General features: G+C 52.2%; 1 protein-coding gene across 1 annotated transcript; it reads left to right on the top strand.

The window, feature by feature from the left end:
* The first annotated feature begins 48,799 nt into the window (after positions 1–48,799).
* LOC138102660 (uncharacterized) lies at positions 48,800–57,989 on the top strand. Its single transcript, XM_069000380.1, has 11 exons — positions 48,800–49,008; positions 50,605–50,649; positions 50,752–51,102; positions 53,010–53,054; positions 53,926–54,219; positions 54,594–54,632; positions 54,812–54,919; positions 55,448–55,472; positions 55,741–55,796; positions 56,355–56,386; positions 56,792–57,989. The coding sequence occupies exons 1-11, from the start codon at positions 48,915–48,917 to the stop codon at positions 56,861–56,863; spliced, it is 1,161 nt and encodes a 386-aa protein (XP_068856481.1). The 5' UTR covers positions 48,800–48,914; the 3' UTR covers positions 56,864–57,989.
* Positions 57,990–70,278: the final 12,289 nt, after the last annotated feature.

Here is a 70,278-nt window from a genome sequence, read left to right as displayed (position 1 = left end):
TGGTGCCAGCACGCAGAGGCTTCGCTTGTGCGCTGTTGGCTCTGGCGGCCCACACCACTGACCCTGACCTGGAGAATCCAAAGCCGTGCCCCATTCCTATCACCTTGCTTCCCACGGAAGGGAACTGCCTCTTGGCAAGAACTGATGGGAGGAAACAGAGTACAGTGGGGAGATGGAAAATCGTAGGAGTTTTATTTCTGCAAAGGGATTTCAGTAGAAGTGAGAAGGCAGAAAGCCGGCTGGGCTGAGCAGGGCTCTCGTGTCGGAGATGAGGCAGAACAGGAAGGTGCGTGCCCAAGGGCAGCGAGGCCGGGGGATGCGGGAGGGACACGGAGACGCCGCTGGAGTTGCCAGTGTGGCTGTGGCGTGGCGTGGCTGCAGCGGGGGTGCTCCGTGAGGGAGCGCGGCCGGGCAGGCGGTGTCGCCTGGCAAGGCAGCGGGACGCGGGTCCTCCCCCCCGGTAGGCGGCGCTAGGCAGCGGAAGAGGCGCGGTCAGCTGGCGGCAGGGCCCGGGCAGGGTCGGGGGGGATCGGGGTGGTTGTGGGGCAGCCTGGGGGGGTTGGAGGGGTGGGGAGGGGATGTGAGGGGGAGGTCGGGTTAGGGGAGAAGGGAGAAGGGGGGGTGCGGGGTGCTTTGGGGGGGGAAGAGCAGGATTTGGGAGAATTCGGTGGACGGGAGGGGCCGGGGCGAGGGAGGGGCGGGGCATTGAGGGGATTTGGGGGTTTTGGGAGGAATTTGGGGGTTTTGGGAGGAATTTGTGGTGTGAATGGGAGATTTCTGTTGTGAGAAGGGGAAATTTGGGGTGCAAAGAATGTGTGGGCTTGGGAGCAGGATTAGAGGTGCAAAAGGGGCTCCTTGAGGCCAAAAAGTGGGAGAAAGGAGCAAATATGGATTGGGGGGAAAAGGGGGACTGGGGGTGTCTTGGGGTGACGTTATGATGTGTATCCCATATCGCTGTCTATGCCCAGAAATTAATTTTTTGTGCCTTTCTATGCCTCTAAACTGAGCCTGAGAGAGGGAAGAAGAAAAAACTGAGCAAAACTTTCTCAAAGCAGTTTGCAGCTTGTTCAAGGTCACATAAAGACAGGAGGTTTTTATTTTTTCCCCAGCCGCGGCAGGGGAGCGAGGAAGCACCCGGCTTGCTGTGTTCCAGTCAGCTTTTGGCCAGTTGTTTCAGTTTCTTGTTCTCCGGAGAGAGACTGAGAGTTGGACTTTGCTTTTCCTTCTCTGGAATTCCGGATTTTCTCCCTTTGCTACTGGCCTGCTTTCAACCTCAGAGCACATCGGGAGGACTTTCCACCGGGCACAGAGGGCCTGGCCCTGGGCCAAGCCCCAGCTCCGAGGAGACCAAAGGGGGGACTCTAACGCTTTCCCAGGTTTTTCCTCCACAGTGAGAGATTTTACCATTTAACCTCATTTTCCTTTCCCATGTGTTCGTTAAATAAATAGTTTTATCTTCTGCACTTTCCTTCGAGGAAAATTTATTTTTTTTCCTGAACCTGGTGGGGGAGGGGTGGTTGTGCCTTCTCTCAGAGGATATATTTCTAAATTTGGCCAAACCAGTACAGGGGGGAGATAGGGGACTATGTGGGGTTTTGGGGGAGGCTTGGGTTTTGGGCAGAGCCCAGTCCCCACTGTGTCCCTCCCACACCCATGAAGGAGGAGGGGGAGGAATAGAAGAAGACCCCCTGGGTGTGGCAGAAATGGGGGTGATTTGAGGTGAAAAGGGGGTTTTTTGAGGTGGTTTTATGGTTCGGGGTTCCCCAGCATTGCCCTGTGCTCCCCTCAGACCAGCGCTGTCCCCTTGAGGAAGAGGAGAAGCCCCTCCCAAGCGGGGCCTGGGGGGGACATTGGAGGGGTCAGGGACCCCCTCTGAGATGGGGAGGTTGTGGGGAGACTGGGAGTCCCCGGGGGAAATTGGTGTTGGAATTGGGGAGCTCACCGAGGGGGTTTTTGAGTGAGGATTGGGGGATCCCCCCCTTTTCTATGGTGAATTGTGATGTGTTGTGTGTGGGGAGGGAAAACAAAGAAAAGTTGTAATAAGAGAACAAAGAGGTTTCGTTAGAAAGAAAGGACTGTTCAGTCAAGGCAGGAGAGATGTAAAATGGAACAAGTAGCAGAAGCACAGTAGTTTTGCAGAAGGAATTGTTCTACAAGCACTTGTCTATTATTTGAACAGAAAATTGTTCCTCAGCCCATTGTGCTGAGGACCTCTATTGAAATGCTAGATGATTTGCAAAAATTATTAGGAGCTGTTCTTTGGCTCAGACCTACCCTTGGTATCTGCACTGGGGAATTGTCACCCTTATTTAATTTACTTAAGGGAGACTCAGGTTTAACATGTCCTCACAAACTCAATCCAGAAGCCCGTGAAGCATTGCAACTTGTGACAGATAAAATTCAGACATCCTTTGTATCCAGACGACAAGCAGAGTTACCACTGAGGCTTTTCCTTATCCTGGCTGAATTCCAACCATATGCACTAACAGCACAGCGGTGTGTTGATAAACAACGACTGTGGGTGCTAGAGTGGGTATTTTTACCTCACACATTTTCAAAACCAGTGAGCACTTGACTTGACATGATTGTTAGACTTGTTTCCACAGGACGAAAACGATGCCAGAGCCTAAGTGGGGAAGATCCTTCTCACATCCACGTTCCTTTGCCTGCAGACGCTTTTCAGGATCTGTTCTGGGAATCATTGTCTTGAGAGACTGCCCTGAGAGACTTTTTGGGAAACATTGTTAATTCTTTGCTGAAAAGTAAACTTTTGCAATCTTTCAAAGATCTTTCTTTGCAGCCGCGTTTTCTAACATGGTCACAACCCCTGCCTGGAGCAAAGAGAGTCTTCATCGATGGCTCTGGGAAAACTGAGAAAGCACTTGTTGCCTGGAAAAATTCCACAGGGGATTGGGAAAATTGTGTGATTTTTCAGCCAGGGTCAACACAGCTGGTAGAATTAGCAGCCGCCGTAGAGGCTTTGCGATTGTTTCAAATGAACCTTTCAACCTAAGATCAGGTTCCTTATAGGTAGTTGGCATTCTAAGCCATATTGAAGATTCCTTTTTAAAGCAAGTGCACAACAAGAATTTGTAGATTCTGTTGTCTACTCAGTAAGATGAGTTTCGATGCCGATCGTGTTGTTTTTCTGTGTCTGGTTTGAAAGACAGGTGTCTGCTAAGGAAGGCAGGAGCCTCCCTGGGAATGGAAAATGTAAGCCCCTTTGCTCTGAATTATTATAATTTGGAAATGAAGGGGCTTTCAGGCTATTCTATGAGAAATGGGAACAAGAGTTCTTTAGTAGTATACATCACAAGGCAATAACAGAGTCAGGATCCGACCTGACACCCTGCCGGGCAGGGTGGTGGTAGCAGTCCGATGAAGCCGTGGCTGCAGTCCTCCTGAAGTGGTTCTGTTGAAGTGGTGATCCTGTAGAAAGGTCTGGTCCTCCTCTGAAGGTCCAGTGGTGGTTATGCAGCTCTTGTCCTCTGGGAATGCAGTAGGGAAGGGCTGCTTGTGCTGTTCCAAAGCCCAGATTATATGCAGGTGGGAATGCTTGGTTGCTCCCCCTGGGCAGAGCATCTCCCAGTGGGCTGATGTAATTCTATGAGTCATGTGGTGGGTGCTTGACATGCCATTAAACAGAGACAGACCCCGGAGAGAGTTATCAGGGATGAGTCATGGTAGGAGACAAAAAGCACTGCCTGACCTGCTTTAAGAGCTTGTGAAGATGATAATGGAATACATACTTTTGGTTCCATCTTACACTGTAGCCGAGGACATTATGTTCTGCATCTTAGGTCTCCCTCATCTTTGCCTGGGCCTCTGGTGGAAGGCAGTGCAGTCGCAGACACTCTAACGATGATGGAAACAATTCCAAATCAAATTGCCCAGACAAAGGTGTCACACGAATTCTATCATCAGAATGCAAAAGCTTTGAGTAAACAATTTGATCTTACATTTCTCAAGGCAGACAAATTGTTCATTCTTGCCCTGGTTGTGCACACTTAACACCTTTACTTACCACGGTAGGTACAAATCCCGAGAGGGTTAGGTGTCAATGAAGTCTGGCAGATGGATGTTACACACATTTCTTCTTTTGTCACCTTAAAATATGTGCATGCCTCAGCTGACACTTATTCCAAATCTTTTGTTTCCTGTGCTCATAAAGGGGAAAAGGCAAGAGATGTCATTAAGCACATGCTGCGAGCTATTGCCACCTTAGGAGTCCTGAAGGTAGCAAAAACTGATAATGGTGCAGCACATGTCTCCCAATCAGTGAAAACCTTTTTTCACTCTTGGGGTATACGTCACGTATCTGGCACACCTCATTCCTTGACAGGTCAAGCTGTTGTGGAACGCACACATGCCTTTTGAACGAAAATGCTTCTTAAACAAAAAAGGGGGGATCCCCTTGGTGTAAGACCTCCAGAACAATTGGGACAAAGCAACATTTGTTTTAAATATTTGAAATATTTCCAGCAAGTGAAAGAAGGTGTTCCCATGATAGCTTAAGAGATTCTCAACCGCCTGTCTATTATAAAGGTCTGCAGAGCGGACAATGGTTAGGCCCCGTGCCTTTGCTAACGTGGGGACGTGGTTATGGCTGTGTTTCTCTATCCACAGCACCCTATTGGTTACCTGGGAAGAACATCAAACCTGCTGCAGCAGGAATGAAGACTTGAAGGCATCTCAATTTTAGTTTGCTGATCAGTTACAATGGGTTCTGGCACAACATGTGAAGCCTTTTTTGCCATCCTCAGCGGATTCTCGAGGATTGTGAATGAAGCACAGGTCCCACAACCCAAGAGCAATGTTTGGCTGCCATTAGCCAAAGCAATTTAGCAATCTACCCTTTGTATTTCCATGACCAGTGCTAGTGATCCATTTCAGACATGTCTGGTTGGCATTCCTTTGTCAAAGGATGAATGGAACAAGTTATACAATCAGACAGTGAGACGTGATTGTACAACTCCAGGTTAGCATAGGTCGTCGTGGGCGTGTTTGGGATCCCGGCAGTCTGATGCTGGCCCGTCTGTGGGATGGCATTTGGGCAATGCTAATGGAGGCGTGAGAAAAATAAGTAACTTCCCTGCTCTCTCACTGCGGCCGCAAGAGCTGGATGTACTAGGCTCTATAAAAGCTCCTGTGTGTTTTTACGCTAATGACGCTAACGATCCACACACAGACAACACAGGAGTTGATAGAAGCGGCACTGGCATTTACCGTGATGCCTCTGCCTGGTGCAATCTCACTACTCCCTCCCAGGTCGCAACAGGGACCAATGCAATAAGCCTGCCCGATAACATATTTTTGATATGTGGCAAGAGAGCATGGGAAGGCATTCCAGGAAAAGCAGTGTGAGGTCCATTACTTTTGGTCGTTTAACCATGTTTCATCCCAATCTTGAAGCACTAACTAATTGGACACTGCGACATAGGCAAAATAAGCGTGATGTTAAATCCCTCAGCCCTGATTGTAACTCTGAGGTTAAATTCTGGAATCCTACCAAAAGAAGTTTGAGTTCCTTAGTTGCCTCTGTTGGTCTGGCACAGGCCTTGATCCCAATTGATAAACTGGGCTGTTGGCTTGCGAGGGAAAGTAACGCTACCAGTAATGCTTTAACAGGATTGTTAACAGATGTCGACTCTGTACGTCACGCAACATTGCAAAGTAGAGCAGCACTAGAGTTTTTGTTGCTAGCCCAAGGACACAGGTGTGAAGCCTTTGTTGGAATGTGCTGTATGAACCTGAGTGACCATTCTGAATCCATTCCCAAAAGCATGCAGGAATTGAAGGAGCTGTCTGGAGAACAGCAGCCAAAGCAGGGATGGGATCCTTTTGGCCTGTTCTCCTGGCTGGGCAGATTCCGTTTTGGACCTTGGGTTAAACATGCCGTTGGTTTCGCTATAATGGGGCTTAGAGCGCTTCTGATGATTCTATGATGTTTGGCACGTATATTTTCTTGTATTGATGCCTGAAACCTAGGCAAGAAAACAGTGCTCCATAGTATAAGGCCTAGAGAGCAGGTATTTGTTTCTTCGACGCCGGGAGTGAGGGGGATAGCTCCACCACAAACTCACTGGTCCATTCTTCACACAGTTCTAGCTTTTACACTTTTTTACTTAATGCCCACATTATACTTTCCTTGCCTTCATAGTGCAACATATTTTCTAATGACGTGATGATGATGTCAGGCCTTGTAGCACATGGGCGGTTTCTGCACGAGGTGGTCGTCAGCCTCCTGGTGGTCGTTTTGGACGAAGGCTCATAAGCCTTCCTTGGGCTTGAGCTTTTCAGCCCTGCTTTCTGTGCATGCTCTATAAGATTGTGTTCTCAAGTAGTGAAAATATAATAAAAGCTATGTGGACTTTTAATAAATGTTTCCAGTTATACCACGACTGGGGACCGTGCATCATTCCTACGTTGCAGTCGTGGGTGTTGGCGAGAGCTTTTTATCATTTCTGAAGCTCTGCGTGTGTTTTTTAAGCAAGGAGGGGGTTGTGAGGGCTCAAGGGGGGGTTGGGGATATTTTGGAGGTGGTGGGGGCAGGACCCTGGGGGAATTGAGGCAGGGGATTTTGAGGGGGTGGGAGTGTGAGGGAGTTGCACGATTTGAGGGGGTTCAGATTTTGGGTATAGGTGGGAATGGGAGGGGTCAGGTTTGAGGGGGCCACAGGGCTTGGGGGGTGCTCAGAATGGGGGATGATGCAATTTGGAGGGTGATGGGAATGGGGGTGAGATGTTGGGGAGTTGGGTGAGCTCAGAGTGGGGGACTCAGACTGGCGGGGGCTCAGACTGGGGGGGTGCCATGACTTGGGGGTGTCGTAGGAGTGGGGGAGTCACACAGCCCTGGGGGAGCAGATTAGACACTCACATGATGGGTCTCTCATTTTGTGTGGAATGACATGACTTGGGGGGTCAGATTTTGGGGGTCACAATTTGTAGGGGCTCAGATTTCAGGGTCACAACTTGGGGGGATCATGGGAATGGGGTTCAGATTTTGGGGAGTTCCATGAGTTTTTGGTTTCTGTCTTGGGGTCAAATTCCTTGAGGGTCACACGACTGGGGGCTTACAATTTGAGGGAGATGATAATTGTGAGTTCTCAGACTGGGGAGTCACATAACTTGGGAGGCTCTGAAACTCCCAAAACCCCCCTGGCACCCACCAAACTCCTCTCTGGGATCCCCCAAGCCCTCCTCTGGGACCCCTGTAGCCTTCGCTGGTAGCCCTAAACCCACCCCAGACCCCCAAACTCCCACCACCCTCCCTTTCTGAACCCTGCCTGAACTTCCCCCCCTGGAGCCACCCCCCCAAGTCCACCCAGACTGGGTGGTTCCCTGGGATCCCCAATCCCCCTCCAGTGTCCCCCAAACACCTTCTTGAACCCCCAATTCTCCCCCTCCTCAGGCCCCCAGATGCCCTTGGGGCCACTAAACCACCTTCTGGAACACCTCAAAAAGCCCCTGGGACCCCCAAATCCAATGGGGATCCTCAACCTCCCTCCAGGATCCCCAGAGCCCCTCACCTTGAACCACTGCAGACCCTCTCACTTGAGACCCCCAAACCTCCCCCGGGACCCCCAATCCCAAGCTCATTCATGATGGAGCTTCATGGCGTGGGGCCCTTGTCCCAGGGACCTGAGCCCACCTGTCCCTGTGTGCTGAGACCACCCGAGAACTGTGTGAGGAGAGCAGCTCGGGTTCCGAGCACACACAATTGTGTGATTGGAGATTTCCAACGGAGTGGGAAAGGCAGCACAGGAGCTGATAACTGGGACAGGGACAAACTCTGAGGGGAGTGGGCAAAGAGGGAAGCACCCAAAGCAATGGTGCAAGGACTTGCTGTGGCCATGGCAGTGTTAAGGAACTGATCCAGTGTGACCTTGTTGAGTCTCTCTGGGAGAACCTCCAAGGCCACAGATTGGAACTGCTGGGACTGGAGCCCCTTCACAGCGGCGGCAGCTCCAGTGACCCAACGCGTCCCTGCTCACACAGTCCCACCAGGTTTCCTCACTGCTTCAGCCCCAGGTTTGCTATGGCAGAGTCTCAGATGTCTTGTTCCACAAAGCCATTTATTCACGGTGCAGTAACACAGTGCAAGCTCGAGCTGCTGAATCCAAGCAGGACCCCAAACAAAGCACCCCTGGGCTCAGGTCATTTGTCCCTCCATTTTCCCGTTTTTATTCACATTTCCCACCCTTTTCCCCTCAAGTTCCCCACCTCTTTTTCTCTCATGCTCCCTGCTTTTCCATCCCCTCACATTTCCCATCATTTTTGGCCTCATGTTTCCGGCCTTTTTTGCCCTTATGTTTCACAGCCATGATTCCTCCCATTTCCCATCTTTTTCTCCTCGCGTTTCCCATCTCTTCCCTCTCACATTTCCTGCTCTTTTCTCTCCTGTCATTTTCCACATTTTTTCCCTCCCTCACATTTCCTACCATTTTTTCCCTTCACACTTCCTGCCCTTTTGTCCCCTCACATTTGCCATCATGCTTTCCCTCATGTTTCTCACCTTTTCTCCCTATGTTTCGCACTCTTTCTTCCTCTCATTTCCCATCCTTTTTGCTCAAGAGTCCTGTGCCTTTTTGCATTGCATTTCCGGTCCTTTTCTCCTCTAACGTTTCCCGCCCTTTTCTCCCCTCACGTTTCCCGCCCTTTTCTCCCCTCACGTTTCCCTCCCTTTTCTCCCCTCATGTTTCCCCACCATTTTGTCCCCTCATATTTCCCACCATTTTGTGCCCGCACATTTCCCACCCTTTCCTCCTCACATTTCCCACCCACAATTCTCACTTTTCCTCCCAAGTCTGCTAGCTTTAACATAATTGCTTCCATATTGCTTCAAAAATGGTGCACTATACTCATAGATAGAGCTGTGTGCTGCAGTCACTATCATTCCTGTAATCGATTTCAAGTCATTGTTTATTTTATTTGAAAAGCTAATCTCTATATATAGCGAATATATATAATATATATTCATAATATATGTACATTATATACATGACATAATAGATATAATTTATATATTTTATTTACTCAAAATTTTCATATCTTATATCTATTTATAAAATATATAATTTATAGATATGGTTTACTTATAAAAATTATATATAGAAGGTAATTAACTTTCTAGAACTATATACAGAGTTTGGACAGGTCAGTGGCTGGGCTTGGATCCAGCCACACCGACTCCTCTCCCAGGATTTTAGGCAGGCAGGTCTGAGCGCCCAGGATCCTTCTCTCTGGCCCGCAGTATTTCAAGTTCTGGGACAGAAGCAGAGCCCACATGAGCCCCGTGTCTGCACAGAAGGGGCCATCACAAGGCCGGGAAGACGAGCAGATGCATCGGGGGGATGCGGCCGTGTGCAGGGATGCAGCCCACCACAGCTTCTCTTACCTTTCTGCTGACAGATGAACTTGAAGTGGGCGCAGAGAGCATCCAGAGCCATAAAGTGGTCTCTTCTCTCTTGAGCAACTTGAATGGATGTGCCAGCAGCTTCCCCAGGCCTGGGATCTGCATCTCTCCACAGGCAGCACCTCTGTCCTCATTTTGACCAGCCTGGGGGAGGCAGGCAGAAGAGCAGAAGGGCTGAGGGCCGGCAGCTGAGCCATTTGACAGGAGCCAGGAGGGGACTGGCCATGACCCTGGGCTTATTCTAGACCACCTCACGCCATGCTCAGGGGCTGGGGGGAATGGGTCCCTACTGGTCACGGCAATGGCAGAGTCAGAAGTCATGGAAACGCCGGCTTGCGCTTTGAGAAGGACCTTAGAAAGCCAGGGCATCCTTTCCACACCTGATCATTCAGCAGGTGTTTGAGTGTGTGTCCCTGCCAAGCCTTACATCAAGGTCCCCCTCTGCTCAGCGGCACCAGCAGCACAGCGCGCGCAGGGAGAATCCTGATCTTCGCTGCTTCCTTGGAGACTTCAGGACCAAGCTGGTCTGAGCTGCCAGGGAACAGATGGCGGGATCCTTGTCTCCTGCTTGCAGTCTGTCAAGTTCTACGACAGAAGGAGAGCCCAGATGAGCCCCCGTGTGTGCAGAGACGCCTCAACTCCCCTGAGCCCTGGCTCCCCACTCACCCCAGAGAACCTCAGCCACGGTGTCCTCACTCTGCTCTGTCAGGTGCCGCGCAGCCAGCCCTGGGCACAGAGCTCCGTCAGCCCCTGCTCCCCAGTGTGCTCCCAGCAGCGTGGCCCCTGGCCCTGCCTGACCCCCTCAGCAGCCCGAGGGTGGCACTGGCAAGGTGGCCACCAAAGCCACCTGTGTTGGCAGGGGGGCACAGGGAGGCCGAGGCCCTGCCCGTGGCAGCCCCAGGGCTGGGGGATGGGGCCAGGCTGCCCAAAGAGGGACCTGGGGACTGGGACTCACCAATGAACCTGAGGGCCGCCTCTCGCATGGGGGCCTGAGGGCTCTCCAGGTAGGGCTGGCTGTCCCACACAAACTGTTCGGCCCTGCTGCTGTCCTTGGCCAACTGCAGGGAGCACAAGGGTGTGGGCAATACTCAGAGGGCCCCAGCTGGCCAGATCAGCCCCTCCTGGCAGCACCTCCGTGGCTCAGAGCCCTCCCTCATGCTGGGGGCATTGAGGGCACATGGGCCTGGAGGAGGCTCCAATTCTCAAGACAGGAGCAAGGGTGCAGCTCCAGGCTGGGTGCTCTGGGCAACAACAGCCCAGGGGAGGCCCAGCTGCAGGGCTCACAGCCCCGGCACGGTGTTGTGGGCAGCCCTCGCCCAGCCTGGGTCTCGTCCTCACCAAGCACTCGCCCATCCTCCACGTCTGCTCCGTCTGCGCCAGCTGCTTGAGCTCTTTCCACTTGAGGAGCTCTGCTATGGCCAGGACGGCTTCTGCCGACGCCTGTGGGACAGAAGCTGGGAGGTGGCACCAGGGCCTGCCTGTGGAAGGAGTCCTGGGCTTTGTTCCTGGGGTGACCGTGCCCTTAGGAAGCTGGGACATGCCCTCGCAAAGCATCCAGGGGTCTCTTGGGGACAGGCCTGGGCAGCAGGGATTGAGGTGCAAAGCCCTGCAGGGACACCTGTGGGGACAGCTGAGAAGCCTTTGGGGACACACGTGTCCAGGCCTCGGTGGTGCGGGGCTGCTGCCGAGCCCTGCTGGAGCAGGCAGGGCAGAGGTTGGAAATGGCCGTGCCAGCTTGTCTGGCCCTGCTGGCGCTGGTTCCCAGGGGCTGTGCTGGGGGAACGCTGCCGGCTGCCAGCAGCCCTTGTCCTGATGCTCGGGACCCCCCAGGGGGTGTCAGCCACCCCTCTCTTGGTCAGTGCTCAGCCTGGACATGGGTACCTTGGCCACGCTGCGGGCCTGGTCACTCATGTGAAGGAGGAGCTGGACCAGGGCCTTCCAGGCATATTTCTTCATGACCGCCTGGTTCTTCCAGTCCGTTTTGCCCAGCAGGTCTCTGAAGAGGCAGATGGAGTGCTCCCGCACACAGTCTTCCTTCTGGTAGGAAGGAGGAAAGGTGAGCTTTGCACACAGCGGCTCCCTGCCCGCGGCCAGGAGGGGCTGAGCTGAGGTGCCTGAGGTGAGGGGCGATGCTCCGGGGTCACAGCCCAGAGTGGGTAGAAGCTGTGCTGGGCTGCAAGGCCCAGAATCCATCCATGGATGGAGCCATGGGGAGCGTTCCCACATCAGCCTTACCGCGTCAAAGAGGCACCAGAGCCTCGGCACCACCATCACAGCCATGGTGCTGGCCTCTCTCTTTTTCAGGTGCCCCAGCACATTTCGGACGATGTCCACGGCCATCAGTGAAACGTCCCCCGACCGATGCCACAGGAATTTCAGCAACTCAGACAGGAGGCCCTTCATTTTTCTTGCCTGTATGAAAGACAGTTTCCATTCCATGAGAACTTCTGGGCCTGGTCAGCTCCCCAGGCAGCCTCCAGGCCATCCCATGGCAGGCAGGGCGTTTGGAGCAGTCACCCCAGCACCTGACTCGCAGACCAGGCCAAGCCACCACCTTCCCCGAGGCCTCAGAGTCCAGGTGCCACATGTCTGCCCCTGAGAGCAGCCTGCTCACCGTCTCGGCTCTCTCCGACAGCGTCACAAGGGCCCTGAGCACCAGCGAGACCATTTCTATTCTTGGACACCTCAGAAGATCCAGGTCATTGTACAGTGGACCCATTTCCTCTTCTTGTACATCATCAGAGGCCAGCATCTGGAAGAAAGCAGAAGAGAGCCCGGGCAGAGCTGGCAGGGCTGTCCTGGCTCAGCTCCCGCTTCCCACCAGCAGCTGAGAGCAAGGCCATGTGGGCTTTTCCTGATGACTCACAGCCAAGAACGTGAGGCAGGACTTCTCCTGCTGTGTGAAGATGTCCTTCTGCCGGCCCTGCAGTTTGATGTGCAGCTCCTTCAAAACCTGCTCCAGAGTCTGGCGCACGGAGAACATTGCCTTCCACAGACAGACTTTGTCGCTGCAAGGCAGAGCGCTGTCAGCAGGGCTGCCTCGGCCACTGCAGCGTGGCCTGGGCCAGCCCTGCAGGACTTGGGGTGCGCAGGGGCCCAGCCTGGGCAGGTGGACATGGCTGACGGGGTGTTCCCGGTGGGACTGGGAGCAGCGTGCTGGTTCTGGGCTGGCCCAGCCGGCTTTGGCTGCTGTGGGCCTGGGCTGGGAAGCATGGTGGGATGGAGGGCCCCGCTTGCTTTGGGGGTGCTGCAGTGTTCTTGTGTCTGGCAGCCAGAGAGTCTCGGGGTCCCTCTCCCCACAGGGAACAAGCCCTCTGGGCGGTCAGGGCCAGTACCTGAATATTGGTGCGACCTTCAGAGCTGTTGTGACGACTCGCCGAGGCCACTTACTGGCCATCAGGACAAACATTATGGGAAAGCTGTGAGCAGTTGCTGCATTTGTTTCATCATAGTATGCAAAGATGTGTCTCACAATTTTTGGCACCTGGAGGGAACACAGGTGAAGGTGGTGCTGCCGTGTCCTGGGATGCCGCAGGGACCCATGTGCGGGTGACGATCTTTCTACGTAATGTGTGTGTGTGTGTGTGTGTGTGTGTCTTTCTCATTCCCCCTCTCTCTCGATCTCCCATTTACTCTTAAATGAAATCCGTACTGTTGACCTTGGCATATGGTCTTGATTGCACCTTAATTTTGGCCGAGGCATCTTTTGATGACCAGATCCTACCGTTCTTTGGGTGTCAGAAGCGGGATCCTTACACCCTCTCTGCTGCCTCAAGGTGGTTTTGGGCATCCCCCAATCCAGGCTTTGGGAGGGAGGCAGGAACCTGACAGGGCTCAAGGGCAGGCCAATCCAGCCACAGGCCACTTACATCCATCAGCCACAGCTCAGGGAATTCCATGGCCACCTCCAGAAACTCCTTGGGTGCCTTCTTGTCCAGGAGGCTGGAGTGTCCCAGGATCTCGATGGCCGCAAGGACGATGCCCGTCCTCTCAGCTGGCCTGAGGTATCTCCCAAAGGCCTGTGGCAGGAAGGAAGGGAGTGGAGGCCAGTGCCAGCCAGTGCCCAAAGGCTTCTGCTCGGCTGGGCAGTGTGAGCAGCCCTGGCCAGAGGTGCCGGGCAGTGCTGGCGGCAGTGGCCGCAGGAAAGCTGGCAGCAGTGCCCACAGTTCCTATGCAGGGGAGGATGAGGAGGGCCCCGGGGCAGGGAGGAGGGCTGGGCTCTCAGGCATGGGGCACGGGCCCTACGGAGACCAGGGGCTCGCTGGTGGCCAGCAGGGCTGGAGCTGCGGCTTCTGCTGCTGCTGGGACACCGCAGTGTTCCCTGCTCGGGGACAGCGGGAAGCCTCTCACCAGGGACAGCCCCGCTGATTCTGCGCCCCTTTGCGCACACCAATTCCCTGCTGATGCCACAGATGGGAGGCCCAGCCAAGGGGAGGGCTGGTTACCTGAACTCTCCAGGTGCTGGGCGTATCCAGCAGGGAGGTGATCTCAGATTCCCAGTATGCTGGGAGCTGGGCACAAACTGCTGCCGGTGTGGCACCTAAAGAGAGGAAAGACACGAATGTGTGGCTGAGACACAGCCGCTGTGCCAGCAGCCGACCCAACCCTGACAAGCGTTCGGATGCAGGAATGGCTGGGGAGCAGTCGGTCACGGGAGGAGGTGGTGGGCACTGGTGGAAAGGGGGAGCTGCCTCCAGTGTCCGTACCCAGGGAAGCTGGCCTGGGAAGCTCCGAGCCCCTGGAGCTCAGCATGCAGCTCCCCGTTACACCGTGGCTGCAATACTGCTCAGGGGGAAGGGCTTGCGGGGCTGGAGTGTGGCAGGGCAGGACACGAGCTCTCCAGGGGACATGGGGAAGGGGTGGAGTGTGGCTGAGTCCTGCTGGGAGGAGCAGCTCGGCTACACAGGAGCATCATGAGGCTGGCAGAGAGTGTGGGGCAGGAGCGGAGGTGACAGCAGTGCTGGGGACATGGTGCCACCTGCACCAAGCACAACAAGGGGCCTTCGCAAAGCTCAGGAAGACAAGCAGCTGTATGTGGGCATGTGGTGGTGCACGGGGGATGCCGCCCACCACAGCTTCTCTTACATTTCTGCTCAGAGAGGAATGTGAAGAGGAAGCAGAGAATATCCAGTGCCATCCAGCTGGTTTCTTCTTTCCTGAATAACTTGAAAAACAGATGGCCCAGCAGCTTCCCGAGGACTGGGATCTGGACCTGGCTGCTGGCAGCACCGCCGTCCTCAGTTTGGCAAGCCTGGGGGAGGCAGGCAGAAGAGCAGAAGGTCTGAGGGTGGGCAGCTGAGGCCTTGCAGGCACCTTGCAGTTGTGGCTGTGCCAGGGCACAGGGATGGGGAGATGGCCTGGCTGGAGGGTGGCCGGTCCTTACCTGCACAGTGGAAGAGTCGGCCAGCAAATGGCTCAGCAGCCTGACCCTGCCCATGACCCTCTCCTGCACAGCCACTGTGTCATAAAGGCAGTAGTCCAGCAGAACCTGGGAAGAGAGAAGCTGCAGGTGAGCCCCGTGAGCAGACGCCCACTCCAGCAGCAGCAGTGGCAGGGCCGTGCCCATGAGAGACACTTGCGCCGTCCCTCCAGACTTCCTGTGCCCTCAGGCAAAGCCTGCAGGGGGGATCCTGTCCCTGGGGGCCCTGGCAGGCCTGGCACAAAGGCCCCAGGCAAAGCTGGTGGGCAGCAAGGAAGGCAGGGGCTGCCCTCTGCTCCTTGTGCTCCAGCAGCGCCTGGGGCCAGCCTCTGCTTCCCCAGGCCAGCTGGGCACCCTCCCCGCAGCGCGCTCTTGCCTGCACGGCACTGGGGGAATGTCCTGGTTCTGGCTGGGACAGGGTTCATTTGGCAGGAGCCAGGACAAGACTGGACACAAGCCCGGGCTCCTTCCCCTCCTGAGGGAGGAACATTCTTTTCACCCCCCACTCTGTGCACAGGCCAGACCTCCAAGATGTCCTGAAGCATCTTGCTGGTTTTGGAGGCAGGAGAGCTGAACACCATCACCTCCAGCATGGTGTCCATGGCATGCAGGGTCTGCAAGGATGACAGAGAGCAGTGGCCGTGATTCTGCTGCTCCCTCAGGAGCTCTGAGACTGATCTGAAGTGCCAGTGTGAGGGGAGGGACACAGGAGCAGGCCGTGTGCTGGGGGCAGAGCAGCCGGCATTGCAGGATGTGGCTGGAGCCTGGCAAGGCATGAAGGGATGTGTGGATCCAAAACTGCTGCGAGCAAGGATTTTGTTGCTAGTTTCTAAGTCCGTGAGAGACTTTTCTCTCTCACAGAAGAGGTAGCAGAGCTATGTAAACAACCAAACTGCTGCAGCCTTGAAAAGTCTTGTTTATAGTATAGTAGGAAAATATTTTGACAATGGAGGTTTTAGGATTTTAGCCAATCACCCCCAAGGGGTGGCTGATCCTTGTCCAATTAGACTATGAAGAAAAAAGTCTATAAAAGAGCTTTAAAATAATTAAATCAATCAATCTTGCTGCACAATTCCTGTCTGCCAGATCTTCTCTCCTCCTCCTCCCTGTGCCTGTGCGACACGGAGATATACCCTAGGGCTTAGGCCGGCGGTAATAGGGATGAGGGGAGGAAAGCGAAGCTGAGACCGTGGCCTGCCTTGGATCTTTGGTCCTTAGGCAGCACGGGGTGGTCGGGAGCAGCCTGGACAGACTGGAGGTTCTGCCAGTTCACTCAGCACTTACCTGAGCATAGAGAGACGCTTCCCGGCTGCGCATTTTCCCGCTTGGAGGAAGGAAAAAGATGCTGTTGAAGCAGAGTCTTAAGAGTTTTCTTCTGCTCTCCAGCACCGTCCCCAGCGTGCTGCAAAGAGAGAGGGGCCCAGCTGGACACTGGTGCTGGGAGCAGCGCCTCAAGGTCTCCTGCAGCACTGGGGCTGGGCTTGCAGGAGGGATGAGCAGGTGGGCACGGAGTGCTGGGCAGGGCTCTGCAGGTGTGATGGGCCGGTACCTCAGTCCAGCAATAGCGAGCATGGCCAGCCGCCGCACCTCCGTGCAAATCTCGTTCTTGGGCTCCAATTGCAGCAGCACCTGCAGAGCACAGCTGGGCTGCAACCTGGCAGCTGCCAGCACCCAGAGCCACCAGAGCCTTGCCCTGCCCAAGCACTGCCCTCACAGGCTGCTGGGGCTCCTTGCTCCCTTCCCCAGAGCGCCGGGAACCCCCTCACCTCGATCTTCTCTCCCAGCTTGTATTTGTGGAAGAATTCATCCCGGTCCTTGGAGAAGCCAGAATCCTTGGCAGCTCTGCAGAATGTGCAGATGCTGTCAAGGAACTTGAGCTTCAGATCCTTGTCTTGGAGCTGGGGACCAGAGACAACGGGGCAGCGTGAAGTGAGAACACCCAGCCAGCGGGACCAGAGCCCTTGCGGTGCAGTGCCCTGTGGGAGCAGCTGCTCTGCAGAGCCAGCAGCCCTGTGCAGGCACAGCTGCCATTCAGCAGGCTGTGGGTACCTGTTTGGGGCTGAGGACGAAGGCCTGGATGAAGTCCATGGCTTTCTGTGCGGATAAGGCCTCTAACGGAGGGGGAGAGAAAGGAAACTGCAGAGGGTGCATCAATAGCAGAGAGCAGAGGAAGGAGATCTGCCCTCTGCCCATGCTGTGCCCGCTCCCTTGGCACTGCCTTCCCGGGCAGCTCCCGACTAGAGGATGCCCAGCAGAGGAGCTGCCCTGCTGGAGCACGGCGGGGCAAAGCCCAGTGCCCCGGGCTGAGGAGCGCTCTGGCAGAGGGGCAGGACACGTCCAGCATCCCACAGCACCACTGCCTCTTGCCAGCCACTGACCCTCGCTGCCCACGCCCCAGAGCAGCAGCTGGGGTCCCTCTGCTCTCCCCCTCCTCGGCACAGGCTGTGCCGGGGCTGGTGTCCTGCCCCGAGCAGCCCCAGCACTCCGGCATCACTCCCACCCCTGTGATCCCCGCTGCCCCTGGGCCGGGGAAACCTGATCCCAGCCCTGCCCAGTCCCACAGAGCCCCTCACTCACTGGGCCGCAATGGCTGCACCTTGGTCACCTCGGCGGGCTCCGCTGCAGAGCTGCTCTCCTGAGGAGCCCCGTTCTCCCCCCAGGCCACCCTGGGCCGTCTTGGGGGTCTCTTCTCCATTCTACTGAATAGAGAAATGAGATGATCACAGGAAAGGGGGAAGGTTTGGTTTAATATCTTACTCCCTGCTGCAGGGCAAGACGTGAGCAAAAACCAGCGGGCTTCTCGCCAGCTGCGTGCTCCCGTCCTGTCCCGTCGCTGTCCTGCCGGACACTGCAGGCTGGGAGCTGGTTCCACGTCAACAAACCCTGGGAGCCGTTGCTAGGGGCAGGTGGCGGGTCACAGGGGGCCCTTTGTGACACCCCAGTTCCCCCACTATGGTGCTCCCACTGAAACACTCCAAATCACGTGCTGCTCCCTTCTCGCACTCCCCCTCCCCTTTCCCCTGCAGCGGGATGGAGAGGAGAACTGCAGGCAAAAAAGTGAAAAGCCACAGGTTGAATTAAGAAAAATTGACTAAAACCAGCAATGTAAGAAAGCAAGAGCCCTGAGCTGCCAAAGCTTATTGGCAACAAAGGAGAGCAAGGCCTGTGATGACAGTGAGGGGGATGGGCCCAGAGACACCCAGCATCAGTGGATGCATCAAGAGGAAAAGCGAGACTTGTGTGCGGTAAATATGATGGGAGAAGAGGGCTGGATCAGGAGGGGAGAAAATAGTGGAAAATGGGAGAGGAAAAGGGCATGAAACCTGAGGGGAAAAAGGTCTGGAAATGTGAGGTAAAAAATGGCAAACATGAGGGGACAAAAGGGTGGGAAATGGGAGAGGAAAAAATGGTGGGAAACGTGAGGGGAGGAAAGAGCAAGAAAAATGTGGGGACATAATGGTAGGAAAGGTAGGGGAAAAAAAGGTCGGGAAAATTGAGGGGAAAAGAGATAATGGCAGGACAAATGACATGAGCCCAGCTGTCCTATGTTCGGGGTCCTGCTCAGATGCAGCAGCTCGCACTGTGTTACTGCACCATGAATAAATGGCTTTGTGGAACAAGACATCTGAGACTCTGCCATGGCAAACCTGGGGTTGATGCAGTGAGGAAACCTGGTGGGACTGTGTGAATGGGGGCTGTGGGGACTCAAGTTGGGATGCGTGGAGTCACTGGAGCCGCTGCTGTGAATTTGCTCCAGTCCCAGCAGTTCAAATCTGTGGCCTTGGGATTTCTCCCAGAGGGACTCTGCAATGTCACACTGGATTTTTCCTTCACACTGCCATGGCCACAGCAAGTCCTTGCACCATTGCTTTGGGTGGTTCCTTGTGTTTGCCCACTCCCCTCAGAGTTTGTTCCTGCCCCAGTTATCAGCTCCTGTGCTGCCTTTCCCACCCCGCTGGAAATCTCCGTGTCCAATCGTGTGCTCCTGGAAGTCCAGCTGCTCTCCCCATGCAGTTCTCGGCTGGTGCCAGCACGCAGAGGCTTCGCTTGTGCGCTGTTGGCTCTGGCGGCCCACACCACTGACCCTGACCTGGAGAATCCAAAGCCGTGCCCCATTCCTATCACCTTGCTTCCCACGGAAGGGAACTGCCTCTTGGCAAGAACTGATGGGAGGAAACAGAGTACAGTGGGGAGATGGAAAATCGTAGGAGTTTTATTTCTGCAAAGGGATTTCAGTAGAAGTGAGAAGGCAGAAAGCCGGCTGGGCTGAGCAGGGCTCTCGTGTCGGAGATGAGGCAGAAGAGGAAGGTGCGTGCCCAAGGGCAGCGAGGCCGGGGGATGCGGGAGGGACACGGAGACGCCGCTGGAGTTGCCAGTGTGGCTGTGGCGTGGCGTGGCTGCAGCGGGGGTGCTCCGTGAGGGAGCGCGGCCGGGCAGGCGGTGTCGCCTGGCAAGGCAGCGGGACGCGGGTCCTCCCCCCCGGTAGGCGGCGCTAGGCAGCGGAAGAGGCGCGGTCAGCTGGCGGCAGGGCCCGGGCAGGGTCGGGGGGGATCGGGGTGGTTGTGGGGCAGCCTGGGGGGGTTGGAGGGGTGGGGAGGGGATGTGAGGGGGAGGTCGGGTTAGGGGAGAAGGGAGAAGGGGGGGTGCGGGGTGCTTTGGGGGGGGAAGAGCAGGATTTGGGAGAATTCGGTGGACGGGAGGGGCCGGGGCGAGGGAGGGGCGGGGCATTGAGGGGATTTGGGGGTTTTGGGAGGAATTTGGGGTGTGAATGGGAGATTTCTGTTGTGAGAAGGGGAAATTTGGGGTGCAAAGAATGTGTGGGCTTGGGAGCAGGATTAGAGGTGCAAAAGGGGCTCCTTGAGGCCAAAAAGTGGGAGAAAGGAGCAAATATGGATTGGGGGGAAAAGGGGGACTGGGGGTGTCTTGGGGTGACGTTATGATGTGTATCCCATATCGCTGTCTATGCCCAGAAATTAATTTTTTGTGCCTTTCTATGCCTCTAAACTGAGCCTGAGAGAGGGAAGAAGAAAAAACTGAGCAAAACTTTCTCAAAGCAGTTTGCAGCTTGTTCAAGGTCACATAAAGACAGGAGGTTTTTATTTTTTCCCCAGCCGCGGCAGGGGAGCGAGGAAGCACCCGGCTTGCTGTGTTCCAGTCAGCTTTTGGCCAGTTGTTTCAGTTTCTGGTTCTCCAGAGAGAGACTGAGAGTTGGACTTTGCTTTTCCTTCTCTGGAATTCCGGATTTTCTCCCTTTGCTACTGGCCTGCTTTCAACCTCAGAGCACATCGGGAGGACTTTCCACCGGGCACAGAGGGCCTGGCCCTGGGCCAAGCCCCAGCTCCGAGGAGACCAAAGGGGGGACTCTAACGCTTTCCCAGGTTTTTCCTCCACAGTGAGAGATTTTACCATTTAACCTCATTTTCCTTTCCCATGTGTTCGTTAAATAAATAGTTTTATCTTCTGCACTTTCCTTCGAGGAAAATTTATTTTTTTTCCTGAACCTGGTGGGGGAGGGGTGGTTGTGCCTTCTCTCAGAGGATATATTTCTAAATTTGGCCAAACCAGTACAGGGGGGAGATAGGGGAGTATGTGGGGTTTTGGGGGAGGCTTGGGTTTTGGGCAGAGCCCAGTCCCCACTGTGTCCCTCCCACACCCATGAAGGAGGAGGGGGAGGAATAGAAGAAGACCCCCTGGGTGTGGCAGAAATGGGGGTGATTTGAGGTGAAAAGGGGGTTTTTTGAGGTGGTTTTATGGTTCGGAGTTCCCCAGCATTGCCCTGTGCTCCCCTCAGACCAGCGCTGTCCCCTTGAGGAAGAGGAGAAGCCCCTCCCAAGCGGGGCCTGGGGGGGGACATTGGAGGGGTCAGGGACCCCCTCTGAGATGGGGAGGTTGTGGGGAGATTGGGAGTCCCCGGGGGAAATTGGTGTTGGAATTGGGGGGCTCACCGAGGGGGTTTTTGAGTGAGGATTGGGGGATCCCCCCCTTTTCTATGGTGAATTGTGATGTGTTGTGTGTGGGGAAGGAAAACAAAGAAAAGTTGTAATAAGAGAACAAAGAGGTTTCGTTAGAAAGAAAGGACTGTTCAGTCAAGGCAGGAGAGATGTAAAATGGAACAAGTAGCAGAAGCACAGTAGTTTTGCAGAAGGAATTGTTCTACAAGCACTTGTCTATTATTTGAACAGAAAATTGTTCCTCAGCCCATTGTGCTGAGGACCTCTATTGAAATGCTAGATGATTTGCAAAAATTATTAGGAGCTGTTCTTTGGCTCAGACCTACCCTTGGTATCTGCACTGAGGAATTGTCACCCTTATTTAATTTACTTAAAGGAGACTCAGGTTTAACATGTCCTCACAAACTCAATCCAGAAGCCCGTGAAGCATTGCAACTTGTGACAGATAAAATTCAGACATCCTTTGTATCCAGACGACAAGCAGAGTTACCACTGAGGCTTTTCCTTATCCTGGCTGAATTCCAACCATATGCACTAACAGCACAGCGGTGTGTTGATAAACAACGACTGTGGGTGCTAGAGTGGGTATTTTTACCTCACACATTTTCAAAACCAGTGAGCACTTGACTTGACATGATTGTTAGACTTGTTTCCACAGGACGAAAACGATGCCAGAGCCTAAGTGGGGAAGATCCTTCTCACATCCACGTTCCTTTGCCTGCAGACGCTTTTCAGGATCTGTTCTGGGAATCATTGTCTTGAGAGACTGCCCTGAGAGACTTTTTGGGAAACATTGTTAATTCTTTGCTGAAAAGTAAACTTTTGCAATCTTTCAAAGATCTTTCTTTGCAGCCGCGTTTTCTAACATGGTCACAACCCCTGCCTGGAGCAAAGAGAGTCTTCATCGATGGCTCTGGGAAAACTGAGAAAGCAGTGGTTGCCTGGAAAAATTCCACAGGGGATTGGGAAAATTGTGTGATTTTTCAGCCAGGGTCAACACAGCTGGTAGAATTAGCAGCCGCCGTAGAGGCTTTGCGATTGTTTCAAATGAACCTTTCAACCTAAGATCAAGTTCCTTATAGGTAGTTGGCATTCTAAGCCATATTGAAGATTCCTTTTTAAAGCAAGTGCACAACAAGAATTTGTAGATTCTGTTGTCTACGCAGTAAGATGAGTTTCGATGCCGATCGTGTTGTTTTTCTGTGTCTGGTTTGAAAGACAGGTGTCTGCTAAGGAAGGCAGGAGCCTCCCTGGGAATGGAAAATGTAAGCCCCTTTGCTCTGAATTATTATAATTTGGAAATGAAGGGGCTTTCAGGCTATTCTATGAGAAATGGGAACAAGAGTTCTTTAGTAGTATACATCACAAGGCAATAACAGAGTCAGGATCCGACCTGACACCCTGCCGGGCAGGGTGGTGGTAGCAGTCCGATGAAGCCGTGGCTGCAGTCCTCCTGAAGTGGTTCTGTTGAAGTGGTGATCCTGTCGAAAGGTCTGGTCCTCCTCTGAAGGTCCAGTGGTGGTTATGCAGCTCTTGTCCTCTGGGAATGCAGTAGGGAAGGGCTGCTTGTGCTGTTCCAAAGCCCAGATTATATGCAGGTGGGAATGCTTGGTTGCTCCCCCTGGGCAGAGCATCTCCCAATGGGCTGATGTAATTCTATGAGTCATGTGGTGGGTGCTTGACATGCCATTAAACAGAGACAGACCCCGGAGAGAGTTATCAGGGATGAGTCATGGTAGGAGACAAAAAGCACTGCCTGACCTGCTTTAAGAGCTTGTGAAGATGATAATGGAATACATACTTTTGGTTCCATCTTACACTGTAGCCGAGGACATTATGTTCTGCATCTTAGGTCTCCCTCATCTTTGCCTGGGCCTCTGGTGGAAGGCAGTGCAGTCGCAGACACTCTAACGATGATGGAAACAATTCCAAATCAAATTGCCCAGACAACGGTGTCACACGAATTCTATCATCAGAATGCAAAAGCTTTGAGTAAACAATTTGATCTTACATTTCTCAAGGCAGACAAATTGTTCATTCTTGCCCTGGTTGTGCACACTTAACACCTTTACTTACCACGGTAGGTACAAATCCCGAGAGGGTTAGGTGTCAATGAAGTCTGGCAGATGGATGTTACACACATTTCTTCTTTTGTCACCTTAAAATATGTGCATGCCTCAGCTGACACTTACTCCAAATCTTTTGTTTCCTGTGCTCATAAAGGGGAAAAGGCAAGAGATGTCATTAAGCACATGTTGCGAGCTATTGCCACCTTAGGAGTCCTGAAGGTAGCAAAAACTGATAATGGTGCAGCACATGTCTCCCAATCAGTGAAAACCTTTTTTCATTCTTGGGGTATACGTCACGTATCGGGCACACCTCATTCCTCGACAGGTCAAGCTGTTGTGGAACGCACACATGCCCTTTGAACGAAAATGCTTCTTAAACAAAAAAGGGGGGATCCCCTTGGTGTAAGAGCTCCAGAACAACTGGGGCAAAGCAACATTTGTTTTAAATATTTGAAATATTTCCAGCAAGTGAAAGAAGGTGTTCCCATGATAGCTTAAGAGATTCTCAACCGCCTGTCTATTATAAAGGTCTGCAGAGCGGACAATGGTTAGGCCCCGTGCCTTTGCTAACGTGGGGACGTGGTTATGGCTGTGTTTCTCTATCCACAGCACCCTATTGGTTACCTGGGAAGAACATCAAACCCGCTGCAGCAGGAATGAAGACTTGAAGGCATCTCAATTTTAGTTTGCTGATCAGTTACAATGGGTTCTGGCACAACATGTGAAGCCTTTTTTGCCATCCTCAGCGGATTCTCGAGGATTGTGAATGAAGCACGGGTCCCACAACCCAAGAGCAATGTTTGGCTGCCATTAGCCAAAGCAATTTAGCAATAATCTACCCTTTGTATTTCAATGACCAGTGCTAGTGATCCATTTCAGACATGTCTGGTTGGCATTCCTTTGTCAAAGGATGAATGGAACAAGTTATACAATCAGACAGTGAGACGTGATTGTACAACTCCAGGTTAGCATAGGTCGTCGTGGGCGTGTTTGGGATCCCGGCAGTCTGATGCTGGCCAGTCTGTGGGATGGCATTTGGGCAATGCTAATGGAGGCGTGAGAAAAATAAGTAACTTCCCTGCTCTCTCACTGCGGCCGCAAGAGCTGGATGTACTAGGCTCTATAAAAGCTCCTGTGTGTTTTTACGCTAATGACGCTAACGATCCACACACAGACAACACAGGAGTTGATAGAAGCGGCACTGGCATTTACCGTGATGCCTCTGCCTGGTGCAATCTCACTACTCCCTCCCAGGTCGCAACAGGGACCAATGCAATAAGCCTGCCCGATAACATATTTTTGATATGTGGCAAGAGAGCATGGGAAGGCATTCCAGGAAAAGCAGTGTGAGGTCCATTACTTTTGGTCGTTTAACCATGTTTCATCCCAATCTTGAAGCACTAACTAATTGGACACTGCGACATAGGCAAAATAAGCGTGATGTTAAATCCCTCAGCCCTGATTGTAACTCTGAGGTTAAATTCTGGAATCCTGCCAAAAGAAGTTTGAGTTCCTTAGTTGCCTCTGTTGGTCTGGCACAGGCCTTGATCCCAATTGATAAACTGGGCTGTTGGCTTGCGAGGGAAAGTAACGCTACCAGTAATGCTTTAACAGGATTGTTAACAGATGTCGACTCTGTACGTCACGCAACATTGCAAAGTAGAGCAGCACTAGAGTTTTTGTTGCTAGCCCAAGGACACAGGTGTGAAGCCTTTGTTGGAATGTGCTGTATGAACCTGAGTGACCATTCTGAATCCATTCCCAAAAGCATGCAGGAATTGAAGGAGCTGTCTGGAGAACAGCAGCCAAAGCAGGGATGGGATCCTTTTGGCCTGTTCTCCTGGCTGGGCAGATTCCGTTTTGGACCTTGGGTTAAACATGCCGTTGGTTTCGCTATAGTGGGGCTTAGAGCGCTTCTGATGATTCTATGATGTTTGGCACGTATATTTTCTTGTATTGATGCCTGAAACCTAGGCAAGAAAACAGTGCTCCATAGTATAAGGCCTAGAGAGCAGGTATTTGTTTCTTCGACGCCGGGAGTGAGGGGGATAGCTCCACCACAAACTCACTGGTCCATTCTTCACACAGTTCTAGCTTTTACACTTTTTTACTTAATGCCCACATTATACTTTCCTTGCCTTCATAGTGCAACATATTTTCTAATGACGTGATGATGATGTCAGGCCTTGTAGCACATGGGCGGTTTCTGCACGAGGTGGTCGTCAGCCTCCTGGTGGTCGTTTTGGACGAAGGCTCATAAGCCTTCCTTGGGCTTGAGCTTTTCAGCCCTGCTTTCTGTGCATGCTCTATAAGATTGTGTTCTCAAGTAGTGAAAATATAATAAAAGCTATGTGGACTTTTAATAAATGTTTCCAGTTATACCACGACTGGGGACCGTGCATCATTCCTACGTTGCAGTCGTGGGTGTTGGCGAGAGCTTTTTATCATTTCTGAAGCTCTGCGTGTGTTTTTTAAGCAAGGAGGGGGTTGTGAGGGCTCAAGGGGGGGTTGGGGATATTTTGGAGGTGGTGGGGGCAGGACCCTGGGGGAATTGAGGCAGGGGATTTTGAGGGGGTGGGAGTGTGAGGGAGTTGCACGATTTGAGGGGGTTCAGATTTTGGGTATAGGTGGGAATGGGAGGGGTCAGGTTTGAGGGGGCCACAGGGCTTGGGGGGTGCTCAGAATGGGGGATGATGCAATTTGGAGGGTGATGGGAATGGGGGTGAGATGTTGGGGAGTTGGGTGAGCTCAGAGTGGGGGACTCAGACTGGCGGGGGCTCAGACTGGGGGGGTGCCATGACTTGGGGGTGTCGTAGGAGTGGGGGAGTCACACAGCCCTGGGGGAGCAGATTAGACACTCACATGATGGGTCTCTCATTTTGTGTGGAATGACATGACTTGGGGGGTCAGATTTTGGGGGTCACAATTTGTAGGGGCTCAGATTTCAGGGTCACAACTTGGGGGGATCATGGGAATGGGGTTCAGATTTTGGGGAGTTCCATGAGTTTTTGGTTTCTGTCTTGGGGTCAAATTCCTTGAGGGTCACACGACTGGGGGCTTACAATTTGAGGGAGATGATAATTGTGAGTTCTCAGACTCGGGAGTCACATAACTTGGGAGGCTCTGAAACTCCCAAAACCCCCCTGGCACCCACCAAACTCCTCTCTGGGATCCCCCAAGCCCTCCTCGGGGACCCCTGTAGCCTTCGCTGGTAGCCCTAAACCCACCCCAGACCCCCAAACTCCCACCACCCTCCCTTTCCGAACCCTGCCTGAACTTCCCCCCCTGGAGCCACCCCCCCAAGTCCACCCAGACTGGGTGGTTCCCTGGGATCCCCAATCCCCCTCCAGTGTCCCCCAAACACCTTCTTGAACCCCCAATTCTCCCCCTCCTCAGCCCCCCAGATGCCCTTGGGGCCACTCAACCACCTTCTGGAACACCTCAAAAAGCCCCTGGGACCCCCAAATCCAATGGGGATCCTCAACCTCCCTCCAGGATCCCCAGAGCCCCTCACCTTGAACCACTGCAGACCCTCTCACTTGAGACCCCCAAACCTCCCCCGGGACCCCCAATCCCAAGCTCATTCATGATTGGAGCTTCATGGCGTGGGGCCCTTGTCCCAGGGACCTGAGCCCACCTGTCCCTGAGTGCTGAGACCACCCGAGAACTGTGTGAGGAGAGCAGCTCGGGTTCCGAGCACACACAGTTGTGTGATTGGAGATTTCCAATGGAGTGGGAAAGGCAGCACAGGAGCTGATAACTGGGACAGGAACAAACTCTGAGGGGAGTGCGCAAAGAGGGAAGCACCCAAAGCAATGGTGCAAGGACTTGCTGTGGCCATGGCAGTGTTAAGGAACTGATCCAGTGTGACCTTGTTGAGTCTCTCTGGGAGAACCTCCAAGGCCACAGATTTGAACTGCTGGGACTGGAGCCCCTTCACAGCGGCGGCAGCTCCAGTGACCCAACGCGTCCCTGCTCACACAGTCCCACCAGGTTTCCTCACTGCTTCAGCCCCAGGTTTGCCATGGCAGAGTCTCAGATGTCTTGTTCCACAAAGCCATTTATTCACGGTGCAGTAACACAGTGCAAGCTCGAGCTGCTGAATCCAAGCAGGACCCCAAACAAAGCACCTCTGGGCTCAGGTCATTTGTCCCTCCATTTTCCCGTTTTTATTCACATTTCCCACCCTTTTCCCCTCAAGTTCCCCACCTCTTTTTCTCTCATGCTCCCTGCTTTTCCATCCCCTCACATTTCCCATCATTTTTGGCCTCATGTTTCTGGCCTTTTTTGCCCTTATGTTTCACAGCCATGATTCCTCCCATTTCCCATCTTTTTCTCCTCGCGTTTCCCATCTCTTCCCTCTCACATTTCTTGCTCTTTTCTCTTCTGACATTTTCCACATTTTTTCCCTCCCTCACATTTCCTACCATTTTTTTCCCTTCACACTTCCTGCCCTTTTGTCCCCTCACATTTGCCATCATGCTTTCCCTCATGTTTCTCACTTTTTCTCCCTATGTTTCGCACTCTTTCTTCCTCTCATTTCCCATCCTTTTTGCTCAAGAGTCCTGTGCCTTTTCTGCGTTGCATTTCCCGCCCTTTTCTCCCCTCACGTTTCCCGCCCTTTTCTCCCCTCACGTTTCCCGCCCTTTTCTCCCCTCATGTTTCCCCACCATTTTGTCCCCTCATATTTCCCACTATTTTGTGCCCGCACATTTCCCACCCTTTCCTCCTCACATTTCCCACCCACAATTCTCACTTTTCCTCCCAAGTCTGCTAGCTTTAACATAATTGCTTCCATATTGCTTCAAAAATGGTGCACTATACTCATAGATAGAGCTGTGTGCTGCAGTCGCTATCATTCCTGTAATCGATTTCAAGTCATTGTTTATTTTATTTGAAAAGCTAATCTCTATATATAGCGAATATATATAATATATATTCATAATATATGTACATTAGATACATGACATAATAGATATAATTTATATATTTTATTTACTCAAAATTTTCATATATTATATATATTTATAAAATATATAATTTATATATATGGTTTACTTATAAAAATTATATATAGAAGGTAATTAACTTTCTAGAACTATATACAGAGTTTGGACAGGTCAGTGGCTGGGCTTGGATCCAGCCACACCGACTCCTCTCCCAGGATTTTAGGCAGGCAGGTCTGAGCGCCCAGGATCCTTCTCTCTGGCCCGCAGTATTTCAAGTTCTGGGACAGAAGCAGAGCCCACATGAGCCCCGTGTCTGCACAGAAGGGGCCATCGCAAGGCCGGGAAGACGAGCAGATGCATCGGGGGGATGCGGCCGTGCGCAGGGATGCAGCCCACCACAGCTTCTCTTACCTTTCTGCTGACAGATGAACTTGAAGTGGGCGCAGAGAGCATCCAGAGCCATAAAGTGGTCTCTTCTCTCTTGAGCAACTTGAATGGATGTGCCAGCAGCTTCCCCAGGCCTGGGATCTGCATCTCTCCACAGGCAGCACCTCTGTCCTCATTTTGACCAGCCTGGGGGAGGCAGGCAGAAGAGCAGAAGGGCTGAGGGCCGGCAGCTGAGCCATTTGACAGGAGCCAGGAGGGGACTGGCCATGACCCTGGGCTTATTCTAGACCACCTCACGCCATGCTCAGGGGCTGGGGGGAATGGGTCCCTACTGGTCACGGCAATGGCAGAGTCAGAAGTCATGGAAACGCCTGCTTGCTCTATGAGAAAGACCTTAGAAAGCCAGGGCATCCTTTCCACACCTGATCATTCAGCAGGTGTTTGAGTGTGTGTCCCTGCCAAGCCTTACATCAAGGTCCCTCTCTGCTCAGCGGCACCAGCAGCACAGCGCGCGCAGGGAGAATCCTGATCTTCGCTGCTTCCTTGGAGACTTCAGGACCAAGCTGGTCTGAGCTGCCAGGGAACAGATGGCGGGATCCTTGTCTCCTGCTTGCAGTCTGTCAAGTTCTACGACAGAAGGAGAGCCCAGATGAGCCCCCGTGTGTGCTGAGACGCCTCAGCTCCCCTGAGCCCTGGCTCCCCACTCACCCCAGAGAACCTCAGCCACGGTGTCCTCACTCTGCTCTGTCAGGTGCCGCGCAGCCAGCCCTGGGCACAGAGCTCCGTCAGCCCCTGCTCCCCAGTGTGCTCCCAGCAGCGTGGCCCCTGGCCCTGCCTGACCCCCTCAGCAGCCCGAGGGTGGCACTGGCAAGGTGGCCACCAAAGCCACCTGTGTTGGCAGGGGGGCACAGGGAGGCCGAGGCCCTGCCCGTGGCAGCCCCAGGGCTGGGGGATGGGGCCCGGCTGCCCAAAGAGGGACCTGGGGACTGGGACTCACCAATGAACCTGAGGGCCGCCTCTCGCATGGGGGCCTGAGGGCTCTCCAGGTAGGGCTGGCTGTCCCACACAAACTGTTCGGCCCTGCTGCTGTCCTTGGCCAACTGCAGGGAGCACAAGGGTGTGGGCAATACTCAGAGGGCCCCAGCTGGCCAGATCAGCCCCTCCTGGCAGCACCCCCGTGGCTCAGAGCCCTCCCTCATGCTGGGGGCATTGAGGGCACATGGGCCTGGAGGAGGCTCCAATTCTCAAGACAGGAGCAAGGGTGCAGCTCCAGGCTGGGTGCTCTGGGCAACAACAGCCCAGGGGAGGCCCAGCTGCAGGGCTCACAGCCCCGGCACGGTGTTGTGGGCAGCCCTCGCCCAGCCTGGGTCTCGTCCTCACCAAGCACTCGCCCATCCTCCACGTCTGCTCCGTCTGCGCCAGCTGCTTGAGCTCTTTCCACTTGAGGAGCTCTGCTATAGCCAGGATGGCTTCTGCAGACGCCTGTGGGACAGAAGCTGGGGGGTGGCACCAGGGCCTGCCTGTGGAAGGAGACCTGGGCTTTGTTCCTGGGGTGACCGTGCCCTTAGGAAGCTGGGACATGCCCTCGCAAAGCATCCAGGGGTCTCTTGGGGACAGGCCTGGGCAGCAGGGATTGAGGTGCAAAGCCCTGCAGGGACACCTGTGGGGACAGCTGAGAAGCCTTTGGGGACACACGTGTCCAGGCCTCGGTGGTGCGGGGCTGCTGCCGAGCCCTGCTGGAGCAGGCAGGGCAGAGGTTGGAAATGGCCGTGCCAGCTTGTCCGGCCCTGCTGGCGCTGGTTCCCAGGGGCTGTGCTGGGGGAACGCTGCCGGCTGCCAGCAGCCCTTGTCCTGATGCTCGGGACCCCCCAGGGGGTGTCAGCCACCCCTCTCTTGGTCAGTGCTCAGCCTGGACATGGGTACCTTGGCCACGCTGCGGGCCTGGTCACTCATGTGAAGGAGGAGCTGGACCAGGGCCTTCCAGGCATATTTCTTCATGACCGCCTGGTTCTTCCAGTCCGTTTTGCCCAGCAGGTCTCTGAAGAGGCAGATGGAGTGCTCCCGCACACAGTCTTCCTTCTGGTAGGAAGGAGGAAAGGTGAGCTTTGCACACAGCGGCTCCCTGCCCGCGGCCAGGAGGGGCTGAGCTGAGGTGCCTGAGGTGAGGGGCGATGCTCCGGGGTCACAGCCCAGAGTGGGTAGAAGCTGTGCTGGGCTGCAAGGCCCAGAATCCATCCATGGATGGAGCCATGGGGAGCGTTCCCACATCAGCCTTACCGCGTCAAAGAGGCACCAGAGCCTCGGCACCACCATCACAGCCATGGTGCTGGCCTCTCTCTTTTTCAGGTGCCCCAGCACATTTCGGACGATGTCCACGGCCATCAGTGAAACGTCCCCCGACCGATGCCACAGGAATTTCAGCAACTCAGACAGGAGGCCCTTCATTTTTCTTGCCTGTATGAAAGACAGTTTCCATTCCATGAGAACTTCTGGGCCTGGTCAGCTCCCCAGGCAGCCTCCAGGCCATCCCATGGCAGGCAGGGCGTTTGGAGCAGTCACCCCAGCACCTGACTCGCAGACCAGGCCAAGCCACCACCTTCCCCGAGGCCTCAGAGTCCAGGTGCCACATGTCTGCCCCTGAGAGCAGCCTGCTCACCGTCTCGGCTCTCTCCGACAGCGTCACAAGGGCCCTGAGCACCAGCGAGACCATTTCTATTCTTGGACACCTCAGAAGATCCAGGTCATTGTACAGTGGACCCATTTCCTCTTCTTGTACATCATCAGAGGCCAGCATCTGGAAGAAAGCAGAAGAGAGCCCGGGCAGAGCTGGCAGGGCTGTCCTGGCTCAGCTCCTGCTTCCCACCAGCAGCTGAGAGCAAGGCCATGTGGGCTTTTCCTGATGACTCACAGCCAAGAACGTGAGGCAGGACTTCTCCTGCTGTGTGAAGATGTCCTTCTGCCGGCCCTGCAGTTTGATGTGCAGCTCCTTCAAAACCTGCTCCAGAGTCTGGCGCACGGAGAACATTGCCTTCCACAGACAGACTTTGTCGCTGCAAGGCAGAGCGCTGTCAGCAGGGCTGCCTCGGCCACTGCAGCGTGGCCTGGGCCAGCCCTACAGGACTTGGGGTGCGCAGGGGCCCAGCCTGGGCAGGTGGACATGGCTGACGGGGTGTTCCCGGTGGGACTGGGAGCAGCGTGCTGGCTCTGGGCTGGCCCAGCCGGCTTTGGCTGCTGTGGGCCTGGGCTGGGAAGCATGGTGGGATGGAGGGCCCCGCTTGCTTTGGGGGTGCTGCAGTGTTCTTGTGTCTGGCAGCCAGAGAGTCTCGGGGTCCCTCTCCCCACAGGGAACAAGCCCTCTGGGCGGTCAGGGCCAGTACCTGAATATTGGTGCGACCTTCAGAGCTGTTGTGACGACTCGCCGAGGCCACTTACTGGCCATCAGGACAAACATTATGGGAAAGCTGTGAGCAGTTGCTGCATTTGTTTCATCATAGTATGCAAAGATGTGTCTCACAATTTTTGGCACCTGGAGGGAACACAGGTGAAGGTGGTGCTGCCGTGTCCTGGGATGCCGCAGGGACCCATGTGCGGGTGACGATCTTTCTATGTAATGTGTGTGTGTGTGTGTGTGTGTGTGTGTCTTTCTCATTCCCTCTCTCTCTCGATCTCCCATTTACTCTTAAATGAAATCCGTACTGTTGACCTTGGCATATGGTCTTGATTGCACCTTAATTTTGGCCGAGGCATCTTTTGATGACCAGATCCTACCGTTCTTTGGGTGTCAGAAGCGGGATCCTTACACCCTCTCTGCTGCCTCAAGGTGGTTTTGGGCATCCCCCAATCCAGGCTTTGGGAGGGAGGCAGGAACCTGACAGGGCTCAAGGGCAGGCCAATCCAGCCACAGGCCACTTACATCCATCAGCCACAGCTCAGGGAATTCCATGGCCACCTCCAGAAACTCCTTGGGTGCCTTCTTGTCCAGGAGGCTGGAGTGTCCCAGGATCTCGATGGCCGCAAGGACGATGCCCGTCCTCTCAGCTGGCCTGAGGTATCTCCCAAAGGCCTGTGGCAGGAAGGAAGGGAGTGGAGGCCAGTGCCAGCCAGTGCCCAAAGGCTTCTGCTCGGCTGGGCAGTGTGAGCAGCCCTGGCCAGAGGTGCCGGGCAGTGCTGGCGGCAGTGGCCGCAGGAAAGCTGGCAGCAGTGCCCACAGTTCCTATGCAGGGGAGGATGAGGAGGGCCCCGGGGCAGGGAGGAGGGCTGGGCTCTCAGGCATGGGGCACGGGCCCTACGGAGACCAGGGGCTCGCTGGTGGCCAGCAGGGCTGGAGCTGCTGCTTCTGCTGCTGCTGGGACACCGCAGTGTTCCCTGCTCGGGGACAGCGGGAAGCCTCTCACCAGGGACAGCCCCGCTGATTCTGCGCCCCTTTGCGCACACCAATTCCCTGCTGATGCCACAGATGGGAGGCCCAGCCAAGGGGAGGGCTGGTTACCTGAACTCTCCAGGTGCTGGGCGTATCCAGCAGGGAGGTGATCTCAGATTCCCAGTATGCTGGGAGCTGGGCACAAACTGCTGCCGGTGTGGCACCTAAAGAGAGGAAAGACACGAATGTGTGGCTGAGACACAGCCGCTGTGCCAGCAGCCGACCCAACCCTGACAAGCGTTCGGATGCAGGAATGGCTGGGGAGCAGTCGGTCACGGGAGGAGGTGGTGGGCACTGGTGGAAAGGGGGAGCTGCCTCCAGTGTCCGTACCCAGGGAAGCTGGCCTGGGAAGCTCCGAGCCCCTGGAGCTCTGCATGCAGCTCCCCGTTACACCGTGGCTGCAATACTGCTCAGGGGGAAGGGCTTGCGGGGCTGGAGTGTGGCAGGGCAGGACACGAGCTCTCCAGGGGACATGGGGAAGGGGTGGAGTGTGGCTGAGTCCTGCTGGGAGGAGCAGCTCGGCTACACGGGAGCATCATGAGGCTGGCAGAGAGTGTGGGGCAGGAGCGGAGGTGACAGCAGTGCTGGGGACATGGTGCCACCTGCACCAAGCACAACAAGGGGCCTTCGCAAAGCCCAGGAAGACAAGCAGCTGTATGTGGGCATGTGGTGGTGCACGGGGGATGCCGCCCACCACAGCTTCTCTTACATTTCTGCTCAGAGAGGAATGTGAAGAGGAAGCAGAGAATATCCAGTGCCATCCAGCTGGTTTCTTCTTTCCTGAATAACTTGAAAAACAGATGGCCCAGCAGCTTCCCGAGGACTGGGATCTGGACCTGGCTGCTGGCAGCACCGCCGTCCTCAGTTTGGCCAGCCTGGGGGAGGCAGGCAGAAGAGCAGAAGGTCTGAGGGTGGGCAGCTGAGGCCTTGCAGGCACCTTGCAGTTGTGGCTGTGCCAGGGCACAGGGATGGGGAGATGGCCTGGCTGGAGGGTGGCCGGTCCTTACCTGCACAGTGGAAGAGTCGGCCAGCAAATGGCTCAGCAGCCTGACCCTGCCCATGACCCTCTCCTGCACAGCCACTGTGTCATAAAGGCAGTAGTCCAGCAGAACCTGGGAAGAGAGAAGCTGCAGGTGAGCCCCGTGAGCAGACGCCCACTCCAGCAGCAGCAGTGGCAGGGCCGTGCCCATGAGAGACACTTGCGCCGTCCCTCCAGACTTCCTGTGCCCTCAGGCAAAGCCTGCAGGGGGGATCCTGTCCCTGGGGGCCCTGGCAGGCCTGGCACAAAGGCCCCAGGCAAAGCTGGTGGGCAGCAAGGAAGGCAGGGGCTGCCCTCTGCTCCTTGTGCTCCAGCAGCGCCTGGGGCCAGCCTCTGCTTCCCCAGGCCAGCTGGGCACCCTCCCCGCAGCGCGCTCTTGCCTGCACGGCACTGGGGGAATGTCCTGGTTCTGGCTGGGACAGGGTTCATTTGGCAGGAGCCAGGACAAGACTGGACACAAGCCCGGGCTCCTTCCCCTCCTGAGGGAGGAACATTCCTTTCACCCCCCACTCTGTGCACAGGCCAGACCTCCAAGATGTCCTGAAGCATCTTGCTGGTTTTGGAGGCAGGAGAGCTGAACACCATCACCTCCAGCATGGTGTCCATGGCATGCAGGGTCTGCAAGGATGACAGAGAGCAGTGGCCGTGATTCTGCTGCTCCCTCAGGAGCTCTGAGACTGATCTGAAGTGCCAGTGTGAGGGGAGGGACACAGGAGCAGGCCGTGTGCTGGGGGCAGAGCAGCCGGCATTGCAGGATGTGGCTGGAGCCTGGCAAGGCATGAAGGGATGTGTGGATCCAAAACTGCTGCGAGCAAGGATTTTGTTGCTAGTTTCTAAGTCCGTGAGAGACTTTTCTCTCTCACAGAAGAGGTAGCAGAGCTATGTAAACAACCAAACTGCTGCAGCCTTGAAAAGTCTTGTTTATAGTATAGTAGGAAAATATTTTGACAATGGAGGTTTTAGGATTTTAGCCAATCACCCCCAAGGGGTGGCTGATCCTTGTCCAATTAGACTATGAAGAAAAAAGTCTATAAAAGAGCTTTAAAATAATTAAATCAATCAATCTTGCTGCACAATTCCTGTCTGCCAGATCTTCTCTCCTCCTCCTCCCTGTGGCTGTGCGACACGGAGATATACCCTAGGGCTTAGGCCGGCGGTAATAGGGATGAGGGGAGGAAAGCGAAGCTGAGACCGTGGCCTGCCTTGGATCTTTGGTCCTTAGGCAGCACGGGGTGGTCGGGAGCAGCCTGGACAGACTGGAGGTTCTGCCAGTTCACTCAGCACTTACCTGAGCATAGAGAGACGCTTCCCGGCTGCGCATTTTCCCGCTTGGAGGAAGGAAAAAGATGCTGTTGAAGCAGAGTCTTAAGAGTTTTCTTCTGCTCTCCAGCACCGTCCCCAGCGTGCTGCAAAGAGAGAGGGGCCCAGCTGGACACTGGTGCTGGGAGCAGCGCCTCAAGGTCTCCTGCAGCACTGGGGCTGGGCTTGCAGGAGGGATGAGCAGGTGGGCACGGAGTGCTGGGCAGGGCTCTGCAGGTGTGATGGGCCGGTACCTCAGTCCAGCAATAGCGAGCATGGCCAGCCGCCGCACCTCCGTGCAAATCTCGTTCTTGGGCTCCAATTGCAGCAGCACCTGCAGAGCACAGCTGGGCTGCAACCTGGCAGCTGCCAGCACCCAGAGCCACCAGAGCCTTGCCCTGCCCAAGCACTGCCCTCACAGGCTGCTGGGGCTCCTTGCTCCCTTGCCCAGAGCGCCGGGAACCCCCTCACCTCGATCTTCTCTCCCAGCTTGTATTTGTGGCAGAATTCATCCCGGTCCTTGGAGAAGCCAGAATCCTTGGCAGCTCTGCAGAATGTGCAGATGCTGTCAAGGAACTTGAGCTTCAGATCCTTGTCTTGGAGCTGGGGACCACAGACAACGGGGCAGCGTGAAGTGAGAACACCCAGCCAGCGGGACCAGAGCCCTTGCGGTGCAGTGCCCTGTGGGAGCAGCTGCTCTGCAGAGCCAGCACCCCTGTGCAGGCACAGCTGCCATTCAGCAGGCTGTGGGTACCTGTTTGGGGCTGAGGACGAAGGCCTGGATGAAGTCCATGGCTTTCTGTGCGGATAAGGCCTCTAACGGAGGGGGAGAGAAAGGAAACTGCAGAGGGTGCATCAATAGCAGAGAGCAGAGGAAGGAGATCTGCCCTCTGCCCATGCTGTGCCCGCTCCCTTGGCACTGCCTTCCCGGGCAGCTCCCGACTGGAGGATGCCCAGCAGAGGAGCTGCCCTGCTGGAGCACGGCGGGGCAAAGCCCAGTGCCCCGGGCTGAGGAGCGCTCTGGCAGAGGGGCAGGACACGTCCAGCATCCCACAGCACCACTGCCTCTTGCCAGCCACTGACCCTCGCTGCCCACGCCCCAGAGCAGCAGCTGGGGCCCCTCTGCTCTCCCCCTCCTCGGCACAGGCTGTGCCGGGGCTGGTGTCCTGCCCCGAGCAGCCCCAGCACTCCGGCATCACTCCCACCCCTGTGATCCCCGCTGCCCCTGGGCCGGGGAAACCTGATCCCAGCCCTGCCCAGTCCCACAGGGCCCCTCACTCACTGGGCCGCAATGGCTGCACCTTGGTCGCCTCGGCGGGCTCCGCTGCAGAGCTGCTCTCCTGAGGAGCCCCGTTCTCCCCCCAGGCCACCCTGGGCCGTCTTGGGGGTCTCTTCTCCATTCTACTGAATAGAGAAATGAGATGATCACAGGAAAGGGGGAAGGTTTGGTTTAATATCTTACTCCCTGCTGCAGGGCAAGACGTGAGCAAAAACCAGCGGGCTTCTCGCCAGCTGCGTGCTCCCGTCCTGTCCCGTCGCTGTCCTGCCGGACACTGCAGGCTGGGCGCTGGTTCCACGTCAACAAACCCTGGGAGCCGTTGCTAGGGGCAGGTGGCGGGTCACAGGGGGCCCTTTGTGACACCCCAGTTCCCCCCACTATGGTGCTCCCACTGAAACACTCCAAATCACGTGCTGCTCCCTTCTCGCACTCCTCTCCCCTTCCCCCTGCGGAGGGATGGAGAGGAGAACTGCAGGCAAAAAAGTGCAAGGTTGTTGCAGTGACCCAGCCCACTGCAGGGCTGGGGCAGCATGATGCCAATCAATCCCAGCCCATCCCCTGGATCGAGTTTCCCAAAGAGGCAGACTCAGAGGGTGGGTCGATGGGCGGCTCAGAAGCCTAAGCTGCACCCCCTGGGCGGTGCCCGGGTCCAAGCCGCCTCCTCCGGTTCGGGAAAATTCTCGGTTATCGGTTGTTCACTGGTTCTCTGTTATAACTCCCGCCTCTCCGTTTCCCCCAGTGGTTCTTGTGACATTGTATCCTCCCCCTGGCTTGTAACTCATTGGTTGTTTTCCCCTTTCCCCGCGGTTTTCAAGTTGCCTCTAAAACTGAGGACAAGCCTCAAGGGACCATCCCATCACATCCCATCACATCCCATCACATTCCATCCCTTCCAAGCTTGTTCGGGTTGCGAAACTTCTAACAATAAACCTGTTAGGAGCCAGACCAGAACAGCCTCTCTGTTCCTCTGTCTCTGAGCTAACGTGAGCTGATACCATCAGCTCCTGCTGTGTTCCTTCTGCAAAGAAGCCAGCTAGCTAGCCCAGCCAGCAGCTCCTTCCTGATGCCGAAGTCGCTTCTGCGACACACAGAAGAACGCAGCTGGACTCTCTCTGACCTGGGGCACGCCAGAGCTCATGCTTCGAGCACAAGAACTGCGTTACAAGGTCACAGGTTAAGAACAAATGACTAAAATCAGCAATCAAAGAAAGCAAGAGCCCTGAGTTGCCGAACCTTATGGAGAACAAAGGAGAGCAAGGCCTGTGATGACAGCGTGGTGGATGGACACGGAGATAGCCAGCATGAATGGAAGACTTGAGAGGAAAAGCAAGACTTGCGGGCTGGAAACATGGTGGAACAAAAGTGCAGGAAAGAGGAGGGGACAAAATGGTTAGAAAAATGAGGGGAAAAGGACAGGAAACAAGGGGGGGAAAGTGCAGAAAACATGATGTAAATTATGGGAAATGTGAGGGGACAAAAGGGCAGAAAACGTGAGATGAAAAAATGGCAGGAGACGTGAGGGTAAAAAGGGCAGTAAATGTGAGAGGAAAAAATGGCAGGAGACGTGAGGGGGAAAATGGCTGGGAAATGTGAGGGGGAAAAGGGAAAATGGCAAGAAAAATGACATGAGCCCAGGGGTCCTTTGTCTGGCGTCATGCTCGCATGCAGCAGTTTGAGCTGTTTCTGTGTTTCTGCACCTATGAACAAATGACTTTTGATACCCAAAACTAGGTAAGAAATAAAACTCTATAGTCAGCCTGGCTAGAGAGCAGGTATTTGTTTATTCAGCACTGGGACTGAGGGGGTCACCCCACCACAAAACTCACTCAATCTTCTTTAGCCTTCAGTTACATTTTAAAAGTCCTTCCACATAATGTCACAATTACAATATACCATTAGCATACTCATATTTACATAAAGCTCTGTCATGGTTTTACAACGGTTTGTTGCTTCCGCGCATGCATCAGTTCCTTCTGTGGTGGTTGTCAGTCTCTGGTAGTCTTTTGATGAAGACTTCTGTAGTCTTCCTTACATTTGAACTTTTTACCTGTCGCTGTTGCACACAGGGACAGAGAAAAACGACATAACTTCAGGTCAGAGAAGATTGTCAAAGCCGACCCTTTAATGCCAAAACCCCATCTTTTTATAGCATGGATTGCAAAAGAGAAATTACATGACTGGTCCCTTGGCTAGCCACCCACCACAGTGAGTGGCTGAGCGGTATAACCACCCATTTCAAAATATTTTCTTCCGTGAACCAAAACAAGACCTTGCAGGTGCCAGATAGAAAGTTAGTTTACAAAACAGTGTTCCACTGTTTCTCAGCTAAAGCACGAGAAAGGAAAAACTTCACAAATGCTTGAGCAGCTGGAAAATTCCTCTGCTCCTGCTTTTTAGCATCCACATTTACCTCTGTCTTCAACACACGCCTTGTGCTTCTTGTTCTTCAGTCTAACTTGTTTTCAGCTAATTTTGCAATTTGCAAGTTCTGTTAAAACTTGCTCTCTTGCTTGCTTCTGCTTGGCATGTTATCTTGCTTGCTCTGCTATCTTGCTTTACCTGCTATCTTGCTTGCTTTACCTGCACATCTTGTTACAAAATGACTTGTGGTTAACCTTTTCTTACATACCACTTAGGTTTCCAATCCCTCCTTTCTTTTTACTTTTGTGAATTCTTTCACAAATTATCGTGTGCTTGTTCTCCAGAAATGTGTTCCTCTTTCTACTCTGTGTCTCAATTTATATCTCTTCCAATCATCATAAGACGTTTTGATTCGCTGGCAGCACCACAAAAAGCACTGGCTAAATACGCAGGTACACAAGATGATTATTCCTAACAACAAGAGTCCCATGAATAATTGTTTCAACCACTTTAGATAAGGGAGCCAAGACCTAAGTGTCTCCCATAAGTGACTTGACCAAGATGTATCATGCTTTATTACTTCATGGAGTATCTTTGCATGTTGCCAGATTGTATGTGTATCTGTTGCTATTTGCCCTGATTGGTCTATATAAGTAAAACAGCTGGTATTTTTCAATGTACAGACTCCTCCCATTTGTGCTGTGATCATATCTAATACCATACGGTTTTGAAATACTGCATCTTTTAAAGAATTTATTTCTGTTTTCCACCATCCAGTGGCACCTGCCATTGAGTTTGCAATTATTTCCATCTCTGCTGAGATGTTCGCTATTGCTTTTTCTAAGTGTACAATTCCTAAAGTTGGGAATAAAGCTCTGACAAAGCTGTGAAGGCCTGTATTGTATCTAGTCAGAGAATTAGAAGGTATACTTTGACTAAATCGGTTTCTCCAAATTCCTCTAACGATTTCTGTAATTAAACTAGTATGATTTGTACCTTGTATAGGTGGGATGAGATACCCCATAGTACACTGGCCTGTCTAATTTCCAGGTAGTTGCTTCCATTTCCACACAACCACCAAAAGCCATCTGGCAAATCACAGCTAGTTGTGATGCCCATGTCAGCATTTTTAGTATGCCTTGCAAACCAACAGTCATGCCATTGAGCAAATTGAACTTTAAAATCTGGTGAGGTAGGTGGTGAATTTACATAACAGATTGATTGATGAGTGATAAGTGACAAGGGGTTTTCCTAAAGGGGAACCTATTTGTTTGCATTGTGTACTAATATTGTACGGGGTATACGGGCTTAATGCAGTCCAATTACTAGAGGCTACCCCTAGCAATGGTAAGTGCAGTTGTTGTACCTCTCCACACAGCCAACATCCCTTATTCCAGTAGGATTAGCTATTCCCTCAAGCAAAGCTACATACTTATTTACATCAAAAGTGACTACAATCTGCCAAAAAGCAACAAAGCATAACAAAGTATTCATGATTTTCGCCTGAGTTTCAGCTTCAGTCTGTCATTCTCAATGGTTGTTACTGTCCAAGGTGCAAGAGGAGACTTCTTCACTCGGACATAATGAATCCAGGTAGGTTTTTCTCTCATGCAAATTGCAGTGAAGGTTGTCAGGAGGACTTGGAATGGTCCTTCCCACTTCTCCTGGAGTGGATCACCTGAAAAATTCTTAACATACACCCAGTCAGCTGCAGCAGGCAGGGGTTGGCTGCAGCAAGCAGGGAAAGCTGTCGGCTGCAGCGAGCAGGGAAAGCTGGCTCCTTCACAAGGAACGGACCCCAAACAAAGATGATGTAAAAGTGTTGTCAGAGGCAAAGGATGAGAGAGGGGTCTTTGTATAGGTTCCAGCTGGTTTATTGCAGCTACAGGGTCCAGGGACAAAGACAAGAGAGTGAGACAGAACGCAGTATTTTATATGGGGCTGGAACAAAGGGAAACAACCAATGGGGATCGACTGAGGAGGAGGAGATGATAGAGGAATATCCAACAGGGATAACTTCAGGGAGGGAATTACATGAGAAGACCAATGGGGCGTCGAAGAAGGGAGAACTTTCCAGAACTAATACATAAGCAACTAGGGGAAATACATAAACATGAACTTATACATAAAACTGGGTGGAGAACTCCTGAACCATTAAAATTAAAACATGTAAACTAAGAACCACTAGGAACATGGGAACTCGCCGTAACCAAGGGGTGAGGATTAGACCTTGGTGTTCTGGAGGCCTGTCCACCAGTCCTCCGAATGTTCTGCTGCTGTGGCCACCGCCTCATGCACCGTGACACTCACCAGGATCAGTTGTGTGCCATTTATGATATGGTTGCTTAGGTTGATTCTCAAATACAGTATTATACTTCTGATGCAGCTGAGTGTTAATGGTTTTTAAGTATTCAGAAATATCTTGAATACCAACCTGGGTCAGGTTTTCATCATGAGCGGCATTTAACCCACAAGGTCTACCATACAGGATTTCAAATGGGCTACTCTTTCCGTTTGATCTTGGCTTTACCCTGATTCTGATGAGGGCAATGGGTAATGCCTGGTACCAGTACAAATTTGTCTCCCGACAGATCTTGGCTATTTGTTGTTTAAGCATGTGGTTCATTTTTGTCATACATGAAATCCCTATTTGTGCTTGGTCTTTGCATATTAAGTGTTTTAATTAATTAATTTTGAGTTAAATATTTTAAAATTGAATGTTAAAATTAACCCATCAGCCCAGGTACACAAATCAAGTTTTATTATTATGGTTTTCACTTGTTCAAAGCAGTTCGTTTGCACCCTTCCCAGTAAAAAAATCCCCAGTTAAAAGTTCCCCAGTTAAAATCCCTTTTCAAACATTAATCACTTGTACACCATAAGAGTTATCCTTCCTGTGTTTACTGTATACTTTTACAAGTGTTTTAAGATGTGTGGGATGTATTTTTTTTATGTTTTTACTTGTACTTTGGTTCCAAGGCAGATTTCAAAACCCCAGTTCCAACAAACAGCCCAGCCCCCATAGCCATTACCCTATAAGCTCCATGGGAACCTGAATTTTAATGACCCTTAGCTCAACTAATACCACCCCTCTGACAAGGATGAGCCATTGGTGGACAGAGATGATCTGTCAAAGGGAAAACACCAATCATCTTAAACCGAAGGGGCGGGCTGTGGGCGGGCTGTGGGCAGAGCAAAGGCACTATAAAACAAGGAGTCAGAGAAAGGCACGCCCCTTCTCTCCAGCCTTGAGGTGCAGTTCAGTGCTGGGAAGGCGTACTCCTATCAAGGAACTTTTAGTAATTTTTTGGCTTTTGGACCAGCCAAAGGCCAGCCTAGCACTGCAAGCCCTTTTTCTCTACCTGAGGTCTAGTGCTGTTTCAGCTAGAAGATCTAAAATCCCTGTGCTCCTGGGGCATACCATCTACCGAGCCATAGGATCCCAAATTTTTATATTTTGCTAATTTTTGCAATTTTTCAGTTTTTCTGTTTTTAATAAATTGTTTTAATTTTTAAGTAAGAGTTGTCTCATTTCTCACAATTTTCTCTACTTGACTGCTAGCTTGTGGCCTGTAAGGAGTGCAGAGGTGCCACTCAGTTCCCAAGGCCTTGCTGACAGCTTGTATGTGGAGAGAGATTAGATAGAATTGAGCTACAGGCTGTGGGACGTGCCTGCAGATCCCCATGACAGCACAAAGAAGCTTCTCTCTTCCTGACCTTGGGGGGAAGAAACGCCACGTTACAGACGCACTAAGGAGAGAAGCCTGCCAGAAGCGGCCAGACACCTGAACAGTGTGTGATCACCCCCATAAAAGGACATTAAGAAAATGTGCTCTTGACATGGCAATGTGCGATAGGTTTCTTAGTGAAAAATACCATATAAGGAAATACTGTGTCTTGAAGAAGTGTATAAAACCAGATCATTTCTTTGAATAAACATCTCAGTATCCCTGTCAGTCTGAGTCCGTGCCTCAGTCGTTACCGTCCTCATTTGCACTTGTCCTGAGCTCATGGTAAGGACAGCGGGTGCTGGACTCAGCTGCTCACACACAAACCTCTGGTGACAGCAGAACTGCCCCAGGCTGTCCATCCTCGGAGCCCCAGAATGGCACAGCGCTGCTCCACAGGAGAGCTGCCTCACCCACGGGTTTGTGCTCAGGGCACTTTGAGAGGTTTTTCAGGTTGGTGAGCCAGGATGTTTCTGCTTTCAGGAGCTCCATTGCCCTGCAAGAATTTAGGAACAGAAACTTAAAGCCATGGGATTCACTCAGGGCATATTTAGAGAATCACATGAAACCACTGGAAACTTTCCTTAGGGTAAAGATGTTTCAGTGCAATTCCATTTCTCGCCAAAATATGCTCGGGCCCCTCTCAGATCATGCTATAGGCTGTGCTGGGAAGATATCAAGGAAGATGAAAGATTCAGAAGCAAATTAAGGCACAGCGTTTGAACCCTCACAGGAATTTCTTGCTCTGATGACTTTGCTGAATGTTTGAGCCAAAGCTGCTCAGGTCCAAACAGAGCCATGTCCAGCTGGTTGCTCCCTCCCAGCCTCCTCTTTCTCGGAGAAGACCCAGCTCCCAGGGGTGAGGGGCATTTGCATCATCAGTCAGCATCTTTGCTTGACAGATGGACACCCAAAACTCGATTGTTGGGGTAGGCAGCTGCATTGGATGTACCTGATCCTGGGCAAGCACCTGCAATCAGCCCGACTGGAGCAGTGGGGTTGGAGCAGAGGAATTCCAGAGGTACCTGCAAGCTCAGCCAGGGTGTGCAACAGTCCCCAGGGCAGGAATTGCCTTGGGGGAGAGGAGCTGTGCAGGAGGAGCCCCTTGCAGAGGTTTCCTCTCTGCTTTGCTGTGTTTGTGCAGCCTGTGAGTGTGGGGAGGAAAACCACAGCAGCGGGGCTGTGCTGTGCCCAGCAGCTTGAGAGCAGAGCTTCCAGCCAGGGAACGAGCTGCCTTGGCTCTGGTGTTGCTGTGAGAAAAAGAGACCTGAGTCAGTGTGAAATTATAAACAATATGAAGTCTTCTGTTATTGCAATAAATTCCATTGATAGTGACCTCTAACAATTGCTTTCTCTTTATTATTTTGTGTTGTTTTCCACTTCATTATTGTCAGCATTTCTTTCAGTTACACCATTTTTTCATGACTGTGCAGTGAATGAAAAGATTTCGAAAGAATTTGGAAAGATTTCTAAGGAATGATGAGATGAACAGCATGAAGACCCACCTAGAGAAGGAAGAGAAACTCAATTTAAAGAAAGAAGGATGAGATAATGCAGGACAAACTGCTGACAGCTTCTCATCTCCACAGCTTTTTCCAAAATCTTATGGCAGACAGAGACACAACAGCAGAAAGGCAGAACACTCTCTGTAGGTTTCCACAAACCTGCACTCCCAAAGCTCTGCCATGGCCACGCCAAGCCCTGGAACCATTGCTTTGGGTGGGTCCTCCTTTGCCCACCCCCCTCACAGCTCCATCCTGCCCCAGTTATCAGCTCCTGTTCTGCCTATCCCACCCCACAGAAATCTCCCTCTCCACTCGGGTGTGCCTGGAACTCCAGCTGCTCTCCCCGCTCAGTTCTCAGGTGGTGTCAGCACAGAGGCAAAGGTGGGCTCAGGTCCCTGGGAAGGGGGTCCCCAAGCCATGCAGCTCCACCAGGGGTGAACCTGGCTCAGCTTGGCTCTCCTGCTCATCCTCATGCTGGCTTTGCTGGGAATCAGAGGAGAACAGCGGAAGGTGCTGCTGGGAGTTCCTGAAGCAGTGGGCAGGAGCCTGGGAAAGGGACATGCTCCAAGACATCAGCTTCCAGTGATCCCTTAAACTCTCTCTCTGGCCATCTCCTTTCTCCCAGCAGAACTTCCTGGCCCTGCTGAGCAACAAGGGTTGCTCTGTTCCTCTTCTCTGCCTCTGTCCCTTACCCCCAGCCCAGGATGTGCTCAGGCAAGAAAGCAGCAGATCTTACAGGTGCCCCATGTGCAGCTCTGCTCCTCCTTTCCCAAAGCCTCACATCTCACAGCTGCCCTGATGAGCCAGAGGAAGAGGGGCAGCTGCACCAGGGATTCCTTCCAGTTCCCAAAGACCAACTCCATTGCAATCCCAAGTGCTTTGCAGAGCAGAGATCCCCTGTTTGACTCAGTGGGCCCTCACTGCTGCCTGCAGTGGGCATCTGCTCTCTGTGCACTGCTAATGCAAAGCTGACCGATCCTGTGCTGTTTGGCTTCTTAAATCTATGTTTTTCCAGAAATTGTCACTAACACTCTGCAGAGATGGTTTCACTTTCTGTTCCATTCTTTGCTCTGCACCCTCTTCCTTCAATTCTTCACTGTGGTTCCTGGCTCCTTCCTCCAGCTCTGCAGCTCCTCTCTCCAATGTCCTTCTTTATCCTTCCAGCAGAACCAGCAGGGGAACACATGGCACAGGCCACAAAGAGTGACAACAGCAGTGAGAGGGAACAGCCCTGACACCTGGAAGAGAAAGTACCAGAAGTAATTTTCACTAAAGCCCTTGCATTATTATTAAGTGCCATAGTTCTTCTTATGAAATCCATTCCTTGCTCCTGTCATGGTCAGGTGATGGCAAGGCACAGACTCACTGGAACAAGGAATAGCAGCCTCTCTCTCTCTCTCATCTCAGTGCATTCTCTTATTTCTTATTTTCGTGAAAGTTTCTTTAAGAACCAGACACAAAACACACGTCTAAGTTCCTAGAATAACCCTGGAGCAAGGTGTTCACAGTTCAGGTTTTATCTTCAGAAGGAACATGATAATTAGAAACTTGTACTGATACACACTAATTAAAAAGAGAGGAATGGAAAAACCACAGGCATTAGAAATGTAATACATATATCACATAAAAATCATAAATGCAACTGTCTTGGGGTGACTTTATGATGTGTATCCCATATCGCTGCCCTATGCCCAGAAATTAATTTTTGTGCCTTTCTATGCCTTTTAACTGAGCCTGAGAGGGGGGAGGAAAAACTGAGCAAAACTTTTTCAAAGCAGTTTGCAGCTTGTTCAAGGTCAAACAGAGATAGAGACTTTTTTTTTTTTCAACTCTGCCAGGAGAGCAAGAGGGAAGGGAAGCACCCAGCTTGCTTTTCTTTCCAGCCAGCTTTCTGCAGATTTTTTTCCTCAGCTCCTTTTCCTCCGGAGAGTTGAACTTTTGTTTTCCTGGGACTTTGTTGTTTTCCTTTTCTCTCTGCTGGACTGTTTCAACATCAGAATACATTGGGAGGACTTTCCACCAAGGCCTTGGCCCTGGAGGTGGGCCCACCACCACATCCCAGCTCCAAGGAGGGAGAGGGAGATCTACGGAAGGACTCTGAATTTTCCCCCAGGTTTCTCTCAGCAGAGCGGGAGGTTTTATCATTTAGCATTATTATCCTTTTCCTGTGTGTTTGTTAAATAAATAGTTTTTATCTCTTTCACTTTCCTTTGAGGAAAATTTATTTTTTCCTGAACCCAGTGGGGGAGGGCTGGTTGTAGCCTGCCTTCTCTCAGAGGATATATTTCTAAATTTGGCCAAACCGGAACAGCAACCTAACACTTCATTCTCCAGATGAAATGGTTCTCCCATTGCTGTACGTCCCAGATTCTTCACACATACACAGATTGTTTAAACACTTACAATCCAAGCTTCCCAGGTCTCTTACCTGAGATTTGGTGTAGAACTCACTGGATCATTCAGCTGCTCTGCTTTGGGGGGCACTTTGGATGCTGTTTCCTTTGTTTGCTGAAATCACACAGTCGATGTATCTGCCATGGCACAGGAGGATCACACACCAAATCCCAGGAGGTAGAAATTCTTTGAGTCTTCCAGCAACACAAGCACTTCCCAACACAGCGAGCCCAGGGAATGCAGGCGGGGTGGAGGTGAAGCTCAGGACAAATGTAAAGAACGCTGGACAGAAGAGGTCAGAAGCAACATATAATTCCTCCAATGATTTCTTCTGAGGACATTGAAATTCCAGCTCCATTCTTTCTTCAACCACAACCAGAAATATGGAGTAAAGTGATACAGACAACACACCATAATGATTTTTCCAAACACTTTGGAATTGCTTCCTGACTTCCATTTTGCTCAGTGATCAATACTGCAGCAACTCAGAAGCATTCTGTGCCTCTGTATCACAGCGCTCATCTTCTTATGCACTTTCTATCACCACATCTGCAAAAGACTAAACAGCCAAGAGGAAATGAAAATTAAACACACACAGGAACTGGGTACAGACACAGCTCCATCTGACACTGGAGATTCTGACACTTTTCATTTCAGGTGTCTCATGCCCTGTACAGGATCACAGAAACACAGAGTAGGTGAGGTTGGGAGTGACCCCAAGAGATCACCTGTTCCAACTCCTCTGCTCACCCAGGGACACCTGGAGCTGGTTGGCCAGATCCTCTCCAGAGGCTTTTGAATATCTCCGAGGATGGAGGCTCCACCACCTCCCCAGGGAACAATGTCTGTCAGACCCAGGGAGCAGTTTGGGCCTCAATGGCCTTGCTGCATTTCTCTCTCCATTTGACATCTTCTTGGTGAGGTACCTTGCTGGGGTAAGAGAAAACAGGCACAAGCTGCAACATGAGAATTCCCATGAAATGGACAGATATTTTTGGTAGCTTTTTACCATGAGGGTAATTAAATATTTGAACAAGCTGATGTGATTTGATCCATGGAGGGTTTTTCCCCCCTTGTGTCTATAGAGTAAGGAGGAGAATGTAAATAAAAATGAGAAGCCTCTGCCTCTTGTCATTGCATTATTGCCCTAATTGTTGTCATGCCTTAAAGTTTGTCAAGGTGATGAGAGCTGAAACCAAGTCCCAGCTGTGCTTGAACAGACTGAAACCCCAGAATAGAGAGTTTTGAAATTAGGGGAGGAGTGCAGACACTTCCCTGATCTGGAATTTCAATAAAATGGGGAACTGAGTGGGATGGGATAAGAGATTACTTGACAAAGAAAAATGAAGTAATGGGGTACTGCTAAAGATTTTGGTGGTAAACCCAGGATAAAAAAATTGGACTTGCTCATATAGTTAGAACTGCCTGATACACAAATTTGGAATGTCTGTTCTAATGCTTAATTAGTGATCAAAAATCTCAGTAACACTCACTAACCATGAAAATTTCTGATCTCGTAATTCAGACTAATAATAGAAGCTATTGTGCCTTGAGATAAAGGAGGTGCAATACAGCAGCATGTCAGGAAATGTTCCAAACCCACCTTGTAAGATCAGTTATCAGGTGGGACATCTCTGCACTGGCTGAAGGTGTAAAATTCAAGGCCATTTCTGAAGAAAGTTCCCACAGTGCTTTCATATTTTTATGTCAGTTGTTTTTAACACCAACTTCAGCCTGTTTCAGACCCCCACCTTTGCTCTCTGTTCATCTGTGCTGGGCAATAACTCACTGGCACCAGGGCTCTGAACTGTGTCCATTTCATCCCAAGGATGTGCACAGGCTGCACCAAATCTCACCCTCTTCTCCCAGTGCCACCACCACAGGGTGGTCCTGCAGCCCTGGACTCTCCTGTCCCATCTGGGACACTCGTGGCCATGACCTGCAGCTCCAGGCTGTGCAAGATCTGCAGCAAAGCCGTGTCTCCTCTTCCGTGCACTAAACCACTGCACAGGGGGACACAACAGAGCCTTCCCTCCTTCTCAGTCCCCAGTCTCCTGCCTTCACCTGGGAGGGACAAATGGCAGTGGGGGACTCAGGGCACCAAAATGTTCTCCATAAATAAAGCCAGGCTCATTGTGCTGCAGCCAAGGGCAGGTCCCTGGGCATGGGCCAGCTGGTCACAGTGCCCCTTGCAGAGGCACCTTGGGCAGCAGAACAGCAAGTGCCTTGTGCTGGGTGAGCAGGAGATCCAGCAGAGCCCCACTCCTCACTGGCTCCTCTATCACTTGGAGGTGGAAGTACCAGGAAGCTGCAGGATTGCTGGTGTCCCGCCCTGTTGTCCCTCCAGCAGCTTTCATGGCTCTTGGAGCTCCCCAAAGTGTCAGGCCAAGTGTCAGGAGGGCTTTGCAGGGAGGAGGCTGCCCCAGAGGGACAGGCACACACGGCTCGTGCTCTGGGCTCGCAGGGTGCGGAAATGAAAGCGGGGGCTCTGCAGGCGCAGTGGCCACAGTGGGGCTGAGGCAGGGCCCCTGCTGACCACAGCCGCTCGGTGTGGGAAAGGCCCTGCCAGCCCCAGCCCTGCAGCAGGACCAGTCCCAGGCACGCTGCAAGCCCCGGGCCAGGCAGCTCTTGAAGCGCTGGGCAGAGCTCAGCCCACAGCAGACGCTGCAAGGAGAGGCTGTGGCTGCAGTGCCCCAAACAATGCTGGCCCAGGGGGGATGTGCCAGGCTGTCTCCTGCTCGCCCGGCCTTCCTCCTCCTCCTCCTGCTGCTGCTGCTGCTGCTGCTGCTGCTGGGTGAGTTGGGGATGGCTTTGCCTTGGGGCTCAGCACTGCAGGGCTGCTGAGCGGGGCAGGACAGGGCCCGTGCTGGGCCCAGGGCAGGCCCCAGGGGAAAGGGTGTGTGGAGCAGCCGTGCAGCCCTGAGGGGCAGAGCTGCTCTGGGGAGGGCAGCAGGACCAGTGCTTCCTCCAGCTCCCATGCACCTCTGAGCAAAGGGAACAATTCCCAACCCCTCTCATGGGTTTGGGTCACGGTGTGAGACTTTTCAGATGCTGAAGAGCTTTAGGGAGCCAGCAGCATCCACCTGGAACCACAAACCCAACCAAAATGGGCTTGGGGTGGTGTTAAACCCAGAGATAAAGTGACACTGAACCGTGCCATAAATCAAATCCCTCCTGATGGAAGAGAATTGTCTAAAAGTCCTTGCAAGGAGTTTCAAAAGATAAACTGAAACTTTTCCTTGAGTTTCAATGCTGCCGGATAGTTGTTTATTAATTCTTATCAGAGGAACAGAGTCACTAGCGTGACCCAGGCTTAACATAGAGCACAGAAAGCAGGAGAGAAGTCTCTAATTATCCAGATTTACACGGCCTTTTAAAGATAATTTAACCAATAGTTACTAAAAACGTATATTATTTTCACTTTCCTACCAATTATTCAGTAACACGGCCAGGAACTGCGGAATTCTCTATCCAATCATTCCAAATTACTTTTACTGCAGAACATGGAGTATGAGAAGAAGGAGAAGAAGGTTTAGAGAACAACAACAATGCTCCATTTTGATATTTTTTACTCTTATCTATTTACTACAAAGAGAAGCCCAAAACCTCTAAAATTTTCACCCTGTGACAATCTTGCATAATAGTCCATCACCTAATTCACACCACTGTATTTTCTAGTTCTTGTCTGATCGTTGGTAATTTTTTCCAAGCTTGGAGGTTAAAACAGTGTTGTTCAGGGGGGGAAGAACCCTTAAAAACAGGCAGAGAAATATTCTTGCCACTCTGGGTTCCTACAATAAAGGAGATGCAGGATGGACCCGCATGAGTGTCCCAGTTTGAGACAAATTCGGAGGACTGTCCAAATGGAACATTCTCTGATTGAAGGCAGGTTTCAGCGATCACTCCCCCTCCAGGTTTGGGGGAAAAAAAAGTTTCCTCAGAGGAAAATGAAAGGGAGAAAAACCTATTTATTTAACAAACACACGGGAACAGAATTGTGCTAAATAATAAAACCTCTTGCTGTGGAGAGAACCTGGTGAAATTCCAAGTCCTTCTGTAGGTGTGGCTGTTCTCTCTCCGGAGCTAGGGTGTGGCCCCTCCAGGCTGTGGTGTTCCCTCCTGGTGCTGGTGACCCAGATTGGAACAGAACAGTCCAAGGAAGGTTCTTGCCTCAGCTAGCGAGCCGGCTAAACAGCAGAGAATTTTAACTCTCTGTCTCTCTCCTGAGAAAAAGCCAAAAACCTCAGAAAAAATAGGAAGGGTGCTTCACCCCAAGACAATGGGTGGGAAGGTGCTGTCCCAGCCAAGAATCAGCAGTGGGAACATGGGCAGGGGCATGGGGCTGAGCTGGGTTGCTGCCTCTCTGACCAAACCCCTCTGTGTCCCACAGGTGCTGCTGTGATGGCCCAGGACATCTGCAGCTCCCCAGGGCATGGTGAGTACAGGGATAGGTCCTGTAAGGGGAGTTGTGTGGGGCTGGAGATGGGAAGGGAGAAGGGCCTTTTTCACCCATGTGTGGGAAATTTTCCCCTCCCAGATTCTGCACTTGCCTCAGCAACAGTCTCTCAGGCCATCCCTGTGCCCTCATCTCCAGGTGACCTCCCAGCTCCTGCCTTCCAAATGAGCCCTGCTGCTGCACAGGAGGGGGAACAGGTTTTGGTTCGGTGCATACCTGGCTGGAAATCTCCTGTCACCCAAATCATCTTCTGCAAGGACGGGGTGCAGGTGCACAGCCTGAAAGCCCAACAGGGGAAGGGGAGCTACTACATGCTCTTCACCATGACAACGGGGAGTGCAGGGACATTCACATGTGGATACCAGCACAAGGACAACAGCAGCCGAGTGAGGAACTCTGCCCTCAGTGCTTCCCGGAATCTGCGTCTCACAGGTGAGTCGTGGCGCTGGGGCACAGACAGAAAACACTCCCAGGCCCCCCAGAACCCAGGGGAGGGAGGGGACCCTGCCCTGCCCCATGGCATGTCCCTGGGCAGTTGGGATGCTTGGGGGCAGGAAGGTGTCCAGCTGTAGGACAGCTGTGTGTATGGGCTCTCAGCATCAGCAGGCCCCAAACTCAAACCATCCCAAAGCAATGGCACCTCCTGGGTCTTAGCCATGGAAGAAGCTTTCTTGCAGCACAGCCTGTTTTGGGTGGGTTCATTGTTCCCAGTGGATGCCTCTGGCTTTGAAAAGGGCTCCAGCATCTGCCAAGTCTCACACTACGACCTGAACCCCCTGAGAGGGGTTGGGAATTGTTCCCTTTGCTCAGAGGTGCATGGGAGCTGGAGGAAGCACTGGTCCTGCTGCCCTCCCCAGAGCAGCTCTGCCCCTCCGGGCTGCACGGCTGCTCCACACACCCTTTCCCCTGGGGCCTGCCCTGGGCCCAGCACGGGCCCTGTCCTGCCCCGCTCAGCAGCCCTGCAGGCCACACTTCCCTCCTTCCTCCTGGATCTCGGTGTCCAACCTCCCCTCCCTTCTCCAGAGTCACACAGCATCTACAACAGGATGCTGGGGAGCTCAGCACAGGAGCTTTGACACCTTGCCCAAATTGTCCCAAGGCAGTTTCATCCCCCTGTACAAATCCTGCATCCCTGACAGGGGGACAGGCCAGCTGCCCAGCACATCCCACTACTGGTTTTGGCATGGATTGATGGGATCAACAGCATCCTCTGGAGAGAGGGATGCAACCAGAGGAGAACAAATTGCAGTTCAAGTGCCGTCAGCCCTCCAGGTTCCACCTCCACAGCTCAGCCTGGAGCTGTAAATATCCCACAAATGCCTCCTTGAGAGAGGGACCCTCCCACCTCAAGCACCAGGAGAGATCAGGGCCGTGTATTAAAATCATTAAACCCTCCCTAAGCCTTGAGATCCTGGGGTGTGACTGCACAGCAAACCCCAGGCTGGCCTTACACTATTCCTGCAGGACAGAGCAGATGTGGTCTTTCCTCATTGCTTTTCCTGTGTTAAAACAAAGAAAATCTTTGTACTAGGAAATCAATTGTTCCTTTGTGATGCAGCACTTGGAAGGGCTGTCCTGCTCCCTCTCAATTGCTGTCTTGAATAAATTTGGCTCATCTTGGGAAAATAGGATTAAAAACAGCTCTGACTTATCTTTTGTATTTTTCTTCCAAGCTGCCATGTTTTCCAAACACTCAGCATATTTCCCACATCTTCTATGCTCCGGAATCAACTGTAGTTGCTTTTCTTTCCTTTAAAGCTTTTATTCTCATTTTCTTACTGATACTCCAAAGTTTGTTCAAGGCTGGAAAATCAGAGAATCATAGAAAGGTTTGGGTTGGAAGGGACCTTAAGGATCATCTCATTCCACCCCCCTGCCATGGGCAGGGATATCTCTCTATAGACCAGATGGCTCCAAGCCCTGATCAGAAATTTTTGACCACGTCAGTCATTCAGGCACATTTAGAGACACAAATTAAGCCTATGGAAACATCCCTCAGGGTAAGGAAGTTCCAATGCAATTAAATTTCTCTCCAAAATGTGTAGTGGCCCATCTGAGAGAATTCTCTTGGCCATGTTAAGTATTTTGGTCATAGTGTGAGACTTGGCAGATGCTGAAGTGCTTTAGGGAGCCAGAGGCATCCACCTGGAAGCACAAACCCAGCCAAAATGGGCCTGGGGAGATGTCAGGCCCAGAGACAAAGGAAGTGGAGGATGGAGCCCCATGGGTGGGAAGGTGCTGGTCCAGCCAAGACTCAGCAATGGGAACATGGACAGGGGCACGGGGCTGAGCTGGGCTGCTGCCTCTCTGACCAAACCCCTCTGTGCCCCACGGTGCAGGTGCTGCTGTGATGGCCCAGGACATCTGCAGCTCCCCAGGGCATGGTGAGTACAGGGATAGGTCCTGTAAGGGGAGTTGTGTGGGGCTGGAGATGGGAAGGGAGAAGGGCTTTTTTCCCACATGTGTGAACCTCTGTCACAGGGACAGTGGAAGCGAAAGACAAATCCTGCCTTAGCCTCAGATTTTGGCAACAGTTTAAATTTAAGGAATCACTTTGGTTTGCAAGTTCTAATGAAGGCAAATCAGATATATTTATAAAAATTAATTAATTCTTTAAAAGATAAAAGATAACAGATGAAAGACCTTAATTAGGGTTACTTACTACAGAGTATTGAACTAGAAGGGACTACTAGAATATTACAGTACAACATAAAACAGTGCACGATACTGAGGTACCTATATCAAACCTAACAAAAATAATAGTATGGATAAGGACTCAAATGTCACCTACAACAAAATGACAATAATGTACATGGATTCCTTCACTCAACCTTCAGGGGAGTTACTGTGAAGCAGCATCCCTGCTCAGGGAGAAACTCCAGACATTTCCAGGGAAATGTGTAGGAGATTTCTACTTTCTGAAACTGCTGTGCCTTTTACAGTAGTAAAGTGGCTGTCAGTCAGTCAGAAATCCAGCTTGTCTTGTTAAATCTCACTTCAACAGTGAGACATTTATTGGCAGCTGGGAGAGGCCAGACTGATGTTAAGCCCTTGGCACCAAAACAACTCACTACAAACAGCTTGTCCTGTTTGAGTTACCTGACTGGTTAACAAAGAACAAAAGAGCTCTTGGGGGGAGTGAAATGCCTTGCTACAACCCCTGGAGAGGAAAGTCTTCCCCTCTCAGATCTGAGCCATTTTCCAGGCCTGAAACAGTTTATACTGTCCCGGTCCATCTCTTTGCCCTCTCTGCAGGTGACCTCCCAGCTCCTTCCCTGTTCTTGAACACCAGTGCAGTACAGGAAGGAGAACAGGTTTTGTTTCGGTGCCAAATTTTCCCAAAGTCTCCTGCCACCCAAATCATCTTCTGCAAGGACGGGGTACAGGTGCACAGCCTGAAAGCCCAACAGGGGCAGGGGAGCTACTACATGCTCTTCACTGTGACGAGTGGGAGTGCGGGGACATTCACATGTGGATACCAGCACAAGGACAACAGCAACCGAGTGAGGAACTCTGCCCTCAGTGCTCCCACAAACCTGAGGGTCACAGGTGAGTCCTGGCACTGGGGCACACACAGGAAACATTCACAGATGCCCCAAGACCCCAGGGGAGGGAAGGGACCCTGCCCTGCCCCATGGCATGTCCCTTGGAATGCTGGGGGTCAGGGTGCACTTCAGCACAGCCTTGGGCACCAGGGACACTCCTGCCAGTCCCAGCAGAGCATCCTGCTCCTCTCCTGCCCCAGCATCACAGAAAGGGCAGAGTGGTGGTGCCAGATCTAATGCAGAGCCACAGCTGAGCAGGGCATTCATTTATTGATCCCCACAGTTGATAGAGGGTGGACTGGGGGTCCCCACAGAGTCTCAGTCTGTGCAGGACCTGGGGCAGCTGCAGACTGTCTCTCTGTCCCTTTCTCCTCCCAGGCAGCGGGTCCAGCTCCCAGGCAGGCACATCCTCTGCTGGTGAGTGATTCCCTCCCTCACACCCAAGGTCCCTCAGCATTGGGCCAAGGCTGCCCAGCTGCCAACACCAGGATACTGGGAGGTTCATCAGCCAGGACCTGGCTTGGCTCTAAGGGCATATCCTGCTCTCTTCTTTCACTCCCCATAACAAACCCTCTTCCCAACATCTTTGCACACAGATAACACTCCAACGGACCTCCAGACCAATTGCAAGGACATCATGATAGGGCTCGTGGTCATCTCTCTCCTCCTTCTGGCTGCAACCACCTATTCTTTTGTGAGGAAAGGTGAGTGATTTGGGGACATTGAGGCTTGAGATGCATCCCGATGCAGGGCTGCTGCTTTCTGACCTCTGCTGGTTTAGGATGGTCGGCTCTTTACCCCATATCAAAGAAAGCTGAGCTTCTCAGGCTTTTCCTTTGTCACTGACAGATGTAAAGCTGCAGAGATGACAAAAACTTTACCAAAGGAATGACTGTCCTTGAATGCCAAAATGTGTAGAGAGAAACCAAATGCATCCCTGCCTCAGGCACACATTGGCTCCCATCCTCTGGGAACAAGGATTGAAGCTCTGAGCTGCCCTGAGTGCAGCCAGCACAGCTGCTCCACACTCTGGCTGAGCACAGCTGCTGAGAACTTGGGAGAAACCAGGCTGGGAAAGGGGAGTCAGGGTTGTGAAGGGTGGGACAGAAAAATCCCTCTGCCAGTGAGATGTGCAGGTTCAGCCCATCATCTTCACTGCACAGCCCAGAGCAGGGAAAGGCAGAGCTGTGCAGGAACTCTGCCTCCCACCTCTGCCTTTCTTTTCCTTGCAGGGGCCTGCAGAGAGAGATGCCAAAGGTGAGCAGCAATCCCTGGGGGCTGCGCGGCTGGGGCTGATGGAGACGGGGGCATCCCAGCCCCCTGGGGTGGTCCTTGTCCAGGGGCAGCATGGTCTGTGCCCGTGGGGGGATTCCCCCATGGTGCAGGCAGGGAGGAGCAGGGCTTGCCCTGGCCTTGACTCCAGCCATGGACCCGATGCAAGACAGAATCATCCACGGCAATGACTCCAATGGGCTCATCACAGTCTGGGCACAGACCCCAAAGCCCTTTCCCCGACTCTCTCCAGGCAGCAGCAAGTTCCCAGCCAGGAGGCCGAAGTGACCGAGGACAATGAAATACAGTGTGAGTACCAACACTTTCCTACAGGTGACCCACAGACCCCTCTGTCTGTGGGACCCCCTTCTTGTGGCCTGGCTGCCCTCTGGCACCACCAGAATCCCTGAGCCCATGGGCCGGCCGTGCTGCAGCCTCAGGAGCTGCACTGAGTTCAGGGACCTGCTCCAAACCCCCTTTCCATGCTCGCCATCCCTCCTCTCACAGCAGGACCCTTTCCAATTCCACACGCAATCCCAGCAGTTCATGTCCCAGTGGCATTTGCAAAACCACTGCCCATGGCACAAGGGCAGATCTCTCCCCACGCCGTTGCTCTGCTCCTTCCCTGCACGCACGGCCCAGCTCCTGCCTGCAGAAGAAAGGTGACAACAGACCCCCCATCCCTGCTCTGCATCCACAGAGGGAAGGGCAGCTTCCTCTGCTGCCAGGAGCGGGGTGAGATTAGGGGGACACAGGGCAGGGGATTCAGTCCTGACTCTGGGGAATTTGCTGTTCAAAGGCAGGGTGGGGCTTCTCCCTCCCAGAAATGGAAGCAAGGGCTCACTCTGTGCTTTTTGTCCCCACCAGACTCCACCATCGCCCACGTTGGACACAACAGGGTGAGTTGGGCACAGCCTTGGTGCCAAAGCAGGGAGCAGTGCCCTGGGGATGGGATGTGAGTGTCAGGGTCTGTGCTGGTGGCTTGGTGGGGAGTCCCACTGGGCCATACCTACTAAGAGCCAAAAGGAAGCATTTGCAGAAATAGACATTTCTGAGATATTTTTTCATGAAACCACTTCATTGAATTTTCTCAGCATCTTCTGCAAATATTCTCCCTATATAAACATCTTATGCTGAAATGTCAGATACAAAAATCTGGGGGTTCCAAGTGGGAAATAAAATCAAACCAAAACTGAAAGAAAAAGGCCCAGCTCCCTGCAGCACTGCTGGAGCCCAGGGCCAGAGGCTTGTGCAGGGCTTGCAGCCAGCAGCTGAAATAACAGGATTTCCTTTTCCCTCTAAAGCCTGGCAGGCAGGAGCTGATCAGCAACACAGAATATGCCCCGGTGAGGCCCTCCCGCAGCCAGCCCCGGTAGCTCCAGCACGGCGAGTGCCCCGGGACAATCGCCCACGCCGGCCTTTGCTCTCTGGCACAGCTCCTGCACTGGGAAAATGGGGCTGGGGGGTCCAGCTGGGGCTTGCTTGGGCTCGGCTGTGCTGGCCAAGGGCTGGCAGCTGGGAGCCTTGGGGCTGCTCCTGCAGCTGCTCCTCTGACCATGGTCTCCACCTCTCCCTTCCCACCCCCACTCCCACCCACCATGGCACAGTGGGTTTTCAGGCTTCCCTGCAGCTCCCAGCGGGTTTGTCCCCGTCCCCAGGAACCTGCCGTGTGCCAGCCCCTTGGCTCGTGTTCACCAGCTCTTGTGGGGAATTGCCAGGGCTTGGCTTGGGAGGGCAACACCTCCCCACAAGGCCTGGCCAGGCCAACATGGCCACATCCAGCCCTTGCCACCCCATCAGAAATGTATTCTGGATGATTTAAACCAAATCTGTGTCTGTGACTTGCACATGTATTTACAATGTCTGATGGATCGATACATACAAAATCTCTCCCGTATATTGTACACGGAGACGTTGTCATGATCTGGTTTTAAAGATACTTGAAATGCCTCTGCCCAAATTAAGGTGCAATCAAGACCATATGCCAGTGACAGTAGTATTGGTTTTATTTGATAGTAAATATGAGAGAGAGAGAGAGAGAGAGAGAGAAGAGAGACAAAAGAAGAGAAAGACATAGAAAGTAGGTGGTGGGACAGAAAGAGAGTGACAGAGACAGAGTAAAGAAAATATCACCATCTGTGCATCCCACTGGTGTCCCGGTGATCCTCTCCAGCTGGTCTTCTTGGTGGTGATGGTTATTGTGGTGGTCAGCACCTGGCCTGAAGGCCTCACAATAATAATTAATCCCATTTTATAACTCCCTCATTTATAACTGAAATAATTAAGATATAACTGAAATTATATAAGCACCTTGACCAGTAGGTTATGCAATCCGACCAGTGTGGACTGTTGGAGAGCAGGCCCAGGCCATTGGGGATGCAAGCAGCTATTGGCTGGTTGGCTGGGTGGCAACTGGCTCATCCCATAGGGATCGGCCGCGCGGAGCTTCAACTCTATATAAAGTAAAGGAGGACTCAATAAAAGTTGGCTGTTGTGCATGAACCCAGGGTGTCTTGCCACTCGTCTATCCTCGAAAGCGCGACAGATGGTCTCCCCAAAAAGCACAGAATCCGAGGGGTTAATACATGCTCAGGCCAGGTGGCAATGTCCAGGTACGTCCCTTGGAGGGGGTGGCAGTCTCTTGCAGCAGCCTCTGTATCTGTCGCATCACATGCAGTCCTGTGGTGCAAGGCCTCTGGGGAGCGCTTTGGGGAGTCTTTGATGGATTATGACACCTCTCAGCTGCCTCTCACATGAGTGTCCTGTGGATGTGCCCTGTGGGGCTGGGGGGTTCCACAGCTGGGCCAATTTGTGTAAGGGAGGATGGGTGTTCACTGCCTCTGACCAGAGGTTACACCATGCACCTGAAACTTCCCCTGCCCCCTCATTTCTGTCAGCTATGGTCTCCCCCAGCCCAAATCCAGCCAGAGGTGACTCTCAGCACAGCTGCTGGGTTTGGCTCTCTTGTGGATGCATTCCTTTCCCTCAGCCTGTAGAGGGATTCCTTGTGGAACAGGGGCATATGATACCCCTGGAAAGATTGGACAACCCAGGGTTGCTGAGGAAAAACCCCTGAACAGGCCCCTGGCTGCAGGCAGGCCTGGAAAGCACCTGGCTGCAGGCAGCCCTGAAAGTCCTTGGCAAAGTTATACTGGTCATCTCCCCCCTGATTAGAGGCCGTCTAGAGGGACTGGGTGTGAATCTTTGCAAAAGTAGATATAAGCTTGTGTAGTTGAAGAGTAAAGCAGAGAACGATGCTCAGATCGTATCAGTGCATGTGTCGTTACTCTGGCCAGCTCTCCAGCACTTGGGCCTCCCCCAAAATCAGCCTTGTTTTTCCCTAGGCCTGAGATGATTGAACAATAGCATCCTCTTATTTAGGTGGTTTAACTCACAGCCCCAAGTCCCAGTCTGGCATCTTCAGGGAGGCTTCTTTGCTTGTAGCTTCTGTACACAGTTTTTGTTATAATGAGCAAAATTTTATATCCATGTTTGAGGCATGAACTATTTCAGTCTCTGACACATGTGAGCACCTGGAGCGAAGACATCTCCATCCCACTGTGTCCAATGGAACATGTGTGTCCATAAAGTGTGGAATCCAGCTCTGGGTGTAGTGTTCTTTCTGGCCACACCAATGCTCACATGGATGCACAGGTCCACAGGGACCCAGGCACTGCTGTGCTCACACCCCAGGACACCTCCAAGATGCTCCTTCCTCTACCTCATCATTTTCCTGTCCCTCGGTTTCCTAGAGGTTCCTATCTGTTCAACAGTGGCACCTGGGAAAGGGAGGCAACCCTGGAGGAGATTTGCCTGTTACCCCAAACAGGGACCTGTCTCCACCCCCATCTCTGAGGTCCCCTCCTGCCTGTTGGGGAGAGGGATAGGGATCCTCCGCTCCATTGAGATGCATTGACAGTGCCCTGCCCAGACACTGCCCAGCCCCACACAGGGACCTGTGCAGGACCCCCTGGGCTGGGGGGCTCAGGGCTGAGGAGGGATCCCCCTGGCCAAGGGCCCTGACAGCCCTGGGGACTCAGTCCCTGCCAGCCCTCCTGCACTGGCAGCCACCCTCATGCCTGGCATAGAGGGCTCCAGCCCTCTGGCCCTGCCCTCAGGAGCCCCCAGGATCACGGTGGTGCCTCCAGGGAGGCTCTGGCACTGCCCCAGGGATGTGGCTGCACCAACACCAGCACTGGCACCAGTGCCACCAGCCCACAGGGCTTCCACAGAGGCCAGGACACAAGGGCACAGTGTGGAAGTGAGAAGAGCCCAGAGCTGACAAGAGCACATCCTGCTCTATTCCCTTGCCAGCATTGCAGGGAAGCAGCAGCCCTGACTCCCAGGCAGCAGAGAGGCAGCCGAGGCCGTGAGGGGCAGCGCTGGGGCTACCAGGGCTCTCCTCAATAGGACCTTGTGGGAGTGGACACAGGCAGGTGGCCAGAACAAGCACAAAACCGCTGCTGGCCCATTGTGGTTGGAGGCCGCTGCATCCTCCGGAAAGCGTCCCAGTTGAGGCTGCTTCAGCTGGAACCGCGCCGCTTGGCACTCAGCCTCTGCACCACAGAGTGGGCTACGCCCACAGAAGCCACGCACACGTACGGCACCAGATAGCTCTTGAGTGTGTCACTGAGAAGAAAGAGGCGGGTGATGAGGCTGACAGCTGGTCTGGGGGCCTCACAGAGTCAGACCTAAAGACAGTCAGCATTTGCCCGTGAGAATTTTACAGTGAAATTTTGCAGCTTCAGTGAAACCCACAGAGAAAGCCAAGAAGATAATCAATGAGAGAAGTTGTTCTGGACACGAGGAGAGGATGTTCTTGTTAAGGGACATTGAGAGTGTACAAGGAAGAACTTGTGGATCATATATAACAACTATACTTTTGCTTGTATAGCTAATTGTTTTACAGCTTGAATGGTCATTGTTTATTAGACAGCCGTGTCATTGTTTGTTAAGCAGCCAATCTCAATAAGCCACAGCCATTGTGAAGAGGTACAAGAATAGCAGTAGAGAAAATAAAAAACCTTTTCTGGCTTTGGATTACAACAAGTGTGTGCTGTTATGTTCATCTTGACAAAGCCACAGGCAGGAGGGGCCCTTCCCGCAGAGTTCCACTGGTGTTTATTGCCGAGTGCATGAAGGGTTCCAGGGGTGAAGGACCAAGGATACAGGAGGGTCCAGGGTATGAGGGTGACAAGGGGAGGAGTAAGGGCCAGGGACCAATGGAGAAAGAGCCGAGGGGAGGAGCTTAGGCGGGGCTAGGGTATACAACCCAATGCGGAAACATGGAGGGAAGATCCAAGGACCAAGGGCTAATGGGAAAGCAGGGAAGGTAGAACATTCTAGGACATGAACTTATGAGGGGTACAGAGGGTGGAGAGTTAGCAAACCAATCGGGGTACCAGAACTGGGGTACATTAACATAAAGTGACAGAGCACCTTGGGAGAGGCCCTTTCGATCACTCTGCCTTAAGGCTTACCCAAGGGGGTTGAGTCGAACTTTGGGGCTGTTATGACTCTGCCATAATCAATATATGATCAATATAATATCAATCATCAATATATCAGTGAACAGTGATAGCACCGGACCAGAGCTGCTGCATCAGCTGCCACCGTCTGGTGAAAAATGAAGGGACTGTGTTTGTATCTCTGAGATAACACCTGAAAAATATATTGCTTTTGTTGCCACGTAAAGGAGAACTGGTCCCAACCTCCTGAAGCAGTGGGTCTTGAAAAGAAGTCATTAGCAAGATCTCTTACAGCTTTCCAGGACGTATTGGTTTTGTATGGCCTGGTTTTTGTAGTGGGGCTGCTACAGGAGTGGCTTCTGTGAGAAGCTGCTGGAAGCTTCCTCCATATCTGGCAGAGTCAACTCCTGACAGATCTGAAGATGGACACGCTGCTGGCCAAAGCTGGGCCAGTTAGAAATAGTGGTAACAACTCTGTAATAACATATTTAAGAAGGAAAAAAACAATGTTTGCACAGATGTAACTGTGCTCAGAGAAGAGTGGGGTGAGAACATGTGAGGAGAACAACTCTGCAAACACCAAGGTCAGTGAAGAAGGAGGCGGAGCAGGTGCTCCAGGCACCAGAGCTGGGATTCCTCTGCAGCCTGTGCTGAAGACCATGGTGAAGCAGCTGTGCCCTTGCAGCCCATGGAGATCCATGGGGATGCAGAGATCCACCTGCAGCCCATGGAGGAGCCCACGCCAAAGGAGGTGGATGCCTAAGAGGAGGCTGTGACCCTTTGTGAGTGCCATGGGTAGAGAAGCCCCAGCTGGAACAACCTGTCCTTGAAGGAATGCACCCCATGGAAGAGTGACCCACTCTGCAGCAGTCTGGGGAGGACTGTTGCCCGTGGGATGGACTCACATTGGAGAAGTTCATGGAGAACTGTTTCCCCTGGGAGGGACCCCAGGATGGAGCAGGGGAACAACTCCTCTCCCTAAGCAGTGGGAGAAACCACGGCTGATGAACTGACCATAAACCTCATTCCCTGTCTCCTTGCACTGCTGAGGTAGGAGGTAGAGCTTGGAAAGAGGGGAGGTATGGGGGTGAGGATGTTTTTAAGGGTTTATTTTACGTCTCATTATCCTGCTCTGATTTTGTTAGTAATAAATTTAATTCATATCTCTAATTAGAGCCTGGTTTTCCCCTGATGGTATTTGATGAGTGAACCCTCCCGGTCCTTATCTTAACCCATGAACCCATCATTATATGTCCTCTCCCCTGTCCAGCTGCAGAGGGGAGTGAGAGGCTTTGGTGGGTGCCTGGAGTCAGGTCAACGTCAACCCACTCCAGGGCGCCACAATGTCACATTGATTCCATGAGGCCCCAGAGTGTCACAGCGCCAACTTGGATCCTTGGGCCCCCCCAGTGTCAAAACGGCCCCTTGGTTCCATGAGGTTCTGCAGTGTCACCAAGGCCCCTCAGTTGCATGGGGCTCACAGTGTCACACTGGTCCCTTGGTTCCACAAGGTTCCCCAGTGTCACAATGGCCTCCTTGGATCCTCTGTGTCACAATGGCCCCTCGGTGCCATGAGACCCTGCAGTGTCACAATGCTCTTCTTCATTCATCAGTGCCACAATAAGCGCTTGGTGCTGTGAGACTCCACAGTGTCACAGTGGTCTTGGTTCCATGGTACCCTGCTTTGTCACATTGGACCCTTGGTTCCACCAGGTTCTGCAGTGTCACAATGGACATTGGTTCCATGGGGCACCACGCTGTCACAATGGAGCCCCAGGTTCCACAGCATCACACAGGCCCCTTGCTTCCATTGGGCCCCACGGGGTCACAATGGTCCCCTTGGTTCTGCAGCATGGCAATGGACCACTGGTTACACAAGATCTGGCAGTGTCACAGTGGCCCCTTGAGAACATGAGGCCCTGGAGGGTCCCAGTGTTCTCCTTGGTTCTGCAGTGTCACAATGACCACTTGGTTCTATGAGGCCCTACAGTGTCACAATGGTCTCCTTGGTTCCACAAGACCCTGCTGTGTCACGATGCATCTTTGGATCCATGAGGTTCTGCAGTGTCAGAATGGCCTCCTCTCGTTAGCCACTCAGGCACAGAGAAGGGCTTGCTCTGGCCATCAGAGGTGCTTTAAAGAAGTCTCTAGGGAGCGTGGCCAACTGGGAGTAGGCAAACAGGGGCATGGCACATCTTTGAGGCTGTGGCACGGCAGTTCGCAGAGCAGTTCACACAGGCAGGGTTGCAGTCATCCTCCTGGTAGTGGGGTTTTTATTTTGTGTTGGGATTTTGTTTGTTTTGGTGTTTTTTTTTTTCAGCAATGGTCTCCAAATGATCAAAAGCTATAGCTAGTAAAAGTGTGCCAACCCAAACAGAACCTCCCAAGAACGACACACCTGTCCAGACCCTTTTCCTGTAAGGAGTGTTTAAGCCTGTCTCGGTTTTGGAGACAAAACTTCAGGAGGAAACACTCTGGAGTGTCTCTTCCAAAGGGAAAAGAGCCTCCCCTTTTCCTCCACCAGTAAGACAAGGGGGTCATAGCAAGTGAAAGTGGAAAAAAACCCAAACTGTTTCTTAACACCAAACAAAACAGGGTAGAACACAAAAAAACCCTAAAAATACAACAAATTCCCAGAGAGGGAACAGACACATGGCTCAGACCAGCCGGGGCCACCCCGTCGGCCCCCTGGACCGGTGAGGAGGGAGGGGAGGCAGTGAGGCAAGGGGAGGGAAGGGAAAAAGTACAAGAAAAGCCAACAGAACCTTTTCCCAGCTAGCTGGAACACAAAAGAAACCCCAAAAAGCAGCACAGCGCTCCCGGCGCGCTCCCTCCCAAGCCCCACAGAGTCCCCCAGAGCCCCCAAGCCGTTGGGCTCAGCTGTTAAACTGCCTTGAAACAGTGTCCTTGGGCAGTGAGTGGACAGTTAAGGAATAAAGCGGCTTTATAACATCACCCCAGGACTCAGTAGTACCAGGGGATGGTGCAAAAGACACCTATGTGCGGTGCAAACAGGTGAATGATCTGCTCTGTCTGGTGGCCAAGCTTAAGGAGGAAGTAGAAAGACAAAAGAGCATTAGGGAAAGCGAAAGGGAAATAGACTGATGGAGCTTCACCCTTCCGTCCCTCAGAGAAGCCCAGCAGGAGCCAGTGGACTCCCATGCCTCCAACCAGCAGGCAGAAGTAGGAGACCTATTAGATAAAGGAGTAGGGAAATGGGTCCCTGATCAGGGAGTTAATAAAAGTGACCCCCATCACCTACCCAGGTGCCACTTCAGAATAGATACGAGGCCCTGGATCCAGAGGGTCAGTCAGATGACATGGGAGAAAATAATCTGCCCCGAGAGCCTCCTAATTATCATCTGTCTGTGTCATGGGTTAGCAAGCATAGTCCTGGAAGTGATGTTCTTGCAAAGGGGTGCTTACAGCTTCCTCTATGACCTGATAGAACCTATCAGCTGGCCAGGTTGAATATGGACAATTCTTTAAGCCACTTAAAGTTGTGATGCACACTTAAGAATAGACAAACTCCGAGGCAGAGTCCTAAAGACGAAGATGAGGGAGACCCTTTGCTCCCAGGGAAGGAGAAGGGCCTTTGTTCTTAGAGATGAAATGCTGCCAGAGATGGGTGAAGAGAACTTTTGTTTCTGAACGGCTCAACCTTAAAATTGTACCCCAAAAACCTTCAAGAGTGGACCCTCGAAAGCAGTTGTGGGAAAAGCTGCAAGTCGGGGGAAGGGACTCACATGTGAGCAGAGAGACTCCTCTTCCTAAATGGACTGAACAAGGTTATTATGGAAGTGGTAAACAGACTGAACATCTGAAGGGTTGTCTTTTTACATTGTCAGTGGGAGAAGGGAGGAAGGTGGGGGGGAGGAGAAGAGTTCTGAAGGTGTGGTATCATTTTTATTTCTTCTTTTAGGTCTGATAATAAACTTCTTTATATTCTTTCAAGTTTGGTGCCTGCTTTGCATTTCTCCTAATTCTTATCTCACAGAAGATTAACAGTGATGAGTATTTTGGGCCAAACCACTACACTACATTGGTGTTTCTGCCCAGTTACAAACCCAACCCGCTACAGTCTGTCACACAGGTCACCACCTTTGTTGCCTTTCCCTGGAGTTAAAATTAAGAACCAAACATGGTTTAAGTGAAAAGGGGTTTTTACCTCAGTATTTATTTAAGGATCCTTAAGGTGCACCACTTCATCCAGGTGGAATGCACCGAAATGCACCCGAAATGCACCTGAAATGCATACCGATGATAGATTGCATATACAATTTATAGTCCTTGCAAATTAGCATATCTATCAAAGATTCCCCAATGAGAGGCTCGAATGAACCCCCCCATTGTGGGAACCTAGAATGCAGAGAGCATTTCTCTGCCTGTTATGAAAGGTTTTACCCTCCTGGACAGTACTGGTTTTGACCTTTGTCCATGGGAAAATTTGCCTAGCCTCTGGGAAGAATTTGAATCTACAATGGTATGAATTAGGTGATAGAATACTATGTGAGATTATCACTGGGTGAAAAATTGAGAGTTTTTAGGTCTATTTGCATAGTAAACAGATAGAAATAGAAAACCTCAAAATGGAGGATAAGTTGTAGTTAAAAGCTTCTTTCTCCTTCTTCGCTAACTCCATATTTTGCAACAATAGTGGTTTGGGATGACTGGATAAAGAATTCCACAGTTCCCGTCTACGTGATTTAGGAACTTGTTGGACATTGGTAAAAAAGTGAAAATATCTTGCATTTTAAGCTTTCATTGGGTAATTTACCTTTAAAAAGGCTGTGAGATCTTGATAAGTTGTCTTCTTGCTGCATTCTCTGCTCTGTGCTATGTCTAAGCCATGCCAGGGGCTTGTAGTCCTTAGATAAGAATTAATAAACACCTATGTGGAGACTGAGAAGCATGAAGTCCCACTTGCCTCCTTTTTTCTCCTGGCACAAATCTACACGTCTCCCCCATCAGGGAAGAGAACAATTAATGACGCGGACAGCGTTACCCCATCCCGGGGAATTCCCCCCTGGGTGGGCCTATCTTAGTTTACAGGATGTTCTAGGGAAGACCTTGATTGCTCAGGATAGCGTAGGGCTTTCTGGCCTCCCACTGCAAGGCCTCCAGGATGTTTGCTCTCCTGGCTCAACAGAATATTGGGTCTAAGCTAAGTTATCAGACTTAAGGAATGACAAATTATCAGACTTAAGGAATGACAAGTTATCAGACTTAAGGAATGACAAGTATGTATGCTAAAAGCACTGGAGAAACATAAAAGCTATATAAAAGGGTGTATAAAAGGTATATATAAAAAAGGCAAAAAATCATCATGGCATCACCTCTAGCAGCAAAAAGAAAAGAAGGATAAAAATAGTATGCGACTTCTGAGGGGAGCAGAGGGACCTGTATGTCAACTGGAACCATCCCACAGGGAAGTCTGTGGCCTCCCTGGAGCCCACGCATGGGATAGCACCAGGGGACTCCCTGGGCTGATTTAGCCCTCTGATTATTACCCAGTTCTTATACTCCAGGCTGGCAGTGATGAGATGGAAAAGAAGAGCACCAGGGCAATTAAAAGGGACTTCAAGGCTCTCTGTCAATTGGTTGATGGGGCAGGAGCACAGGTGGTGTTCTGCTCAGGCCCTTCAGTAGCAGGGACAAATGATGAAAGGAACAGGAGAGCCCACATTATCAACAAGTGGCTTAAGGGCTTGTGCCATCAGCAGAATTTTGGCTTCTTTGATCATGGGGCAACATTTATGGCACCTGGCCTGCTGGAGCCAGATGGGCTCCATCTAACCAACAAGAGCAAAAGGATTCTAGCCCATCAATTGGCTGGACTCATTGAGAGGGCTTTAAACCAGGTTTGAAAGGGGAAGGGGATGCTACCAGGCTCTCCAGAAATGAGCCCAAAGGGGGTAAGCCAGAGTCAGCAGCCCAGCTGAAGTTCATGTACACTAATGCACACAGCACGGGTAACAAACAAGAGGAGCTGGAAGCCATGGTACAGCAGCAAAGCTGTGATGTAGCTGCCATCATGGAAATGTGGTGGGATAATTCGCTGCAATGGATGGCTACAAGCTCTTCAGAAGAGACAGGAGAGGGAGAAAAGGTGGAGGAGTGCCTTCTCTGTATTAGGGAGGCTCTCAAAGCCATGGTAATTAAGATTAATGGTGATAAGGTCGAGTGCCTATGGGTAAGAATCGGGGGAAAGGCCAACAAGGCCAACATCCTGGTGGGAGTCTGTTACAGACCACCCAACCAGGATGAAGAGGTGGATAACTTATTCCATAAGCAGCTGGAGGATGTTTCAAGATCACCAGCCCTTGTTCTTTGTTGGAACCCGAAGTGCAGGGAATGTTTCTCTGCCTGTCCTGAAGGACCCAGCCTCCCAGGAAAACACTGTTTTGAACCTTCATCCATGGAGAAAGCTGCCAAGGCTCAAGAATTAGAATCTACAAGAGTGTGAATTAGGTGGTAGTATAATATATAGTTTGTTACAGGGTGAAAAATTTAGAGTTTTTAGGTTTATTAGTATGGTAAGTAGATGAAGGCAAGACGGAGGATCCCTGCCATTTTTCAGGTCTCTTCTTCTTCACCTACTCCATTTTCTGCTTTTTGTCTTGGTATTTGCTCTGCTTCATGCTATGTTGGCGGCATGTAAATTACTGATAAGATATAATAAACAATCTGAAGACCAAGAAGATCCAAAAGTCCCGTTCATCTCTTATTCCTGGCAAGGACTTTCTCCCCCATCCGGGAAGGACATGTGGGGCTCGAGAACCTGCACAGTTCTTGTAGGTGACTTTAACCTGCCAGATATCTGCTGGGAGCTCAACACAGCAGAGAAGAGGCATTCTAGGAGGTTCTTAGGTACACAACTTCTTGTCACAGCTGGTGAGTGAGCCTACCAGGGGAGGGACTATGCTAGACCTGCTGTTTGCAAACAGAGAAGGGCTGGTGGGAGATGTGGTGGTTGGAGGCCGTCTGGGGCACAGTGATCATGAAATTATAGTTTTCAATTTTTGGTGAAATAAGGAGGGGCATGAATAAAACTTCCACACTGGACTTCCGGAGGGCAGACATTGGCCTAGTTAAGAGACTTATCCAGAGAGTACCTTGGGAAGCAGCCTTTAAAACAAAGGAGTCCAGGAAGGATGGTGTACTAGTTTGAAAACAAACCAGTGGGAGGCACCAAGTCAGAATAACAATTTAATAGGGAAATTAAAAAAAAAAAAAAAAGGCAGAAAATACTGGTTTAAACTGACAGAGTCAGGATACAACCTGACTCCCTGTTAGTCAGGATGGTGGTAGCAGTCCCATTAAAATGGTGGGTGCAGTCCTCCTGAAGTGGTGGATGTGGTTCTGTTGAAGCAGTGATCCCATAGAAAGGGCTGCTCTTCCTTGGAAGCTCCAGTGGTGGCTGTGTAGCTCCTGTCCCCTGGGAATCCAGTGGAAAGGTGTCTGTGGTGTTCAGAATCTCAGATTATATCCAGGATGGAATGCTTGGTTCCTCCCTCTGGGTGGAGCATCTCACAATGGGATGATGAGTCATGAGGCAAGGCATTGATGGGCTCATTAACAGAAAGACAGTCCTGAGGGAGGAGGCAAGGAAACACTGCCCCACCTGGTTTCAACAGCTCATGAGGATGGTAATAGAATACACTGCAACCCAGGACAGATGGGCATGCTTCAAAACAGAAATCTTGGAGGCACAGGAACAGACTGTCCCTATGTGCCAGAAGATGAGCCGATGAGGAAAACAACCAGCCTGGATGAGCAAGGAACTTTTGAAGGAACTAAAGGAGAAAAAGAGGGTATATCACCTTTGGAAGGAGGGTCAGGTATCTCAGGAAATGTTTAAGGGGGTTGCTAGGGCATGTAGGAAAAACATTAAAGAGGCAAAAGCCCCATTAGAACTCAATCTGGCCACTTCTGTGAAGAATAATAAAAAATATTTTTATAAATACATTAATGGCAAAAGGAGGGGCAAGGACAACCTCCATTCTCTATTAGATGTGGAAGGGAATTTAGTAACTAAAGATGAGGAAAAGGCAGAGGTGCTTAACACCTTCTTTGCCTCAGTTTTCAACAGAAAGACAGGTTGTTCTCACAGAACAGCCTGTCCTCCTGGACTGATAGATGGTGTCGGGGAGCAGAATAGCCCCCCTGTTATCCAGGAGGAAGCAGTCAGAGACCTGCTGAGCCACTTAGATGCTCACAAGTCTATGGGACTGGATGGGAGCCATCCCAGGGTGATGAGGGAGCTGGCAGATGAGCTTGCAAAGCCAGTCTCCATCATTTACCATCAGTCCTGGCTCACTGGGGAGGTCCCAGAGGACTGGAGGTACCAAAGTGATGCCCATCCACAAGAAGGGCAGGAAGGAGGATCTGGGACACTCCAGGCCTGCCAGCCTGACCTCGGTAGCTGGCAAGGTTATGGAACAGATCACCCTGAGTGCCATTGCACAGCACCTACAGGATGGCCGGGGGATCAGACCCAGCCAGCGTGGGTTTAGGAGGGGCAGGTCGTGTTTGACCAACCCAATCTCCTTTTACCACCAGGTGACCCAGTTGGTAGATGCAGGGAAGGCTGTGGATGTTGTCTACCTGGACTTCAGCAAGGCCTTTGACACTGTCTCAACAACATACTCCTGGAAAAGCTGCAGCCCACAGCTTGGACAGGTGCATTTTCACTGGGTCGAGAACTGGCTGGAGGCTGGGCCCAGAGAGTGGTGGTGAACGGTGTCACATCCAGTTGGTGGCCAGTCACTGTGGTGTCCCCCAGGGATCAGTGCTGGGGCCAGTCCTGTTTAATATCTTCACTGATGATCTGGATGAGGGGGTTGAGTCCTACATCAGTAAATTTGCAGATGACACCAAGCTGGGCACGAGTGTTGCTCTGCTGGAGGGTAGGAGGGCTCTGCAGAGGGACCTGGACAGGGTGGATAGATGGGCCGAGTCCAGCAATATGAGGTTCAACAAGTCCAAGTGTTGAGTCCTGCTCTTTGGCCGTAGCACCCCCCTACAGAGCTACGGGCTGGACAGTGGCCAGGCAGAAAGGGACCTGGGGGTACTGGTCAACAGCTGACTGAACGTGAGCCAGCAGTGTGCCCAGGTGGCCAAGAAGGCCAATGGCATCCTGGCCTGTATCGGGAATAGTGTGGCCAGCAGGACCAGGGCAGTGGTTGTCCCCCTGTGCTGGGTGCTGGGGAGGCCGCACCTCGAGTGCTGTGTCCAGTTCTGGGCCCCTCAGTTTAGGAAGGATGTTGAGATGCTTGAACGTGTGCAGAGAAGGGCAACAAGGCTGGTGAAGGGTCTGGAAC

The sequence above is a fragment of the Aphelocoma coerulescens genome, unplaced genomic scaffold, assembly GCF_041296385.1.
Source record: "Aphelocoma coerulescens isolate FSJ_1873_10779 unplaced genomic scaffold, UR_Acoe_1.0 HiC_scaffold_97, whole genome shotgun sequence".
NCBI classification, from domain to species: Eukaryota; Metazoa; Chordata; class Aves; order Passeriformes; family Corvidae; genus Aphelocoma; species Aphelocoma coerulescens.
This window is presented reverse-complemented; position numbering and strand designations above follow the sequence as displayed.

What these genes read in the sequence shown, in the direction of transcription:
- LOC138102660 (XM_069000380.1), top strand. Translation starts at nt 48,915, where the DNA reads ATGCTGGCCCAGGGGGGATGTGCCAGGCTGTCTCCTGCTCGCCCGGCC. An exon ending in CTGCAGCTCCCCAGGGCATG is followed by an intron (nt 50,650 to 50,751) that starts GTGAGTACAGGG and finishes TTCCCCTCCCAG; the next exon opens with ATTCTGCACTTGCCTCAGCA. An exon ending in CCGGAATCTGCGTCTCACAG is followed by an intron (nt 51,103 to 53,009) that starts GTGAGTCGTGGC and finishes CCCACGGTGCAG; the next exon opens with GTGCTGCTGTGATGGCCCAG.